Raw genomic sequence first — 58602 nt, 5'->3', positions numbered from 1 at the left:
CATAGTATTAACATCAGATTAGTCATGTTGCATATACACACCCTGTACTGCATATTATGTTGTCTATATCACTACATCTGACATAGGCTGTATAATGCATCACATCCAACATATCCAATTGTATTTGCATTGCATCTGATCTATCATGCTCTATTATGCATCACAACCAGCATATGTTGTATATTGCACACACATCAGGCATATTATGTTGCTAATCGCGCTACCTATAACATCTGATACATCGTTTCGTAAACAGTCCCACATCCGACATACCATGTTGTACTTAGCACCACATCTGACATATCATGTTGTATATAGCACAACCCCCGATATATCATGTAACCTCGCGCAACCAATATTCGCGCACCTAACACGTTCCGGCACGGTATGCGGAATTAACAGATCACATGAAAATCAACAAATATACAAACCCTCATCAATATATAATGTTTATAAAAACGTTTCTGCATTTGACACATCGCTATCGTAGCAGGACGAAGCCATTATCTACACGACAGTAACACGGTCAGTTGCGCGCAACGACATCAGTATTCGTGATAGCTAATATTCGGACAAACATTATGGTGAATAGTTACGCCAACAGCTGATACCGATGGAATATCGAAGTTCATATCTCACAATGCTGATGAGAAGGTTGTCATCAGAATGACGCATTTAAACAAGCAACAGTTCCAGCAGTCTTGAATGAAAATTTAAAAAATGTTCTACATCTCTTTGGAGATTTTTGCTGAATAAACACATGCATATATTCGTAATTCATTTCGTAATTCATTAAATTAAACCATTTGTTGTAAAGGTACAAGGATTGTGCCTGAAATGGGCTTCCACAGTTATTTTTGCCGGACAACACCTCGACTTCTGGGGTCATGCCCTTTTAGCATAACCCTTAACCAACGCAGAAGACCATCAGATCGATGATGTCATGAATGAAAACTATTGTTTTGGGTTCATTTCTGTCTTGATGGTTTTGCATTAGTGCAGAAGAATAAATATATGTTTGCTGGAAAACTTTGGATACAAAACTCAACTTTCAGATTTGTGACTTCTGAATCAGGGCATCAGGAAAACGAAGACTACTTCTTGTTCACAAACACGAAATCTTACGTCACAACTTTATGTGTAGCGACAAGACTTTACAAAAGGAGTTCATGCATACACAGGTCAGGTTTCAATACTGTGTGTACATAAATGATGCCTTTGGCAATGAAGCTTTCAATAGTAACAATATATTTAAAGTCTTTATAAAGATACTACATTTACAGTTTCGTTTCAAAGAAGAGACACAAATATGTCTTTTTTTCCCAAAATGATTATATGACTGAGTATTTTTTGTTCTTAAGGCACCAAAATAACGCCAAATATTTATATTAAATATATTTATGTGTATATATTTAGATTAACTTTTTGTATCAAATAAGTGTTAATCTACATTTGAAGATCATTCTAAAACATTCACTACATTCCCAATGAACATGGCACAAGTTTTCGTCCTCATCGTTACAAAAGTTGCATGAGGCACTTTGAATAAGGTTCATTTTTAAAAGTTCGTGTTTGGTATAGATAATACCATGTAGAAATTTAAATAGGAAATCTAAGAGATTTGCATCATTAATGTCTTATCTGTAAGACATTGGCCAATCAAAACCTCTATCATCAAAATATTCTCCAATTTGCGACACATATGATCGTTGTTATTGTTAAATAACAATATATCATAAAATTATATTGATCCATGTATTGATTTCATAAAATTCTTTTGATGAGAATTTCGATTCATGTCATAAATATGGATATACCTGTGATTTGTTATTCTATTTTTCCGTGCCTCAGATGAAATATTTAGAACAAACCTATAATCTAATTCTGTCCCTTAGATTGAATATTTTACTTTTCAGACATTCAAAAGACATAAAACCTTCTTTATCACACATGCCTTTGATGGTTAATAGTCCTTTATTTGCCCAATGTCTGATGTGATGGTTTTGGTTTTTAAATTTATGATAAAAACATAATGACTGTGCTAAAATTTCATCAAGTTTGCTTTCCTTTATAGTAATGTTTGTACAATACATAGTCCATGCTTTTAAAACATCTTTCCAATATGCATTATGAATATCAGCATTATTACAAAACATGGCAGCACATTTCATGATATCATCTAAAGGAAAACTGCATGGATTACATATAGATGATTTTCTTAAATAGAGTCTCACAGTAAACAGAGTCAAAGCACTGATGAAGGTTTTCATGTCAACCATTCTTAAACCCCCATGCTTATCATCTTTTTTCAAAGTACTGCTCTTGATTTTGTCATTTTTTGTTATTCCAAATGAATTTTAAAATATTTTATCAAGAGTGGTAACAAAATCTTGGGATGGTATTGATATTATGAACTAATTTTGAAACAGCTAGTGTCTTGATAACAGAGATTTTGCCAATAAGAGTTAGATATCTTTTTCTTCACTGCGAATAATCTGTTAATTTCCTACAGTCGTTTTCTTTTTCTTTTTTTTACTCTTTCTCAGTATCATCTGCATATTGTTCGAATTTATCCTAATTTATACACCTTGTCAATTACTGTACCTTTGTTACCTAATGCTATTTTTCATACTTTTAACAGCTAATGTTATTTTTTTTTTCGTGTCAATGTCTTTTTCTAATTTGTTTCTAAGATGGTCACTTAAAGTGGGAGTTACTTACATCTTGTAAGTATCATCCTTATATTTCCCGCCAGAAGAGTAACGCTTTTTGTGAAAAGTTTTTGTTTCATTTAGGGCAGAATGGGTGTCAGTAATTTCATCACTGTTTTTCGTGACAATCTTATTAATTGATTTGCTGACATAATTTCTATTTCCTAGGATGCAAAAATATTCCTTCACACCATTGAATTGTATTTCTGAGCTGTATGCCCCGTATTTCATCTTCTTTAATTTGTTGCAGTTCAAGTTTATGTTTTGCAAGTTCACATAATTAATCTTCATCAATAGTTTGTTCTTCTTGTTTATTCATGGTCTGTGATCTTAGTTTCTAATTCTGAAGTTTTATCAGTGTTTTTTTTTTCTCCATAAAGGTTGAAAATAAAATTGATTCTCCCCTAACTTTATTGAGGAAAGTTTCTAAAAATACACTATCATCAATCTTAAATTTTATATTACGTTCATTAGTATTTTCATCATACACATCAATATCTGAGTATTCTTCAACTATGTCCTTTAATATGGATCTCACAAGTATACTGTATTCACGTTCTAACAAAAAGGAAGTCTTTAATTTCCCATATTCCCGCCCTCTTTCTTGATTAATGGTATTTGACAAAGTGTAGGTAACAACTGAGTGCTCTGTTTTATAGCTGGTAGAATATCGGAATCAAGTCTAAGGTCTAGCAAATCTTGTGAGATTACAAAAAAAATCCAGTCTGGCAACTTGTCTTGGATGTCTTGTATGCAAATTATTTCTTTCTGACAGACGTCCACAGTTAGCTGAGATCACCCTTATCGTTCTGATATTATCCATCTCATTATCTTCATCCAGACAAGGTATTTTAAGTATGAAAATATAATTTAAATCTTCCGAAAAACGCTTGAGTTTTGTAACTAGGTGTATGCTGTATTCCAAAACGTGTTGGATCATCTAATGTAAATGGATGAGGACAGTGTTTGGATTTGTGGATGACTATTAAAACATTTGACATATTCTAAACATACGCACCGAACGCTGTTGAAAAGGGAGAACTGACGAATGCTGTGGTTGATCTATACAAAAGGGGGCCATAGAAGAAACGTTGGGTACAAACATAAAAAAAACCCAAAGAATGAGGCATTTGTGCTGAATCCTCTTCACACGTGAAAATGAATATAGTCCCAACTGCATCGAATGTGCGTGTCAAACACAACATAAACATCATCTTGTCCTTAAAGGTCGAGGTCGGAGTTAACATATCACTCAAATCATTTCGGTTTACTTCAGGTCCACTGGAACTTATGGCATTCCAATTATATATGAATACAACATTTACAATTCCTGTAACAAAGGGTCATCTAATGGTTATTCGTGACATAGACATGTATGAAATGTAAACGGCACACCTTACAATATGAAGAGGAACATGGCTAGCGTGTGAAAACCGTAAACATATCTCAACTCGTTTGTCTTTAACGTCGATAACATTTTTGATGTGGGACTCCCCTCCCAAAATGAAGTTCACAGAATGGAGAACAATGGAACTGAGGAGTTCGGTATCGACTGTGTCCACCTCTAGGGTCTCGTACAGTCACACAACGTCTCCTCATGGATCTTAGATCACTGCCCAAGGAAGACGTCGCCATTGCTCAACAAGGACACGTTGAAGATCTTGCAACGTCTGTGGTGGATTGAACACGTCGAAAGTTTGTGAAGTTATCCTTCCACCAAAAATCTCCCTACTCGTGGAATTTGCAGTGATAAATCTGTGGTGCAGATGACGTAATCGTATTGCTGCATCGTCCAGAAGTGACGTCACGGGCGATCTGCAGCTGTTCCCGTATGATGCATTGTCATCCTGAGATTAATAATTGTTTGTCCTGAACAGTTAAATGCTCTTGCAACACCAGCCTCCGAATAGCACGCTGACATTCTTCATTTGTAAGACGAGCATTTCCAAAAGGTCATGAAAATGAAAAAAAAACCGATTTGTTTTTCCAATTCAGCTTCACTATGCTTGTTCATTTCAGGTAAACATGGACCTTTTGACTTCATGATTTTGTGCTTGCACGTGCATTCATAGTTGATTCACGTGACTTTACAATTTCATGAAATTTAAGGAATCACAATGTTTACTTTTACAGGAGATGCAGTTTGAAATATGCTAATGAACAGTAACAAAATAATTCATCAATTTACTAGTGTCAAGTTTTCATTTTTGCTCAGTATATAAATGACAATCACTGTCCGATATGTATAACAAGTACAGAATCAATTTCCCAAAGTTTATACTTTAAGGGAATCCCTTAGTCGACTTAAACAGCTTGAATATCGGCATGAGGGGCATTCTCCTCTGTAGATGTAAGTACGATCACAGATGAATTAAGATCTTAATTGAATGAAGTCTGTGATGAACTCATACCCAAAATAACTTGTTGTTCCAGTCCTTTATGGATGAACAATGAGCTCCCCTATATGAGATCCTAATGGGTGATGCAAAATGGCAAACGTATTTCTCTCTAAACGTGAATATTCTATTGGTAATACTCATGGTACCAGGACGTTTCTTTCTTAAATCGCGTACTGGATCCTTTTTTTTTTATTCTGGTGACAGAGTCGACATTGAGGAGTTCGCTAACGTGCGTAATAACTTCCTTGTAGGTCAAAGGTCCAGAGGTTCAGATCGTGAATTGAAAGTCATTTCTCTTCTAACTCACTGTTAATGAAAATAGATCTTGACACTCTCCAAGAGATCACACATATTTTATGTCCATTAGCTACTACAGAAACACCAGACCTAGATGGAATAAACAATAAAATTCTGAAATATATAGCAAATGCTGAACACCCTTAATCACAAATTATATGAACTATCTTTGCTCCAAACAGAATTTTTCTCGGCATGGAAGACAGCATCAGTTATACCAATTCTTAAAAAGTTAGTGTAACCGATTGTTCAAATGATCATCCTGTTGCACTTACACCATGTGAATAAACACTATTTGAGAAATGTACGTTTAAATATGTACTTAAATTCCTCAAGGACAAACCTTTATTAACAAACTTAGCCTGGATTTAAGCCAGGAGCATCTACAGCAAACCAGTTGTCGCACCTGTATGGTACAAGTTCTTGACAATGGAAAGGAAATTAGAATAGTCTTGTGTGGTATAAGTAAAGCATTCGATAAGGTCGAAACGTATTTTATTCAAAGTGTGGGGTTCAAATGCATTGACAATGCCTTCAGAAATGGAATACACTGGATCGAAGCACATACTGCAAATCCCCGTGATCCCTGGTATAAAACCTTCAGTTGTTGGCGATCTATAGCCCGTTTTTATATTGTACTCTCATTAATTATAATAGGTAAATATTTTAGATTTAAAAATATTAGAAGTCGTAACTCCATCCACATGATATTTTTTGTAAAGTCGTTCGTATGATCAATGTTTTAGGAGTTCTAAATACTACCTTTCAAGGAAAACTTTGGAAGATATGTCTAAATCTTTCACGTTGTCCCGTTTGCAATTTGCTTGCACGCTTTTGCGATTCCATCCAAGGTTTCCCCAATTACAGCCTAAGAAACACCTCTGATGTATCTATTGTAGGGCTGCTACTTATGCCAAATCCGTCCTACCTGACACAGTACATTTATGGAGTGCTCTATCCAATAATTAGGAAGAGTCGCCTACAAGTTTGGTAATATCTCGTTTGGATCTCGTTTTCGTCAAGTTATGCACTGCAGCCTAAGGTCGGTTGTAGTGACCTTAACGCTGACATTCTCTTCCTTCCATATTATGATATCACACCGCTTCTTCTTCGCGTATGTAAAGTATACACAGATAAGCAGTAGCATGTATTTTTATTGCCATGCCTATATCATGGACCAGTTATGGATCGAAACGGATATTTAATTTCTCCTGAAAAACAAGAAAAATACTGAAACCAATCCACAACTTTACCACAAAATCATTACGTATAGAAAACGTTCAATATCTATGTAACTAGGACAAAGTATCGCCAATCTTCATTCGGATTTCCTTTTTCTCATCAGATTGATATATTGAAATCTCCCAGTCACCATCAGCTGATTCATACTTTTTTTTGGCAACGATTCAAGAATCTGTATCGAAACATCGCATCAACTGAATCACGACGTTGTTCAAGATTAAAGTTTGCACATATCCGACGTTCCAACTTCTAACATTACCACTCAGAGAAAAAAATGTCTGTGTAGGTCAGATGTCAGCAAAGATGTCAGAATATACTTGCAAGGAACAGTGAGGAGAAGAAACATAGATGAATATTTCTGCAAAGAAGATTATTGCTGCCTTAACAACCATGTGCATTACCTGCCAAACATTAAAAGATCAGAGGCCACTTTCATTCAGTATTCTTCTTTGATCCCCACTCAAACACCCGATTCAGTATGCTGACGGGTAGTCTATGCAGAATGACTAATACAGGAATATCACACGTATAGGCCCATAACACTCTAAACACAAACAGGGGGACGACATTACACAGCACTCGGTCATGACACACACAGGTGTTTCTCCCGTCCTCGTTGTACAAATGTATTCTAAATTTGAACTTCAAAGCCAGTGACAGAAGACGCAAATAAGATGCTTGGCGCTATGGCTTTCGAACCAATGGTTATTGCGAATAGTCATTAGAGACAAGAAAACAACATTTTGTATTACATGACATCTTGTGCAATCATCACGACACATCGACTGTAACTTGACTGTTACGTTTATTTTCCATATAACGGGCATTCAAAGCCAACTGTAACACAAAAAAGACCTAAATATTCATACGCAATTCATGGGGCAATCAGGTGTTGCTCCCGATCTCTCGTCACGACGTTCTGTATTCTCACCAGTCGCTGAATACCCAAAGATTGCAGTGAAGCTAACAACAATCCCAACAAAAGAGCTATCTTTAAGCATGAGAGTTTATGTGTGTCAGATCAATGCTATTTTTTCAGCACTGAATCCAGTTCCATATACAAGCGTGAGCTCTTACACATGTGATACTCTGTTTGTACTGCCCCTGTCAATTCAGTGTTTATTCATGCTATTGTTCTGCAGTGAAATATCTGACAAAGAGAGAAGCAAGTAAAATGTAATCCAATGATCCAAACACTGCTGCAACATGGTAAACCTCCAACATAACAACCTGACTACAAAGGGCATGTTTCATACAACCGACATGTAAGGTTTGTGACTTAACATTGCCATGACGTCCCTGTAGTGTGCTGTATAGAATATAGTAATAACATGTCCTCTCTTGTACATGGCCAGTAAATGCAGTAAATTATTATTCATTTCTCATCAGCAATTCTGATGTCCAGAAAGTATGTGCACAGATGAGCTTGCATTAGATATGTATGAGTTTGTATCAGGAGTAAACGTTCTCGAAGTCACATCAAGTACATTTCATGTCTCCACAGCCCCGGGCGTCTAACAGTAAAGGGATTAATAACCATATAAGGATATTCATGCCGAGTTTGACATTCAGCTGCATGATGTCTGCATAACATTGCATTGTTATGACGTCTTTACATTGATTCAGTATATACTTGTGACATCTCTGGGCATCTAACATCATGCCACAGTATGTTCAAGAAATAAATGCATCTCAATGGACGCATTCTGTAAAATTGTGCTTTTGCCCCCGAAGAGCTTAACTAAGAGAAAAGTAGTCCAAATACTTCAGTATCATTTGAATTTCTAAATGAAAGTTTGACATTAATGGGAATGTAAATAGAGAATCTCGCCCAAGTATCTTCTGATATCAATTATATCAACTCGGGTTGATAACGTTTTAACTTTTATCCACGAGTGTTGATATAACTGATATCAAAAGACACGAGGGTGAGACTCTACATAACATCCAAAATCACTCTTCGTTATTTGTAATTGAACCATGTCCATCTCTGAACATTAAACTTGCAGTGCAGCGATGTAATAGCATTGTGACAAGTTCATGACGTCATAGTATTGTCAGGACATTGCACAATATCTGCAGTCAAAACGATGTCTCCAAGGAAAACTCGTTTGACCTCACACAAGCAACACAGTGGAACACAGTTTGGGATGATGAACTTCTTTTCTCTTGTCTAGAGTGTATCCTTATTTCATGGTAACAAAACTGAATACACGTTTATGGAGATGTTGTTACGCTCATCTCCACACCATGAAATACGTATGATTAAAGGAATTAGCTAGGTTAAACATCATCTTATGTTGTTTCTACATCAATGGCATGTGTCGCGAGGGTGTTTGTTTGACTAGGCTGGTACATAAACTTATGGAAATACAAATGTCCATCTTATCAAAGTGTTTCTGATGTTTTCGGTTATCTCATGTGTCACTTTGCAAACAGGACTTTTTATAAGATAATCGGACAGTTAGTTCGATGTCTTAAAGACACGAAACACCCCTTTATCATGGTATATTAAAGTGATCTGTTGCTCAGTGAGTCAAAGTCAGCTTGAACTTCCCAGGCTTTTTAAACGTAGTATTCCTGTTGTTTCAATCTAGGCTAACATTAGGTCACCGTACTGTACGGATGTATAGTACCTGTGCTACCTGCAAGGACCCTAGTTGGATTTACACCATCCTTTCATACGCTAGCAGTTGTTTAGGTGAAATTTTAAAAATCACAAAAACGACAAGGCTTAGAAATATCCTGGTAAGTTTAAATTTACTTGACCGTTTTGGAACTTCAGAACCCTCTCAGGTGGACAGTTATTTTACAGAACTATCTTCCTTTGAGGATACAGTCCTGAACAATAGTACTTGATAATCTAAACTACAAATCAGAAAATCGTTTTCTTATGAGACTGAACTATTCAGTGGTTGAAAATTATCCTTGATGTTGAACCAGATGAAACTAACTATGAGTGAGTGAGTGAATCACCTTAAATACACATTCCAGCTGGGGACATGAGAAATTGGCTGTACACAATTTATCCATGTGAGAAACCGGACCCAGGTTGAAGATCTGTGGCGAGTGGACGCTTTAACGTAGAAAAGATATTGACCAATAGACAATTTGATACACGTCATAATCTGTACATGCAGTAAATAGCATTACTACCATGTGGAATAGAGGACACATTACACTGGAAATTCACATGTGTCGTGTTGAATAATGGACCATCTTGGAAACGTTCATTCAGCCAAAGGTGAACAGCTAAAGAATGACCACAATTCAACGGAACAATATATGTGAAATGTAGGGGCTAGGTTGGTATATACTAGCATAATCTTAACATTGTCGTGCTCTCGGTAGTTCTTAGACAAAAATTAGGTTGTGAACGAAATATATTATACTTTCTGCAACTGATACTGCTTCCACTCAAGCTGATGTATTTGACAATTAAGTTATGGATAGACAATCCATCTGTGCTACATGTAGGGTTTATTGTATGGATGCGGGTATACGTTTGTTTGATGCCTCATTTTTCGGTTTTACACCTGTACTAGGCATTTCCTAACCTGAAAGTAATTTACATTTGTACAATAGTCTCTTCGAGTTAAGTTAACAAAGACCGTTCTCAATGACAAAGATATTACCATGTTTCTACATTCAGTAATTATACTCTTGTGTTCACGAACCAGGATTATTGTTCCAGGTCCATAAATAAATGTTGTGTCACCTCGCAGAGATGTCGACAGTGAGACATGAACAACTGGGTCGTGTTCTGATGGCAAGAACAACTGGGTCGTGTTCTGATGTGTTGATTATTTTCTGTGTTGTATGAATCCAAAGGAAATGCTGTGCCTGCTATAACTGTGACTTGTAAACACCTGATATGATTGTTCAATACGCCTGTATACAATTTAAAGGCTCAGAAACTACACCTGTTACACTCATACATAATGTGCAACAATTGAGCCAAAGCGATCAAAGTACTAAATTGAAGATCCTGATGTTATCTGCGTTCTGTTGCCCTTTGACATAGAGTCGACCAGAATGTCATCATTAAAATCCTATCAATTATGAAAGGGTTTGGTGCGATTAAAATATCATCTTGCAACTTCCCTGTATTTTCCTGCACTGATGTTTGTAAACAGATTAAAGCTCGGTTGTAGTGATCCCTCGCACACTGGGAATGTGGCCATGGTGTGTGGGAAATGTGCAGAGACTTTCAGATATCATACACGGAAATGGGAAATTATTCCTACATATGCACATCAGTCTGTTCATTTCACTTGTGTAGTGACCCGCCCGGGACGAGGTCGAAGTGAAACTAGGCAGAGACATGACTTGTGCCCTTTTATTAAACTGTAAGGAAATATGATTCTCCTTTCACATACCGATCGTTCGCCGGAGAGCAAATGTTAATCTGTTTTTAAGGGAGAAATAAGCAATACATATTTCCAGAATTAGTAAACGGAACAAAAAACCACTATAACTGACTACGGAATGTTATATCCAGATGGTAAAATCTGCTGAGTGATCTACGTTTGTTGAAAGGACAGTTCAAGCAATCCAGCTTGTGAGTGACATCAGATTGTGAGTATAAAACGTCAAAGAGAAAGTGATGGCTAAGGTTTGGCCACAACAGTGTTGCCTGGTTACCAAATGTTGACAATGGAGATTCAAGTCCTTTGCTACTTAAAGTGAGAAAACGTTACAATATAGAGACATTGTCCGAGAATAACAGGTATCCAAATTACATTTCCATTTCTGTTAAGGGAAAATACAGGTTTATATAATATTTAACATACGTTTAACAAAACAGACAGTAAGGTGTCAGCTGATAAAGAGAGAAAGTGCTTAAGAAAAACATCTCTTTAAACATATTATTTTCATAGTTGTTTTCGGGCCCAGTATTTTTTTCGTAGGTGACTCAACATCATTAATGAATGCTACGGAACTGATCCTCATCGTCGGCCCATCAATGCCGACCTTGTTCAACTAATACGAGTAATATCAGTGCTAGGCACCTTTCCTTGTTGTTGCTAACATATATTAGTTATTATTATTTCGAGTGTTAATCTAAAACTTGGCGTTTGAATATCCTAGACCTGTGAAGGTTCGGGGTACAATAGGCCTTCAGCAACCCATGCTTGCCATAAAGGGCGACTCTACTTGTAAGAGACGACCAACGGGATCTGGTGGTCAAGCTCGATGACTTCGTTGACACATGATCGATGCTCATGCTGTTGATCACTGGATTGTTTTGTCCTCTGGATTGTTTGGACTCGATTATTTACAGACCGCTGCCATAGAGCTGGGATATTGCTGACTGTGGCGTAAAACTACACTCACTCACTCATTCTTCTTGAGATATTTCCTTGTTTGAATGTTTATCATCCTCATTAAGAACTTGGCGTTTCAATTCAGGGTCATTCTTGTTGAGATATTTACTTATTTGAACATATATTACTCTCATCAAGATTGAAGAAAACAGAATGTCCATATCAAGTTTGTCCTTCTGACCCTCAGTAATTTTGTAGTTCGGGTTATTCATCATAAACATTATCCGTTTAATTTTGTAGCTATTGACTATACATCTATAATATACTATGGGTAACACACAAAAAAAAACTACTGAAGCATAGGTGTTTACAGCAGGACGTATATGTACCTGAGTGCGTCAAAGATATACATACATACCTTCATTTGCACCAGCAAGCACCCTTTGACAATTGTAAAATATCAAAAACGTGTTTATTCGATCAGCACTCATTTACTCATTACACTTTGTAATCCCTTTTACCATCTTAATGGAAACGAACTGATACGTTTTAATAAACAAATAGAAAAGCCTGTAGCTGTAGCAAAATACGAATACGTTGTGAAAGTCATGAAAGTGTCAAGTATAAGCAAAACTAAAAGCCATTGAACATATACTCGTTAATTGTCTGTTTGTTAAAGGTGCCAATATATGGTCTTCTTTCAGTTTCTATTGGTCGTGTAAAGAGGAATGTGCACAATTTACTTTCATTGCTAACTTTCTGTATCCGTGCAGATCTGAACAGGTGAAATTACTCGTACATATGCTAAACAACATCTCGGGATTTAGTTGTGGGTGGATTTTTATCCCGTTCGGGACTCTAACCTAATACAATTACTAGAATCGGTTCTTTAATAACATTATAATTTTGTTATTATTACATCCTCAATAACGGGACACATCAACACCCAGTGCCGTAGAAGGAATCTGAAACATGGTGATGCTAACCCCAGATGCTGTTTATTCATACATTAATCACTCATGTGTTGATAGGTCGGGTGATGTGATATGAACTTACACTTCAAACAAGTTATGAGTAATACATCAGAGTTGATTGCCCTGTGACCAAAATGTATAAACTCCAAACTGGATAGTTATTTAGAGGTAAATGTGATGAACGGGACAGTTCCAGCAGTAGGGACCCCTATGTTCGATATTACGTTGGGAACCTGTACTAGCTACACGCATATCTCCTCGACTGGAATTGTCCGTATGGTTAAACGTCTGCACGCATGAACACCAATTAAATTCCCCGTCGGGTACTGTTTTACGCCATCCGTCCCACATCACAGTTAAAGAGCATTCCTAAAAAATAATCTTCTTTGTCTCTGTTTTCCCGAATAGTCAAAGGTGGTCCAAAAACAACTTTCATTGATATCATTCCCATGTGCATAGAGTAATTAACCCAACAGACTGGGCATCCCATCCAGCGAGGCGCCTCATGACACCAGCATAGGATCCCCAGATCTCAATTGAATCGTTGACCTAATTCTTGTAATTACCCCGTTCAATATTTGGCGCAGTCATCTCTGGGAACGAACCGTTAACGAATGCACCTACACGTTTTACAGTCATGTTGCGGCAAAAGAAAAATTACATTAATAGTAAATATTTATACTTATATATACCACTATAATATCACAGACAAAAGTTAGTTTGAGTGAGTGAGTGAGTGAGTTAGTATTTAACGTCACATCGGCAATATCTCAGCCATATCGTGACGAGAACGTTTATACTGAAGTGAAATATATGGATACTATAAAAACCTGTCAACGAGGGACAGTAAAGCACCTAGAATATCACAAGTATGATTAAAACTAGTGTGGAAAGTTAAAAATAATATCACTATTCGGACAATACAATATAAAATCAGGCTATAGATTGCCAACAACCGAAGGTAGATCACCATACTAGGGACCATGGGGACTTACAGTACCTTTGCTACCTGCATGGACCCTAGTTGGATTTACATCATCCCCTCAGCTGTTAGCAATTTAGTCACATCTAGCCAAAAATTAAAAATACACATATACTGCGATTAAAAACAGTGGAAGTCTAAACGTACAGGAAATGTTTTGGGACTTATGTACCCTCTCAGGAGGACAATAATTTTACGGTACTTCAACCCCCTTTGAGGGTACAGCCACTAACAATTCAAGTTACTAATCTAAACTACCATGAATTAAAATGCAGCTATCTACAGAACATATTAATCAAAATTCAAAGATGAAATCAATTTCTTTTAAAAATCCAAGAATTAAATGAGAACTTACGGTGTTAAAAAGATCCTTAATTGTTTTTACATTGAAATATTTATCCCTTGTGATGGAGAATTCAACACAGTCAAGCAGGATATGCTTGACCGTGGTTCTCTCATCACAAGGGATGCAAAACGGAGGATCCTCACCTTTCAATAGGTATGAATGAGTATATCTTGTATGACCAATACGACATCGCCGCATGATTACCTCTTCAAATCTGGACTGACAGCCCAAGTGGATATAGCCAATATAAGGTTTTATTTCATGTAATTTATTTATACCTACTTGGGTGTCCCACGTCTTCTGCATCAGATCACGGATGTAAGTTCTAATGGTAGCTTTATAATCAGAGTATGGAATAAGAAGTGGTGTCACAGATTTGTTGAGTGCTGCCTTAGCAGCAAGGTCAGCCAATGTGTTACCAGAGATCCCTACATGGCTGGGTAACCAACAGAAGACGATGTCGTATTGGCCAGTTGCAAGATCATTATATAATTCAATAATTTCTATTAAAAGTGGATGTTTACACGAAATATTTTTGATAGCCTGAAGGCAAGAAAGAGAATCGGAATAGACTATATATTGTTTACGTTTAGGGTGTCTTTGAATATATTTGAGAGCTGTTAATATGGCGTTAGCTTCTGCTGTAAAAATAGAACTATTATCTGGTAATCTAGAAGATATTGTTCTGGATCCAATGACCGTAGCACAAGCAACTGCGCCACCGTCCTTGGATCCATCTGTAAATAAGGGTTTGTAATTGCTATATTTATGTTTTAATTGATGATATTCTTGTTTATATTGTAATGCATTTGTTTCTGATTTTTTAAATAATGTTAATGTTAGGTCAACTTGTGGCCTAACCAATTGCCAAGGAGGAGAAGAAAGAAGACGGGAAGGCGATATACGTTCCAGCTCAATACCGGCAGAAGAAATAAATGGTTTAATTCTGTGCCCAAGAGACGGAACAAGAGAAGACTTTTTGTTATACAAATCCTGATAAAGCGGATTGAACACACAGTTATACGCAGGATTAGATTCATCAGAATATAATTTAGTAATGTATTGTAAAGACAGTTTTATGCGACGTTGTGTAAGAGATGGTTCATCGGCCTCAACGTATAGACTTTCAATGGGTGAAGTTCTGAAAGACCCAAGACAAAGTCTTAAGCCTTGATGGTGGACAGAATCAAGAAGTTTAAGGTTGTTTTTGCAGGCTCCACCATATACGATTGAGCCATAGTCGAGTTTTGAACGGACCGGTGATCGATATAGGTGTAAGAGGGTAGTTTGATCCCCTCCCCACTTGGAGTTGGAAACAACTTTCAACAAATCTAGTGCCTTCAGGCATTTAGCTTTGAGGGATTTAATGTGCGGTAAGAAGGTTAAATGAGAATCGAAAATTAAACCCAAGAACTTGGCCTCCTTGACAACTTTGATGGGAGAGCCATTTAAAGATAATTCAGGGTCCTTATGCGGCTTATATTTTCTACAAAAATGTATACAATTAGTTTTGGATTTAGAAAATTTAAAGCCGTTTTCAAGACACCATTTGTTTATTTTATTTAGACACAACTGTAGTTGGCGTTCAATAGTATGCATACTTTTACCTCGACAAGAAATATTAAAATCATCCACAAAAAGTGATCCATCAATTGAATCGTTTAAAACCTTCGACAAACTGTTGATCTTAATACTAAATAATGTAACAGACAAAATGCTGCCTTGTGGAACACCCTGATCCTGATTATAATGATCAGACAGGGTTGAACCTACTCGTACTTGAAATTGCCTGTCTTTTAAAAACTCTGATATAAAAAGAGGCAGACGGCCTCTCAACCCAAAGTCATGTAAATCCTTCAAAATACCATGCTTCCAGGTCGTATCATAAGCTTTTTCGAGATCAAAGAAAATCGATACTGCATGTTGTTTATTGACCATAGCATTTTTCACGAAGGATTCTAAACGTACCAAATGATCAATGGTACTTCGATTTTTTCTGAAACCACATTGAATATTTGTGATCAGGTTATTGGTTTCAAGATACCAAGTTAGTCTATTATTAACCATACGTTCCATGGTTTTACAGACACAGCTAGTGAGAGATATCGGTCTATAATTTGATGGATCTGTATGATCCCTGCCAGGTTTTGGTATTGGGACTACAATGGCATTACGCCATGAAGGAGGAAATATTCCAGACGTCCATATTTTATCAAATATGTCTAAAAGTGTGACCAGGCATGGCTCAGGTAAGTGTTTCAGTAACTGGTAATGTATATTATCATTACCAGTTGCAGTGTCATGAACTTGCTCAAGAGCAGTATGTAGCTCATGTAATGAAAACACTTCATTATAATCTTCACCGTTATTTGATTCAAAATTAAGTTTTGTCTTTTCCTGTTGTTTCTGATATCTCTGAAACTCAGGAACATAATTTGTTGATGAAGAATTTTTGGCAAGAGTTTCGCCAATTTTATTTGCAATTTTACATTTATCCGTAATTAAATTCTCACCATCTTTAAGATGGTGAACAGCAGATTTTGTGCATTTGCCTTTTATTCTCTGAATCATATTCCATACTTTGGACATAGGCGTTCGTGAATTAATTTTGGAAATATAGTTCCTCCAGGATTGCCGTTTGTTTTGCTTGAAGGTACGACGTGCCTTCGCATTTAGTATTTTAAATTTATTTCAGTTATGGACAGTTGGGTGTTGACGAAAATATTTCTCTGCCTTTTTCCTTGCTTTCCTAGCATTTTTGCAGTCAGCATTAAACCATGGCTTCCGTACATGTGGAGCTGTAGAGGACCTTGGTATACACTCATCAGCAATTTTATTTAAGGCATCAGAAAACACCTGAATAGGATCAACAATATCCAAGAAACATTCGGGTCTTAGTCTAGATGTGCATAAGGTTTGAAATAAGGACCAATCTGCTTTGGAAAAATTCCATCGTGTGTAAGATGCAGAATCAGTTGGAGAAGTTCCTGATAGTATCGTAGGAAAGTGATCACTTCCACAAAGGTCATTGTGGACTGACCATTCAAATCCATTAAGTACAGTAGAGTCTGCAAGAGACAAATCCAGAGATGAGTAGGTGCCGGTTGCAGGATGCAGGTAAGTACTCGAACCATCGTTGTATATACACAAATCGTTATTGGAGATAAAATCTTCCAGTGTTTTACCTTTAGTGTTGGTATTTGTACCACCCCAGAGTGGATTATGGCCATTAAGATCACCCATTATAATGCAGGGTTTCGGAAGTTGATCATAAAGAGCTTGAAGATCAGACAAATGAAGTGTGGAAGAAGGCGGAATATACAGTGAGCATATTGTAAAAGCAATATGAAGAGTTAGTCTCACTGCAACGGCTTGAAGGTTAGTTTGTAGTGTTACTGGGCTGTGAATAACATTCTGCTTAACAAGGATAGATGATCCACCGGTGGCTCGATCACCCGGAGGTGAGAAAGAATGATATGCATCAAACTGACGTAAAGTAAAAGTATCTGTCTGTTTGAGGTGCGTCTCCTGTAGACAGACAGCTGATGGTGCAAAGTCTTGGACTAATAGCTGTAATTCATTAAAATTAGTCCTTATGATTTTAATATTTCTTGTCGTGGTAAAAATATGAATACCATAGAGCGGCAGTTGCAGTTGTGCTTAAACAAAGTGGATAAATGGTGTCTTGAAAACGGCTTTAAATTTTCTAAATCCAAAACTAATTGCATACATTTTTGTCGTAAATATAAACCTCATAAAGACCCTGAACTATCTCTAGATGGCACTCCCATTAAAGTTGTCAAGGAGGCCAAGTTCTTGGGATTAATTTTTGACTCACACCTAACGTTTCTGCCTCATATTAAATCTCTGAAAACTAAATGCCTGAAAGCACTTGATTTGTTGAAAGTGGTATCAAATTCTAAATGGGGAGGTGATCAAGCTACCCTCCTCCATCTATATCGATCACTTGTCCGTTCTAAACTTGATTATGGCTCCATCGTATATGGTGGAGCCTGCAACAGCAACTTAAAATTATTAGATTCTGTTCATCATCAAGGTATAAGACTTTGTCTTGGTTCCTTTAGAACCTCTCCTGTTGACAGTCTGTATGTTGAAGCCAATGAACCATCTCTTACACAACGCCGTATAAAATTATCTTTACAATATATAACAAAGCTATACTCTAACGAATCTAACCCTGCATACAACTGTGTTTTCATTCCTCTCTACGAGGACTTGTACAACAAAAAGTCTTCTCTTGTTCCACCTCTCGGGCACAGAATTAAACCCTTTCTTTCTTCGGCTGGCATTGAGCTGGAAAACATAACTACTTCCCGTCTTCTTTCTTCTCTTCCTTGGCAGATGGTTTGGCCACAAGTCGACCTAACATTAACTACATTTAAAAAATCAGAAACTAATGAATTACAATACAAACAAGAATATCATCAATTGAAACATAAATATAGCAATTATAAATCCTTATTTACAGATGGGTCCAAGGACGGTGGCGCAGTGGCTTGTGCCACTGTCATTGGATCCAGAACAATATCTTCCAGATTACCAGATAATAGTTCTATTTTTACAGCAGAAGCTAACGCCATATTAACAGCTCTTAAATATATTCAAAGACACCCTAAACATAAACAGTACATAATCTATTCCGACTCTCTTTCTTGCCTTCAGGCTATTAAACACCTAGCATGTAAACATCCACTTTTAATAGAAATTATTGAACTTTATAACTATCTTGCTGCTGGCCAGTGCGACATCGTCCTTTGTTGGTTACCTAGTCACGTTGGCATTTCTGGTAACACAATGGCCGATCTGGCTGCCAAGGCAGCACTCAACAAATCTGTGACACCACTTCATATTCCCTATACTGATTATAAAGCTACAATAAGATCTTATATCCGTCATCTGATGCAGAAGATTTTATCGGTTGTAAGAGGGCGTACGACTCTTGATGCTTAAATTATGATTTTGCAACTGCATTTATCGTTAAACTGGCACCCGTGGCGAGCCACCTCCTCGTGGTGGGTGCTGGGTAATGCTAAGAGCTCGCCGACACCCCCGTAGTGGACCCGGGGGGATATTTGGTCCACCAACCCGTTTGCCGTGGGTTGCGTCCCTGTGTCGGCGGAGGAGGGGATCCTGGTGGTTGAGGGCAATAGGGACCTGTAACCGTGTTCCTGTTGCTCAATACACCACTTTGGCCCTGACTTCGCCTAGACGGGTGGTCGAATGGGCCCGGTTCGACCAATCGGCTGGTCATGCCAAGCCCTGTGCATGAAGTACTTTTTATATTTATCAATGCACACATGTCATTTGGAATTGTTGTAACTTTGGACTTGGTTTTTTTATCTAGAACATTTTTGATTTTGAAATATGTTGTTCTGTAATTTGCCTAGAGTCCTATGCCAGAAGGCGGTGGCTCATGGGCCAATCTGGTGGATTTATTAATCTTTTAATTCTTCTGCTGGAGTATATCATCCGGGTATCCTTGGTGCTGCAAGCTGGAGGCCCGCTTGTTTTTAGCATTGTCCTTGTGATACTCCGTGGTGGGTGGGGAGCTCGGATGATGAACCAAAATAAACTAACCATGGCTTATGAAAATCCAACAAAAAAACAAAACGTCCACTTGATATTGACCCTGTTGATAGTGACCATAGACCGTCTGCATCGATTGAGTATTGGCCGCGTTTCATCGTGATTGAGACTCCAGACAAGACACCGTTGAAGTTGAACCCCTTTGCTGTATCCAAGGGTATTCAGGGTATTGCAGGGGACGTGAAGAACATAAGACGCTTACGTTCAGGTGGCCTACTAGTAGAGTGCGGGAAAAAGCAACAAGCAACTAATTTGCTTAACATCAAATCATTCGTGGGCATTCCGGTCACGGTCTCTGCACACAAAACCTTGAACTCCAGCAAAGGTATCGTTAGAGATCGCGACCGATTGTTTGATGATATGTCGGAACTTGATATAGGATCGGAAATGAAGGCTCAAGGTGTACTCTACGTCAAGCGCTTTTCAACTCGCAGAAACAACGAAACCATCAAAACGAACACCTATCTGTTTACCTTTTCATGTCCTAATGCTCCCAAATCAGTGAAGGCAGGCTACTGTAATATTCCAGTTGATACCTACATCCCCAACCCGTTAAGATGTTTTAAATGTCAGAAATATGGACACGGTGTGAATACTTGCACATTGTCTGTTGTGTGTGCTCACTGTGGTGAGAAGACACACACAACAGAAGATTGTGACAGTGATTATAAAAAAATGCACCAATTGCTCAGGCGACCATTCTTCATTTTCTAAACAGTGTCCAATTTGGAAAGAACAAATGGAGATCAATAAAATAAAATTCACACACAATATCTCTTTTTCTGAGGCCAAAAAACTGGTAAAGAGATCTGATCTTCCAGAAAGTTATGCTACAATAGCAAAAACATCATCGGGTTCTAGCTCTAAAACAACATCAACCACAGGCTGCCAAACTACCTTGACTTGGGTAAACTGTGATTCTCCACAGCCTTTGTACCCTGCTATATCATCACAGACTGAGGAATCACTTCCTAGTACCTCAAAGTCGTCTTCTGATCACAAATCATCATCATCTCAGTCACATTCAAAGTCTCAATCAACAGCTGATACTCAACAAACGGTGAAAAGTAAACCGAAGCCAAAGCCTGATGCTTCAAAACAACAAAGTGGCAGACCTCCTAAAGGGTCACAAAATAAAGTTCAATTGTTTAATAAGTATGGGTCTCTTGAAGACATGGACGTTTCTGAAAACGTCCATTCTAGGGCACATAGCTTGTCGCCCTCCAAAAGAGTGCGGGGTAGATCCCCAATAAATCCCCCCAAAAGATAGTTTATTCCAATAATATTGTACAGTGGAACTGCAGAGGATTAAGGACTAATGTACATGAATTACAGCTATTAGTCCAAGATTTCACACCTTCAGCGATATGTCTCCAAGAGACATATTTAAAACAAACAGATATATTTGACCTTCGTCATTTTAATGCATATCATTCTTTTTCACCTCCAGGTGATAGGGCCACTGGCGGATCATCCATTCTAGTCAGACAAAACGGTATTCAAAGCCCTGTTCCACTTAATACTAATATGCAGGCTGTTGCTGTGAGAATTACTTTACATGTAGCGTTTACACTATGCTCTCTCTATATTTCACCGTCTTCGGTGTTTACCAAAACTGATCTTCAAGCTCTATATGACCAATTTCCGAAGCCTTGCATTATAATGGGAGATTTAAATGGACACAACCCACTTTGGGGTAGTGTAACTACAAACACTAAAGGTAAATTGTTGGAGCACTTTTGTTCTGACAATGATTTACGTATTTATAATGATGGTTCCAACACATATTTACACCCTGGGACAGGGACCTATTCTGCTCTTGACTTGTCATTGACAAATTCAGAACTACTAAATGAATTTGAATGGTCAGTCCACGATGACCTCTGTGGAAGTGACCATTTTCCTACTCTATTAAAAACCGTAGCTCCATCCGATGTTCCTCCATCATCACGACGAAATTTTAAAAAGGCTAACTGGGCTTTGTATGAAACACTGTGTGCTGAAAAACTTAAACCTGAACGTTTTATTGACGTTCCTGATGCTATTAAATGCTTTTCTGATGAACTGAATTCCATAGCTGATGAGTGTATACCAAACTCCTCTGTAGTTCCACACATAAGAAAACCATGGTTCAACGTTGACTGCAAACAAGCTAGGAAGGCAAGGAAAAAAGCAGAACATTATTTCCGTCGCCATCCTATGGTGCATAATTTCAATAAATTTAAGATTTTAAATGCTAAAGCGCGGCGTACTTTTAAACAGAACAAACGCCAATCTTGGCAACATTATGTATCCAAAATAAATTCTCGGACACCCATGTCCAAGGTGTGGAACATGGTCCAGAAAATAAAAGGTAAAGGTACTAAATCTACTGTCCATCATCTTAAACATGGAGATCAATTACTTACTGATAAATCAGATATTGCGAATAAACTGGGCGAAACTCTTGCTAAACATTCTTCCTCTTCTAATTATATACCTAAATTTCAGCAATATCAAAAACAACAAGAAAAGAAAACTATTAATTTCTATTCTGATAATGGGGAAGATTATAATGAAACATTTTCTATTCATGAACTCCATACTGCTCTTGATCAAGCTCATGATACTGCTACTGGAGCTGATAACATACATTATCAACTCCTGAAGCACTTACCAGAATCCTGTTTAGAGACGCTCTTATCAATATTTGATGATATTTGGACATCCGGGAAATTTCCTTCTTCATGGCGTGATGCCATAGTAGTACCAATACCTAAACCTGGACGTGATCATACTGATCCATCCAATTATCGTCCGATTTCATTAACTAGCTGTGTTTGCAAGACCATGGAACGCATGATAAATAATCGACTTGTTTGGTACTTGGAAACTAATAATCTTATCACAGATATACAATGTGGTTTCCGGAAAAACAGAAGTACTGTCGATCACTTAGTGCGTTTAGAATCATTTGTGAAAAACGCACTGATTAATAAACAACATGCTGTGTCTATCTTTTTTGATCTTGAGAAGGCATATGACACAACCTGGAAATATGGCATACTGAGAGATTTACATGATTTCGGTTTGCGAGGTCGTTTGCCTGAATTCATTGCTAAATTTTTAAATAACAGGCAATTTCAAGTCCGTGTGGGTTCTACCCTGTCTGATCATTATAATCAGGATCAGGGTGTTCCACAAGGCAGTATTTTGTCTGTCACTCTTTTTAGCGTCAAGATCAACAGTTTATCTAAAGTTTTAAGCGATTTAATAGATGGATATTTATTTGTGGATGATTTTAATATTTCTTGCCGCGGTAAGAACATGTATACTATTGAACGGCAACTGCAGCTGTGTTTAAACAAAATTGATAAATGGTGTCTTGAAAACGGCTTTAAATTTTCTAAATCAAAAACTAATTGTATACACTTCTGTCGTAAATACAAACCCCATAAAGAACCAGAACTATTTCTCAGTGGTACCCCAATCAAAGTCGTCAAGGAGGCCAAGTTCTTGGGACTTATTTTCGACTCACATTTGACCTTTTTGCCGCATATTAAATCCCTTAAAGCCAAATGCCTGAAGGCACTCGATTTATTAAAGGTAGTTTCAAATTCAAAATGGGGAGGGGATCAATCTACCCTTCTCCACTTATATAGATCACTGATCCGATCTAAACTTGATTACGGCTCCATCGTCTATGGTGGCGCTTGTCAAAGCAACCTAAAACTACTTGATCCTGTGCACCACCAAGGCCTAAGACTTTGTCTTGGTTCTTTTAGAACCTCTCCTATCGACAGTATATATGTCGAAGCTGATGAGCCTTCTCTCAACTTACGTCGTATCAAACTATCTTTACAATACATTACAAAATTAGCTTCTAATGAGTCTAACCCCGCATTTAATTGTGTTTTTAATCCTCCCTATGAAGATTTGTATAACAAAAAGTCTTCCCTTCTTCCGCCTCTTGGGGTCAGAATTAAGCCATTTCTTGCTGCTTCTAGCATTGAGCTGGACCATATAGCTCCTTCCCGTCTTCTTTCTTCTCCTCCTTGGCAGTTGGTTAGGCCACAAGTTGACCTAACATTAACATCACTTAAAAAATCAGAAACGAATGAATTACAGTATAAACAAGAATATAATCAACTGAAACATAAATATAGCAATTATAAATCGTTATTTACAGATGGGTCCAAGGACGGTGGCGCTGTGGCTTGTGCCACTGTCATTGGATCCAGAACAATATCTTCTCGATTACCAGATAACAGTTCTATTTTTACAGCAGAAGCTAACGCCATACTAACAGCTCTTAAATATATTCAAAGACACCCTAAACGTAAACAATATATAATCTATTCAGACTCTCTTTCTTGCCTTCAGGCTATTAAAATATATCTTGTAAACATCCACTTTTAATTGAAATTATTGAATTGTATAATACTCTTGCCACTGGCCAATACGACATCGTCTTTTGTTGGTTACCCAGCCACGTAGGTATTTCCGGTAACGCAATGGCCGATCTTGCTGCCAAGGCAGCACTCAACAAATCTGTGACACCACTTCTTATTCCATACTCTGATTATAAAGCTAGCATTAGAACTTACATCCGTGATCTGATGCAGAAGAAGTGGGACACCCAAGTAGGTATCAATAAATTACATGAAATAAAACCGTATATTGGTTACACTTACTTGGGTTGTCAGTCCAGATTTGAAGAAGTTATTTTAAGACGATGTCGTATTGGCCATACTAGATATACTCATGTGCACCTTTTAAAAGGTGAGGATCCTCCGTTTTGTATCCCTTGTGATGAGAGAACCACGGTGAAGCATATCCTGCTTGACTGTGTTGAATTCTCCATCACAAGGGATAAGTATTTTACAGTTAAAACAATGAAGGATCTTTTTACTAGCGTTAATTCATATTTAATTATTGGTTTTTTAAAAGAGATTGATTTTTTGGTGGAATTTTGAATGTTATGTTGTGTAAATAGATGTATTTTAATTATTGGAAGTTTGGATTAGTAACTTGAATTGTTGGTGGCTGTACCCTCGAAGGGGGTTGAAGTATTGTAAAATTATTGTCCTCCTGAGAGGGTACGTAAGTCCAAAAGCATTTATAGTAAATTTAAACTTTCCACTGTTCTTAATCGTAGTATATGTGTATTTTTAATTTTTGGCTAGATGTGACTAAATTGCTGACAGCTGAAGGGATGTTGTAAATCCAACTAGGGTCCATGCAGGCAGCAAAGGTACCGTAAGTCCCCATGGCCCCTAGTATGGTGATCTACCTTCAGTTGTTGGCAATCTGTAGCCTGATTTTATGTTGTATTGTCCGAATAGTGATATTAGTTTAAACATTCCACACTAGTTTTAATCCCAGTTGTGATATTCTAGTTGTTTTACTGTCCGTCGTTGACAGGTTTTTATAGTATCCATATATTTCATTTCAGTATTTAACGTTCTCGTCACGATATGGCTGAGATATTGCCGATGTGACGTTAAATATTAACTCACTCACTCACTCACTTATCGTTAAACTAGACATAATGAGTAGACAACGATCAGTTTTAACCGTTGTGGAATCTATCCAACCAGATAATTAAGTCATAAAGTACAACATATAACCTATTTTTTTCCCCATGTGATTCGGGGGGAAATGGCCATAGTATATTGAAGGCCAGCGGCGCCTTTGAACTCGCTGCGTGTTTATATCACCAGCATCGTTCAAATCATGAAATTTATGTTGACTGTTGTAAATCGGGCAGATTTCCCCCCACCACTGCGTGACACAGGGAGGCGTGGCTGGATGGGGAAGGGCCGAGGGTGGCTGTGTCTTATCATAGCAGGTTACATGGTTGCCCATACAAATACCACATGCAGTCGAGCGCCAAACTCGGTGCTGCTCCTCACATGACACGTCACAATGACGTCATAACGCGCACCTTAACTCTACCAGTGTCGCTAGTCAGGGCATTTCCAGGCTGGCGGTGAGATGTGTCTGTTGTGTGAGGACGGAAGCGGGGTAAGTTTGTTTATCGCTGTATTTTCAACCATTAGTTAAACAGATACGGTTATAAACAGAGCTGGGTGGACAATACACTACAGGATACAGGCAACAGGTACTTGCATGTTAAAATGTGGCTAGACACCATGGTTAAGGTAATAAATTAACAAAACAAGTAGAATCTACTGCATGAACTTTTGACACGTATGAAGGGATAAGTGTTTGGGGGCAGGGGAGGAAGGCGAATAGTTGAAACCTGTACTTATCTGGAAATGGTCAGTGTTAAGTCAGATAACTTTGGTCTGCCCTGGCTGTGGGAACCCTGGATTGAGTGTTCGTGTGCATGGTAGCTTCATGAGTAGAAAATGCTGTGAAACGTGTGGGGTCGTGGAGAAACTCCTGACACCATGAAACAGCCGCCACCATTAGCTTTCTCTAGTTTGCTCTGTTCGTAAACATTTAAAAAAATAATAAATCAACTTGATAGGCTGTTGATAGACTTTAGAAATGAAATATGTTTAGAAGGGTGCATTTAGGTTGACTAAACACGGTAAAATATAATTTAATTCAAAATTTTTTGTGCATGTTTTACACTGAATGGCAACTGTAACATCGTTACTTTGTAGAACGTACTAGCTAGCGACCAATTATCGCCAACACCTGTTTTTTTTCCACCTGTAAAGAAAGTTTGACCTCGTGGACAGTTCTGATTAAGATGGCAGTGACACTAAACGAATCAATAGTGACCCACGGAAGTCTGGGACCCCCTCAAGACCTGATACACGAGGTGGGTGGAGACAATGTCACATGTGTTGTAGTGGGGAGACAACTCTCCACATACTCACACGACTGTGCTAGAGCTGTCAGTTAACATTCTGATGATGTAAGTATCTAACGTGTTAAAGTATGAACTAGTTCTTGTCATTCCCTGACAGTATGTCGTCAGCCATGATACATGTATAGATGATGTATCAAGAGTTTTGTATCATCAGTGTAAGATGTGAACAATGTAGCTGTAAGATAAAGATGTCCGACCTGTGTACAGAGTTTACTTTGTGTTACAGCGCCACCGACTCCCTCACGCAGAGACGCCCGGGCAGACGCCGACCTCCATGCCCCGTGCAGTGAGGGGAACCTGGTGGAGGTGAAGCGGATCCTGGACACAGGTCGGGCTGACGTCAACAGTAGAGATGGGGTCGGGATGACGCCGATGATGTGGGCAGCATACAAGCGACACAGGGATGTGGTGAAGCTGCTTGTGAGTCGAGGTGCTGATGTGTCACTGGTGACTGATGGCGGTGACAACATCCTTCACTGGGCCTGTAGGGGAGGAGACAGGAAGACGGTGGAGTTTGTCCTGTCTCTGGACGGGGTGGACGTCAACGCCAAGAACAACTCCGGGCTGACAGCCGTCGACGTGGAGAGACTCTGGGAACATCATGAACTGTCGGAGTTCCTGGTGTCACCTGGTACACAGTGTTGTGTTATTTAGTGTTGATGTAGACAATGATGGAGGACATGTCGTTACTGACGCTGTCGTGGTTTGTGCCGTTCACGTCGTCGCGTTGTTTATAATTCTTTATCAAGGTGAGAATATTTGTTGTGTTTGAGGAGAAATAAAATTTGTTGAGAAAATTTTCAGACATTTTGTTGTTTATGGAACTTTACAGAATCAGGTAAGTACATTGTTGACTGTAAATGTTGGTGATATGTCGTTGGCATATGAACCCTGCACCCTGTAACGTAGTTCCGTTTTAATTATGTGTCATAATTTACTCATTAATCGTGAAACACACAACAACAAAAGGTTTGCTTACATCTCGCTGTGCTCTTTGACCTCTGAGACTGAGCAGAGGTTCGCCTGCTGGCGCGGCGCCAAATGTACAGTGATCCTGCAGATGACGTCACGATGTTGTGGTCAAGGCACCGAAGTGGCCAGCTGTTGTCTGTGCCTTGTGTTTAACTGCTCCACATTGCTGGTTTGGTGTCAAGGTTACTGTAGCGCCTGTACAGCGCAACACAGTCATCCGCAGTTCATTGTTCTATGGTCACGGGGGCGGTATGGTATCCTTGTGGTTCAAACAGATAACAACAAAATGTTTGTTTACATTTCTTACATAATCAACGTGGATCATGTGGATTTAGACAATAGCGGCTAACGAGTGACGAGGTGCGCAACCCTACAATCCAAACTCCTTGTTCCTGGGCCCACTTGCACAAAACGATCTTAACGCTACGACTATCTTAAGCCTATATAAGAGAATGGGAGTTACAATAATTGTAGCGCTAAGATCGGTTTGTGCAAGTGGGCCCTGAAATGTTTAAATGACCACTGAAACTGGAGTGACAATAAAGTGTGCACCTACGCCCATTCCAACTCCAGCTCCCTTCTCAAAAAGCTGTATTCGACCTTGGGAATGGCAGATTATCTTTCCCGAGTTACATTACAATTAAATATTAAAATCCTTTAGCGACGTGGAATGACAGATTATCGCCAAGTCTCGAAATTACGTAATTAACATAACGAGGGAAAAACAATCTGTGATTCCTCGTCATGTGTTGGGGATACCCATAAAACGATAAAATGGAAACAGCAGGTTCTCTCAGGAAACCCGCTCTGAGGAAACCCGCCATATCTACGCGCATTATGCGGCTTCACTTCCAAGAATTTTATCGCATTACCGTTAATAATCTGCCATACGGGTACTTTATCACGAGACACTAAATAAGGTGCTTTCCTCAACTAACTTAACTCTTCTTTAAATAGTACACATGTACTTTCTGTACTGTACTTCTTATTAATAACCGCAAACAAAAAAGACGTATTTTATCAAGTATTTGTGTTAGCAATTGATTTGGAGGCGAGACGTGACACATGTGACAGTCATAGCAGGGATGCGAAACCTTAGAACTTGCACCTCATCTTTTTCAGTCCTCACAACAAATACACTGAACAATATCTACAAGTCCTCCCAATATCAGCCTTCGGTGTCTGCTGCATACCTGAGAGCGTGGACTTAAATATCGAAATCTGGAAACAGATGAACAACAATGAAAAGAAAGGATTTATGATTTTGTAACATTCAGAAATCTAACATTAACCCCCTGGATGCCGAGTTTTGTTTGAGGCGCACATTTTCGTATAAGGTTTGAAAAGTGAACGTTGTGCGAGAATAGTGCTCGCGTGGTCCTGGATCTGCGCGCGACTATAAAATTACACAGAAATGTAGAATGTTTAATTTTCTATCCGTTTATACAAATACAAATGCGACTACAAATTTACAAATGTAAATTTCTCAGTTTTTTATCGTGCACCAATAAAAGCACTCTACTACGATTTTTTAAACTTGTCATTTTTACGGATAGTGTGAGCAAAGAAATCAGCTTGATATCTGCTTGATATCTGAACGACATAAGTGGATATGAAATGGATTTATGTGCTAATGCATAAGATCATACCCACAAAATAAAAAATGACCCGCAAAAAATGTCAAAAATCGATTTTCTTCTATGACGTTAAACGTCGACAGAGAGATCATGCACGTATATAAAAATAAGGGGCCATAAGTCCGCTACGCTTTACATTAGGTCAATGTAACTCAGATCACATGGAAAGAATTTGCTGTGGATACGGACAGTATATTTTAAAACATGCCGTGACGTCAACTAAAATGCAGCATTACTTTTAGTTATTTCATTACATTTGGAGATGTGTCTGTTACTCCGTTAATAATGATGCAAAAAGTAATGAAAATACGTCTACACAAACAAGAGAATATGGGAATATAAGAACTAAATTATGTATCGGATAGAGCCATCCAAATCGCTACTACCTGCTTTCTGATGCAGTACATTGGCATCTTCTTTTACAAATTGTGAAACTACCAAAAGGTATCCTCTCACTTTGGGGAAATTTGTATTGGAATAGTTTGGTTCACTGTGAACAAAACATAGCGAAAATAAACTGTCAGTATCCACAGCAAATTCTCTCCACGTGATTTACATTGACCTAACCTAAAGCGTTGCTCAGTTGTCATCTGACGTGGCTCTATGGTAGTGTTACTGACAAGAATATAAAACTGATTTCATGATCTGAGAAGCCAGTGTACAGCCGCCACCATTAAGAGGTGAGAGGAAGACGACAGCTCGTAAAGAAAAGCTGGTTCGAGTGTTAAAAAAACATGTACGTCGAGTTTTCCTTTGGGGAGCGTTTGGGGTGGCCCTGAAAAGGGCCGTTGGTATTGTTTTGGGTTGGTTTATGACTGAGGTCCACTGCTGCTGTTGCTGGAGACATCATCGTCATGGGTTCAACAAACTCCAAGATGCGTTGCATGAGAGTGTACATGGTGTCCATGCGTTCTTGTACGAGGATGATCTTGTCATGGAGACGAGTCAGTAGGCGATTGTCTTCCTGTTGACTCACTTTCTTCGGCGGTTCACTCGACTGGTTGGTGGGAGCCGAACGTTTCGAGGTCTTGTTAGGGCAGTTCATGCTCTTGTCCTCTTCATGGCCACAGTGACGGCAGGGATGAGGACAGTCGTAACTGCGATGACCTTCGTTTTTACCACAGTTGTAACACGTGTCGTTATCGTGCTTGTTGGTACGGCCGTTGTTGGTCTTCTTTGGGCATATGTAATGGCGATGCCCTTGAACACCACACTCGGTACAGGTCACCTTGGGGCAGTGCAGATAACTGTGGTCATCTGTTTCGCACAGGCAGCAACGAAAGGACAAGGAGGAGCCGGTGGCGTCGACGGCGGGAGACGTCTGCATGCTTCAAGCTTCTGTCAGCAACTAATCAGGAAAGCTGGAAAACCTCGAGTTTATATAGAGTCGATGACGTCACGCTGGTGCGAACCGCCAATCGGCGTCACTGGCCTCGTGTGACGCGACGTCATAGGGATGTGTGACGTCATGGGTCTGCCCCTCGGAAACAAAATCACTCCACAAACTCCTGGGGCGGTATTCTAAAAAAGTCTAAGATTTCTCTTAAGTTTTGTCTTAAGTTTTCAAAAATTGACTTAGCTAAGTCAGAAACTTAAGTTCGTATTCATAAAGTGACTTAGTCAAAAACTTAGCTGAGTCGGAGGTTAAGTCGATCATAAACTTAAGTTCTTGGCCGCGGTGCGTGCGCATCGTTGCTAGTGGGAAAATACCAGCAACGGAAAACTTCCGGTGGAACTCTTTAATGCAAGAAAATAAAAAGTGACGTCAAGCGGGGATTCCCTTCTGTCATCGGAACGCAGACGACAAGAAATCATGGCCGAGACCGATGCTAGCAAGAAAAGAAAACCCAACTGGCATAAAGAAGAATGTCTGCTGTTAGCAGAATTAGTGAAGGAGAGGAAGACTGTAACAGAGGGGAGATTCGGACCGGGTGTGACTTCGGCAAACCGACATGAGGCGTGGCAGGTGAGTGCATTCAACACGTTAAAGAACGTCTTATCAGGATAAATTTGATAACACGTAATTATGTATAATTACCTCATGAATTGATGGTACATTGTACAATAGGAAATATATACGAACCTTCAACATCATCAATTAGTATAAAAATTTACGAGCACCATTTAATGTATTTTATCAATTTTTGTGTAAACTGATTTTTAAAAAAAATGGTTGATTTGCACCAATTCCCTCCTTGTAATATAAAGTATTATGCTGTCAGTAATGATTGTTTATTTACAGAAATATTCCGTACATTCTTTTCTACAGACCAAAAGTCGTTTGGTTCAACTTATAATGTCCCTGAGTAATGGTACACAAATACTAAATCAGAGAAATCATTAATCATAATGAAAAATTACTTTTACATTAATTTGAAAATTGTCATGTTCTCTCCTGAAACAGAAGAATGCCAAAACCAAATTTGTTATTTTCAAACCAAGGATCCAGGTAATATTAATCCAAATGTGAACCAATTTTTGTCTTAGAAAATCACAGACACCCTCAATGCAAATGGTCACCAACAAAGAAGCAAAGAGGAGGTCATTAAGAAATGGAAGAATCTGAAGAGTGCCGGAAAAAGTGCTTACAGCACATTCAAGAATTCAACAACTGCAACCGGTAATTTTTAGATTTTATTTCCTACAAAGAGTAATATATCTGGGATAAGGCCTAAAAAAATTCTTGGGGTTCCCATGTCTCTACTGACCCAAAATTTTCCCACTGACCATAACAATTTTACTCACCATAATAAATCCGACTTTCTTTCAGTTATGTAAGTATTTTAAAAGCACAGGAGAAAACCTAAAGTAGTATCATATCACACCATTGTTTATGAATTATAAATTCACAAAAACACCAACTTTTAGTTTTGTGTGAGGTAAATCTGTTCATTGCCATGAATAAAATTGATCATCTATATTTCATATGAGCAGGTGACTATGGGTTGATTGTGTAATATTTTTAATCTCACCAATGTGGTATGTTATAGTAGTATAATTAATTCAAAGTAAGTCTGACTATATTTTCAGGCGGTGGACCACCCCCAACACCTATAAGCCCTGTCACAGAGGCGGTGGTGGACTGTATTGGCAGGGATAACACTGTCCTAACCGGGATTGGGCCAATGTCAATGGATTCAAGCTTCATACAGCTCCTACAGCTAGACCAATCCTTCGAAAAGTAGGTAATAAGTTATTGATAGTATTATATGAGTTCCCAAGGCTACATGCATGACTGACTGTGTGAAGTCATAATTTAAAATTAGAAATTAGTTAAACCTTCTTTTAAGATATAAAATAAGAACAGAAAACAGGAATTGAAAAGCATATGTATTAAAATGAATACAAGATTGATGATATACGTTTATGTTTCAGAGAGTTAGAGCCATCATTGGCATCACCATCAACATCAGCATCAGCCTGCACATCAGTCTCCACATCAGCTACTTCCTCAGCAGTTTTGGAAAAAGAGAAGTTGTTACTGGAAATTGAGGTTCTGAAATTACAGAAAATTTATCTTCAGTCAAAAATCAGGAAATTGGAAGAATAGCTTTTCACATGTATTTTACTAGTTCCAAATATACAGAACAATCTTTAACAAGCACAAGTATTGCTGTTATGAAATTGTTGTTGCGTGTGACTTATCCCTAAAATACAAAATTGTGTATGTTATCATTGTTATGTCAAAGGTAGACATCTCTTGTGTAATTTTAAGAGCTAATGACAACCGATGAATACAAACTTAATGAACAGTCAGAATATTGGAAAACAACACCTTGGATTTTCTTTCACTTGAATTGTTGGTACAAGACATTATCTTACTCTGAAATTATGGCATATTTCTTGACTTGCATCTGACATTTTCGCATATTTGGAGGCTTTACTTTTAATGTTATCCAATATTGCTACGACTGATATGACCAAATGTTATCTGTACACTTGAAAGATGATGCCCACTGATAATCTACTTCAGTTTTGGAATAAATTGCATCTTATTTCCGGTACATGATTTTCAGGGCCAGGGGGAATTGTGATCTTCGTAAGACTGGTGTTGATGTTTAAGATGATATACATGTATGTGGTTAAATTAACCATGGGATGAGGTTGAGCCCCTTTTTTTATATCAAACGTTTCAAATTTTTATAGTTTTATGGCTTGTTATGATGCTGCTATTTAAAGAATGTACATATGGAATATGTTTGAAATCGAATAACTTGAGGCTTAAACATGGGTAATATTAGCATAATTCTAAAGTGCTAGAACTCAGTCTGATCCACTTTACACTTGATGCCATTTTGCACAGAAAAATGAAAACAAGTCAACCTTGACTGTTAACATAGGAAATTTTGCTTTTACCTACATGAATCATCTGGATGAATCGTAGAATGTATTGCAATGCAAACAATTATATTGAGTTTTTCAATGGATGATATTTATTAACCCTTTGAATGAATTCTTCTTATGATGCCATAATCGTAATCTGTTAAACTATTTCACATCAAAGGAATTATTTATTAATTGTAATGTAATTGCATGATCTTATGACAGACTTTAATAGTCTGATGTTTAGGGTGTAAATTATACCCGCTCTACAGAGTAAGGGGGGTATATAGAGTTCACTCTGTCCGTCCATCCTTCCATCCCAAAATTTGGACCTGAGCATATCTCTGAAAGTTTACATGTTAAGTTCACCAAACTTCACATACATGTCAATCATTACCAATAGATGTGCCTTTTGCTATTTGGAAGTTGGGTTTTTTTTTCAAAATTTGGGGTATTTTTTACTGTTTCCATGGAAACATGACTATTTACTGGCAAAGTGTGTGCAACATGAGACAGTCTATTTCAATTTTATGTCAGGTTTCCACAGGAAAAATAATGTTTCCATAAATTGTTAGTCTAATTAGTACATGGGAAGTAGGGGTATGTAAGCTTTGTTCAATTCTACACTTGTTTCAGTTATACTTATGATTACATAGCTCTGTCAATAAGCATTGATTTATACACTTTACTGTAGTGTGTGAACAGTGCTCATTGTTCTCATGTTACCATGTTGGTTATTTATAAACTGCTATATGTAATATAACTCAACACTGCAATTAGTATATTGATAGAATATACCGGGATGCATCATGTGTTCTGTTCTTATTGATACTGTATTGTAGAAAATTGGGTTGGTTTCAGAAACTAATCCTTTCTACCAGTCCTAATAAATGTTGGAAATAATTTTGATAGTTGCTTCAGTCAATCAGTAATGTATGTCATCAGACTTACATGGAAAGTGAGTCCTTGCAAACTGCTCCCTGTACCGAACTCCCATCAAACCTTGTGGAGGCAGGACTGCTGGTGCTGCGGCTGCATTGCGCTGTTGTTGCTGTGGTATACCATCAGCTGGTGAAATTGGAATATTACGTTCCTTGCAAATATTATGCAAAACAGCGCCGGCCATAATGATCTGAAACACATGAAATGACACAATGACAAAATCTCCAATGAACATGGCACATCTTATTACAGCCACTTACAAGATATTACTAAATTGAGTGATTTCTCAATGACATATTTGTATCCCTTCATTTAGCTTCTCATTTTTACCTTGCAAGTTCTCTCTGGGGATTGTCTGATTTCACCATGAAGGACTCCAAATCTGCGCTTCAGTTGGCCAATTCCACGCTCAACACAACTCCTTGTGATCTTGTGTGCTCTGAAAATAATTGTCTTAATATCAAAATATATCAAAATAACTTTGGTTCACACCAGTTTAAAAAAAACAAAAAACAAAAAAAAACATGAATGGGGTTAATAATGATATTATTGTATTTATTTAGTGCCTAATATGCTCCATAGATATGCTCAGTGGCACTGTAGCAACATTGGGAAAGGAAATAGTTCACACAGCTTTACAGAAGAGAAGCATGAATTGATAGGTGTTAAGTAGATATTTAAGAGTTTGGGTTCCTTAATCTTCTTATGTTATTTGAATTCAATTTTACTGAAAAAAATTCAGGTATATTATTGTTAGAATGTGCATTATCATAAAAAAACTAAAAAAAACTAGAAAAAGTTGAAGATAGATACAAATTACTTTGATGTGATCTGATCAGTGTTTTGTGTCAGTGCCAAATTAATGTTCTTACATTGAAACACATTATTATCAAATCATTGAATTTATATTATTATTATTATTATTCAAATGATTATGATAATAAATATGATCATCTGTTGGATATATACTTGCATGTAACGCAAGGTTTAATTTGGTTATTTTTTTCCGTATTATGTGTATCCAATTATGATCGCAAGTTTTTACAAACTAGCAAGGGAGGTTACTCCAACATTTTGTGGATAGTTCTTACCGGTTGTAGCGTGCCTGACTGCCGGGTTCTGGGCGAAGGAATGGAGTAAGCAGCCAACGTTTAGACGGATAACCACTATCACCGATAAGGTGACACCCAGCTGGCAAGTTGTTGCTCTCCATTAAACGGAAGAGGCCACTCTGAGAGAGGATTCTTGAGTCGTGTGTGGACCCAGGCCAGCGTGCCACGATGTCAATGATACTGTCGAAGGGATCGAACACTACCTGACAAATACAAATCCACAGCAACAAGTTTACAAATTTCTTACAACCAATCGACGATTCAAAATTTTGTGAGATTATCTGGAAATAAGCTTTGAGAACACAAATATATGAATCTGTGAAGAAAGTACCTGTGTGTTTATGCTGTGGTAGTGATGTCGATTGACGTAAACATCCTCATTTACAGTTGGTGCCTGTATTTGTATATGCGTGCCGTCAATGACGCCGATCACCCCTGGGAAGTTCGCCGTCCGGTGAAACTCCACCTTGTTGCGTTGACACTCTGCGGGACTGGGAAAATGTATAAACCGTGCCACCATGGCAGGGGCGGACAAGGCTTCAACAGTCGTGTATATCGCACGTGAAACGCTCGGTTGACTCAACCCGTGATCATCCCCATTACACAATTGAAACTTGCCTGTTGCCAGAAACCTCAAAGTTACTAAGAGCTTTGTTGTTGCATCAATAGCATGATTCCGTCCAGTCAGTGGCTGTATTTGTGCTCCAATAAGTTGCAATAAAAACCTAATACCTTGTTGATTCAGTCTGTATCTTCTAAGTAGTTCGTCGTCATTCATATCATTGAATCTGTTGGATCTTGGTAAATATACACGCTGTGCGGCTGCCATTTTGGTTAGACTTAAGTTGAAATCCTATATTTAAGCCTACATGGGTGCAGGCTTAAGAACTAAGTCAAAAAACAACAAGACTTAAGTCTAAAACTTTTATTGAATATGACTAAGAATAAAGAAGTGATTTAAGACAAAACTTAAGTTTTTTTAAAAAAAACTTAAGTCATTTTTATAGACTTAAGTTTTTTTTAGGACTTAAGACTTTTTTAGAATACCGCCCCTGGTGCACTCCACGAACTCATGGATGACTGACACTGGCCGGCAAAGGCCAACACTGCCAACACTGGCTCACACTGCTCAGCCTACGGTGACGTCATAGAATGACGTCATAAACTGTCTATATAAAGCCTGCTTCGCGTGAGTCTTGTCAGTTCTCATCATGCCGTCAACGACCATGAACAGCGATGAACTTGAAGCAGAAGAACAGGAAGAGGAGCCCATGCCCTACCAATTGGAGTCAAGAATGCTCAAGAAGTTCCGGATAGCCACCCATCGGTTCAAGCTCCAGTTCAACGCAGCTTGGCTTTAGCGTCTCCAAGATTTACCCGTCGTTCTCCGAGAACAGTTCGACGCCGTTTTGTTAGAGCTGAGAGACCGCGTGAACGGCCATGATGGTGATCGGGTCGGGTTGAGTTTAGAACACCCCGCCCTGGATTCCGACATCCGAATCCCGTTACGTCGCATGGACGAGCTCCAGGGAGAGGACATTTTGGCTCAAGTAGAAAACGTTCAACAAAGCAACCGTGAGTTGAACATCGATGACAGCATGGACATTTTCTTGCTCCACGTTGACGATCCTGAACGCATGGGCGAGGGATACGGGCGACCCTGACACATTGTTGGCTTAAACACTTTCCTAGAAAAGAAACAATGCATCGTTCAAATCAAGAATGAAAACGATCCACTCTGTTTTGCTCGTGCCCTCGTGGTGGCCAGCCACCATGTCCCCCAACCGGATCCCGTGACGAAGGAATGGACCAAGGAATGGAAGTACCTATGCGACCATCGTAGACCCGCTCAACTGAAAACAGCCAAGGGCTTATTTCGACAACTGAAGATCCCCGAAGGACCGTGTACAGGGCATGCCACGCAGTGTCTTCGTTCCCGTATGAATATTGACGTAAAACATGAACTGTGAGATAATTATTGACGTTTTTTCAAGAAATACTGAAATGAATCTACAACTAAAATATTTAGTAAACAGTGCAATAATATTTTTCGGTGCAATGAATCTAAATTATTCGTGCTATTTTCATAAAATTTAATTCTGTAAAATTCAGAAATAATCATGCACCGTAAACAATTTGCATACAGACGAATGAAATTGTTAGTCTCGTATCTACTTGTATAGAGAAAGAAGCGGTTGTATTTTCATTCAAGACCATTACTAAGAATAGAAATGGAAATGTCACAACAATTAGAAAAATAACTAAAGCATAAATCCTTAGAGAGAGCTAGATCTATTGTGATGGCAACAGTTTTGCATATTTGAAAATGTCGCCGGCAATGTTCAGCGGTGTGTCTGTTTTCGGATTTACTTTATTTTGTCCTGCAGTTTACAGTTCTGTTCGACAGCAACTGAGAAGGTAAGTGCCAGAACCATATGTCGTAATCGTTGGATAAACGTGAATGATTTGGCTTGGTAATGCATGGAATCTGCCATACCGCCGTATTTTATACATGATAAACGCAGTGACCTCAACGTGCTGGACGTTATATGCTTAGGGGAAGTTAGGCGATGTTTCCAGAATTCAAAATTCAATTCGGTTGCTGTCATGCGGTACGTAAGGCATACATGGCAATGTCAGTGTATTACCTGGTATGTGTGCAGTAAATTCGATTTCGTGGTGATTTTTTATTTCGTGAATGTTGGAAATTTGTCCTGAGTCTGAACCTTCTGAAACTTTTCGTCGATGTTCAGTCCAATGCATGGCCATGACATGTGTATATCCATATTACACTGAATTGACATGGTAACATAGTTTGAGCGGAAAATGTTAATTGTAAAATTATTGTTTTACCATGCAAATGTTTTAATGTTAGAAGATTTAGATTGAAATCACAGGAGATTTTAAGAAAACAGGCGTGAAAGTAGTTCGCCGCGAATATTAGATGTCTTCTCTGAAGACCGCGCCTGCTCGTGACATTTACCGCATAAAGTGATTTTGGCTACTAATACGTTATTGCAACTTCACACGTTATTGCAACTTCAAAAGTGAACTTTATCGAGAACGTTATTGTGACGCTAAAGAAAACCAATATTTTTTACGAACATTTTTCTTCACTATGAATAATGATTTACTGAGAACCACACCTTTAATAATCCTTCCAGCAATATGTATTACTATATACGTATTATGGAAATAGTTATAAAGCAACAATAACTTATTTCATAGTCCTCACAAAAAAATTGGTTAGAATATATTGCTATATTGGTTAGAATAATATTCTCATGCTTGCCAAATGTTACAAATGCTCATATCTTAGACAATCTCAGAAATAAGACTATCATTCAGTTAATACTCAGTAAGCTTGTTACTATTTATTGTATATTCAATAAACACTATCTCCTTCCGAGCATTTAGTAAATATTTCAACCACATTACTCCAAAATAATTCATTTTGTTGTTTTCTTTTTAAGATTATGTGTGGCCACCCAAAATATATATTCTTACAATTCCGGTAAGTAAACTATATTACAGTCTTGTCCACACTGGTACAATATGGCAGACGAGTGATATGATAATTTGAAACATACTGATATCGTTGACCTGTTGTGCTTTATGAATGACATGTAATTAGAGTTGTTGTTTGTTAAATTAGATATTCACAACATTTCATTACTGACCATGGCTGTATCATATGAAGTAAACAACCATGTAATTAGTAAAAGAGTGCTTCACATTCCTCTTTTTCTAGTAACATATTTGAAATATTTTGCTTAAGGTTGTTATCCAGATGTAAGGAGTACTTTTTTTGTGTGTAAGGTAACATGTGTAGGTATATTTTCAAAGTATATCTTCATAAAAAGTAAGTTACATGAAATGTCACAAAGTCTCTGTTACAACACTTTGTTTTCTAAAGATGAATAGCTGTAATAATATGTCTAGTAACAGTTAATATCGGCAAGTCTTTTCTAGTTCATTCAAAATGAAAGTTCTGGCAACTTTTAACTTTAGTTCTAAACTTTTAACTTTAGTTCTATATATATAAGACAATGAAAAGAAATCTATCATTATATACATATTTATTTTAATATTACATGAAAGGCATATGGTATAATTAAATAATTCACCGTGATTTTGCTTAAATATTGCAAATACGGCGTACATATTAATCGCACCATTAAATAATTTGAAGGATATTTACATTCAGTGAATTTATATAATATATGTCACCGTGATTTTGCTCCAATATTGTGAATTCGGTAAAACGGTGAATACGGGCACAGAGGCCAACAGAACAGTCAGGACCCCAAGTCCTGATCTTTCCTGCAGAACCATCTGATTCCTCTTCCTTCCAGTCTGAGCTTCAATGAAGTGGCGTCAGTCGTCGGGAAGGAGGCTGGGTCCTTGGTCTGCCAGCCCCCCTAGTCACACGAGTGTTCCCGACGAGTGAGTGGAGAAGGGACATGTGGAAGTCCAGACATGGGGGGAAGGGGCGTTCTACCATGAGTGTTCAAGAACGTCTGATAGGCATTAACTAAAAGTGAAGAGAAGAAACATTGACTACCAGTAATTATATCAAATAATCACAAGAAAATCTCATTCTTGAAGAATCACTATAATTTATAGTAATTAATGTTCAATTACTCCATATTTCAGGAAGTCAGGCATCAGGAAGTACACTTTGATAGCAATATTGATGTTAAATGATCAATAACTATACCTAATTGATGAGTCGATGAGTCGTTATTATGACTTCCAATGGAAAACATGATCTCTTACCTGATGCTGTGAGAAGAAAATTGATTAAAATTTTCTTCCACAACTTCAAGGAGCGGAGTTGGGGATCATACAGTGCAATGAGTTGATCCCCAAGGTCCACTCCCCCCACCAAGGTGTTGTACAGTCGAACGACTGATGGGAGAGTGACAGACCGGCCCCGTGAGTTAAGCTCATCTTCCATTCTGTAAAGGGAATAGTAGATGTTGAGCATTCAATGATCATGTTATTAAATTCTACACATCTTCAAAATTAAATTAACATATTTCACTTTCATAAATCTGTATTGTGATATTATGTGTTTGCCACATGTAAAATAAATCATAATGACTAATCTGCCAATAAGGACTCACAAAAATTTAAAATACTATATACCTTGGACTACTCATGGTAGATAAAATGGGGAAGACCCTCCTGTCTGAAAAGAACACTGCCAGCAGTGGACCCTGTCTTCTCACAGTTGTCGTGCCCCTTGGTGGTCTTTTCCCAACAAAAGAGATCGGCATTCCCTTCCTCCGGACGGCGACAACTCCCGTACAGAATGTCTTCCTGCCAAATAGAGCATGGCAGAGAGACGGACTGCTGAAGAAGTTGTCAGAGATGACGTGGTGGTCATCCAACGTTCCTACCTTTGTAGATCCGACCTTGATGGGTGTATCCAGTACCCGCCTCGGCAAGGATCCACAGCTTCACTGGTTCGCAATTTCTAGTTTTTGTGATCGTTAGAATTCTTTTGATTATTCACTAAGATCGGATTAAATGATTCACTGATTACATCTAGAAAACATTTCATGGAATTCATCCTAAAAATGTGTGTGTTTATCCAGGCTAATTTCCAATAGCTAACCTGTGAGTGTTTGCGAAGGATCCATTCACAAAGACCGGCCTGATCTTGTGGAGGGGGTCATGATCCGGCTGCCCTCGTGGCACTGCAGTAGAGTTATCGCTGCAGAGGAGGAACCGCATGATGATTTGGAAGCGGTTCCTCGGCATGGTATCCCCGAAGGATGGTGTTGCTGTTAGCCTGTTCTTGCACCCCTCACTCCAGTAGGATGCGATGTTTGGCTTCCTGACGACACCCATGGCCAACACGAGTCCAAGAAATGCCCATGATCGAGCCCTGCTCTGTGGTGATAAGGTGCGGCCCTGCAGGTACTGCTCCGCATACCTGTTTGTCTCCCTGACCAGACAAATTAACACCTCCATGCCCTCCTCCAAGTTGTTGGTCAAAATATTCGATTGGAAGGGCATCATCACGTGAAAAGTAACTTCATATTTCTATCTATGCATGTATTATTATTGCAAATCAACACTGATCATATCTTCACATTTCGCCTACAAGCAAAATCAATTCATACAGACCAATATCTTTGATAGATACAGGCATTAAATCAAAAGTATTCAACAGATATACATGAATAAGTGCAGTTTTTGCCACATACAAAACATACAACAATTACTTTATTTGTTGTGAATTGTAATGCCTATCTTCCTTATTGAATTCATTAAATTTATTATGAATTTATATATTTCATTTATTGTTCACATTGATTACCTGGAGGGTTGACAGGGCCACAGACCTCGGCAAAATTAATGCTATTCATTATAACTCCAGAAGAAAGATTTATTATCATTTACTGTGGTTTGTTTGAAGTACGACAGGCAAATAAATGAATGGGCATATATGTAGCATTCAACAGTTTATCAATAGTCAAAAATAAATAGATATATGGACAAAAATTTAGGAACGGATTGAAGGTTACATTAAAATTTAAATTCATTTAACTGAAGAATATATATTCTTTTGATGTAAAGGAAAACATTTATTTCTCTTAGGGTAGTGATGTTAAAAATCGAATATAATCTATTGCAAGTGTCTTCAATATTGGGAGTAATAAGAGTCTCTGCCGAAATCAAGGTTTGAAATAATTGACATTGCCAACATCATAAATGGTCCTTGCATTGTACAAACAACACCTGAATACAAAGTTTTAGATGTTTATGTAATGACTCACTTTTATAAACCTAATTTTCATACCTAACAATACTGTGAAATTAATGACTGGGTCAGACAGAATGGAGTAAATAATCCTGCTAATCATATTTCATGTGTTTAAGTTTTTAGTAACTCAAACAATTTCATTACAGTCAACACTGTAAACATAGATTTTGGAATATTGAAATATCGGTCAGTCTTCTCTTTAATAGTATTTACCTAACTCTATTCCATACTTATAAAAGCAAGTATTTATCCAAATTCAAAAACTGCTCCTATGACTTAAGGATACAAACTGGCGCATGCCAAAATATTAACATTGATAATAGAGGGGTTTAATGTGTAATGATGACATTGTATTATATAATATTTGTTCCATCACATGAAGTATAAAAAATGTAAAGAGTATCATAGAATATTGTATATTATTATCATCAAACTTTATTACTATAATGATCCTACAATAATCAAACTTCTAACTAAATCCCAAAACTACCTTTGTACAGATGTGAAACTGGTGTATTCAGTATCTACTTAATTAGTATGCAGTATTTGTATGTTCTCCGTTAGTAGCCCATTGTCACCATCTCTTTAGAAACAACCTTGGTTGAATTCACATAATATATATGCTATTTTCATGTTAGGCTGGTGGTTGTTTTCAATGTATATTACTTAACAATATTACTGGTGAAAGTAATGTTTCTTACTTTTGTGTATTTCATGTATCTGCATCCTGAAACTGTACACTGTTATGTTGTTTACATTCATTATTTATATTGAAAAATATTTCAGACACAATCTCATTGTGTTCATGGAGCTACACTATATGTAACAAGTAAGTGTTGACCATCTGTGTACTTCTTGAAATTTTCAGTATGCATATACTGTTATCATTTTCCCTTCAGTTCAGGTTTTAAATATATCAACTAAAACATAAATAACGAATGTACTGTGTCTGCATCACCAGTATTTTTATGGTACCAATATAATACGATTAAAAAGTCCAACCTGCAAATCAGTCGTAATATTGATTCTACTTCGCCGCTTCATTTGTTACTGCTTGACAGAAGTAATAATTTCAGTCTAGTCTACCGAACTTGAACAATAAACATACATTTTACTCACCTCTCCTTTCCTCGATATCTTCCATATTGGAGTCAGACTCTGAGTCGGAATCGAGCGAATCGACAGATATATCCGACTCAAAGTTCAAATCACTGTCAGTGTCAACTCCAACTACAGACATGATTACGAATGATTTGTTGCGTCTGTCACAAGGGGCTATTTATATATTCATTAATATTCATACTCTTGGCGGGAAGCAAATTTTTATGTATTTCCTTAAATATTCCTTGCGTTGATTGCTTACTCAAAATAAGCATTTACTATTCTGACTTCAGTCGTGTCTTTATTTAAATTTCTTTTGTCCACATTTCAACGAAATCAATTGAAATCTAGGACTTTATTGTTTTGACTCGGCCTCTGGTAACCTTTGTGACGTGGCAAGTCATAGGTCGCCTGTCACGGTATTTTGTTCCAGACGAACCATCGCAAATGAACCGTTCCCGTCCTCTCGCCTATATGGGAGTGGTGCGCGGTGGAAACTACAGAGTCAATAGAAACACGTACACATAATTCTTAAAAACAAAAAAAATATGTCCTTCAGTAACACCTGATTTATGAGCAAATGCTTACAGACACCTTAGAAGTGTAAAGTTTCAGCATTGAAACAAAAAAAAAACCCATTAATATCTTAGTTTGCAGTAGTCCGTGACTTAGCAACTCTGTGAAAGACTACGATGCATGCATCATCATGAAACAAATATATGCAATCCGTCGCAGTTCAGATTTCCTCAAGCAAATCAGGGGCATGAAGCTGGAGATGAAATGATAAATAAGCTATGACATAATCATAACCATTAAGTTATTTGTATTTATTGCGATTAGTTTACAATATTCTTACCAGTGTCTACTTTTGAACGTCTTTTCAGAAAATTATACATATCAACAACACAGAAATTTTACTAACACACGCTCGTTCAGAAGACATAAAATATACAGTCCTCGTTAGAGGTTGTCACAGGCAATCTTTCCTGCATTTCCGTGGTCGACTAAGGACCATTGGTGCGGCTTTATCTTCTCGCGGAAAGTAGTGTTAGCGACCTTCAACTTCGATCGCCATTTTGTGTAAGCTTCCCGGCGAAAGAGCTTCGGTACCTTTTCTGTATTTTCAAAAAATATGAACATTTACAGAACACTATGGAATATCTGAGTATGGACAACATTATGAAAAGTGACAGCGATCAACAAAGAATGTTTTTAACATATGTCAATGGGCATGTACTACTGTATGAATGCTTTTAAATATACGTTAAGTAGCGAAGTGGAAAACGATGCGATACGGCGATATGCAGTTTATATGTGCGTTAGAGCTATAACAATTATGCATACGTGTTGGATAATGACTTTACTTTTAAATGTGACATTTTTTGGATTAGGGATTGTATATTTTTCGAATATTTTCATTTCCCTTCCCACCTTGTTACAAAAGGACATATATGTCCCTCTGGCACATCAACTGCGTTTTGGGCACCCGTGGCGAGCCACCTCCTCGTGGTGGGTGCTGGGTAACGCCAAGAGCTCGCCAACACCCCCGTTGTGGACCAGGGGGCATATTTGGTCCACCAACCCGTTTGCCGTGGGTTGCGGCCCTGTGTCGGTGGAGGACGGGAGTCTGGGGGTTGAGGGCGCTGGTGGCCTGTAATCGTGCTCCCTTTGCCCAACACACCCCTTTGACCCTTACTTCACCTAGACGGGTGGTTGAATGGGCCCGATTCTACCAATCGGCTGGTCATGCCGAGCCCTGAGCACTATATTTCGTTGCTCATTAACTATTTGGCTTGGACACAATGTTGACATAATTGGTTTTAAGTATATATTGTATGATATATGAATTTTCAAATTTGATAAAATTTGCCTAGATGCTGGTGCCAGAAAGCGATGGCTCATGGGCCAATCTGGTACACTGATTACTTGTTTAATCCTTCTGCTGGAGTATATCATCCCAGTATCCTTGGTGCTGCAGGTCGGAGATCCACTTGTAGATAGCATTGTCTTTATGATACTCGGTGGTGGGTGGGGAGCTGGGATGATGAATCTTATATACATTAACATGGAACCTGAAACCCCCCTGAGAAAAAAACGTCAGCTTGATAATGACCAAAGCACAAATGACAGTTATCGACAATTGAAACAGGTAGACTATTGGCCGAGATTTCTAGTGATAGAGTCTGTGGATAAAAAACCAATTAAACTCAATCCGTTTGCTGTTTCCAAAGCAGTGTATGGTATTGCAGAAGACGTGAAAAATATCAGGAGACAGAGATCTGGGTCGCTACTCTTAGAATGTAGTAAACGACAACAAGCAACCAACTTGCTGTCAGTTGATACGTTGGCAGGATGCCCTGTTTTAGTGTCAACCCATCGTACACTGAATTCAAGTAAAGGCATTGTCAGGGATCGAGATCATCCTTTAGAGGATATGATGGAGCTTGACATCATGGTTGAACTGAAAGATCAAGGTGTCACGCACGTGAAACGGTTTACGAGGCGTCACAATTCTGAAGTAGTTCTCACAAACAGATATTTATTGTCATTTGTCTCTCCAACGGCACCAAAGTCAATCAAAGCTGGGTATTGCAATCTTCCAGTTGAAGTGTATATACCAAGTCCACTGAGGTGCTTTAAATGCCAGAAATTTGGTCATGGGATAAATTATTGCTCCAACCGTATTACTTGTGCTCATTGTGGGGAGCAATCTCATGTTACAGAAGACTGTACAAATAACTTTAAAAAATGTGTCAACTGTTCAGGAAAGCATTCCTCCTCATCAAAAGATTGTCCGATATGGAAGAGGGAAATGGAAGTCAATAAAATAAAACATTCTCAAAATATCAGCTATGCTGAAGCTAAGAAGCTTGTTCCCTCTGTTTATCCAAATGACTCTTACGCTTCTGTTAGTAAAAGACCATCCACGACCACACTCTCAGTTGAATGTCAGACAGAGGTGACATGGATAAAATCTACTTCTCCTGAACCCATCACAAATCAAGAATTATTACCACTAGGAGACTCTGCTGCTCAGACTGTAGCCATGACGCCATCTCAGCCTCAGCCTATGCCTTTGTCACAGGACTCCGCAAGTCCAAAGACTCAGCTAGATACTAGAAAGTCCTCTGGTCGAAATGTTAATTCCAAATCCAAATTAAATTCGTGTCAGTCAAAAGCTGTACCTGGACATCAGGTCGCACAAACTGTGAAAGGAAACCAAAAACTTACTAGAATCAACCAAAGCGATAGAGTCGCTCAGGGTTCAAAAGATGAGATTCAGCTTTTTAATAAGTTTGGGTCCCTCGAAGATATGGATACGTCTGAACTTATCTATCACTGGACAGGGAGTTTATCGCCTTTTAGGCGTGGTAGATCACCAATAAATGCACCAAAGTGATGAATCATTAATATAATATAGTGCAGTGGAATTGTAGAGGGGTAAGGACCAATTTTAATGAATTGCAGCTATTGGTCCAAGATTTTGCACCACGAGCAATATGTCTGCAGGAAACGCATCTGAAACAAACAGATCTTTTTAAGTTACGTCAATGTGATGCGTATCATTATTTTTCACCTCCGGGTGACTGAGCCACTGGGGGATCGTCAATACTTGTCAAACAAGACGTTATTCATAGCCCTGTAACTCTTACAACTAATCTCCGTTGTACAACTAATCAGTCGTTGCAGTGCGACTTACTCTTCACGTTGCACTTACATTATGCTCTTTGTATATTCCGCCTTCTTCAGCACTCCAACTATCTGATCTACAATCTCTCTATGATCAACTTCCGAAACCGTGCCTTATAATGGGTGATTTGAATGGCCACAACCCACTCTGGGGTGGTACAAATACAAACAGTAAAGGTAAAATACTGGACGAATTTTATATCCAATAATGAACTCTGTATATACAATGATGACTCAAATACATATCTGCATCCTGCAACCGGCACCTACTCTTCTCCAGATTTGTCTCTTGCAGACTCTAATCTACTTCATGAATTTGATTGGACAGTCCACAATGACCTCTGTCGAAGTGACCACTTTCCAACTATTTTATCAGAAATTTCCCCATCTGAAGCTCCATCTTACACAAGATGGACTTTTTCTAAGGCAGATTGGTCCTTATTTAAAACATTGTGCTCATCTAAACTCCAACCTTCATGTTTCAGTCAAATACGTGATAAAATTCAGCGTTTTTCTGACGTTTTAAATGAGATAGCTGCAGTATGTATACCACAATCCTCTACAAATCCACATGTACGGAAGCCGTGGTTTAATACAGACTGTAAACAGGCTAGAAAAGCGAGGAAAAGAGCAGAGAATTATTTTCGAAATCATCCAACTGTCCATAATTTAAATAAGTTTAAAGTACTAAATGCGAAGGCACGTCGTACGTTCAAACAAAACAAACGGCAGTCCTGGAAGAACTATGTCTCCAGGATTAATTCACGCACACCAGTGTCCAAGGTATGGAACATGGTTCAGAGAATAAAAGGCAAAGGTTCGAAATCTGCTGTTCACCATCTTAAAGATGGTGATAGTTTGATTACTGACACATCTCAAATTGCCAATAAACTTGGCGAAACGCTTGCCAAAAATTCTTCATCAGAAAATTATGTTCCTGAATTTCAGAGATACCAGAAGTTACAGGAAAAGAAAAACCTTAATTTTGAATCAAATAATGGTGAAGATTACAATGAAGTGTTTTCCTTACATGAGCTACATACAGCTCTTGAGCAAGCTCATGACACAGCAGGGGGTGATGATAATATCCATTACCAGCTACTGAAACACCTACCTGAACCATGCCTATTGACACTTTTAGATATATTTGACAAAATATGGACGTCTGGAGAATTTCCTCCTTCATGGCGTAATGCTATTGTAGTTCCAATACCAAAACCTGGTAAGGATTATACATATCCACCAAATTACAGGCCGATATCGCTTACTAGCTGTGTCTGCAAAACCATGGAGCGTATGGTGAATAACAGATTGGTTTGGTATCTTGAAACCAATAACCTAATAACAAATATGCATTGATCATTTGGTCCGTTTGGAATCCTTCATTAAAAATGCTATAGTCAATAAACAACATGCTGTATCAATTTTCTTTGATCTTGAGAAAGCTTATGATACAACCTGGAAGCATGGCATTATGAAAGATTTACATGAGTTTGGTTTGAGAGGCCGTTTGCCTCTTTTTATATCAGAGTTTTTAAAAGACTGGCAATTTCAAGTCCGAGTGGGTTCTACTCTGTCTGATCATTACAATCAGGATCAGGGTGTCCCGCAAGGCAGTATTTTGTCCGTCACTTTATTTAGTATTAAAATCAACAGTTTATCCAAGGTTTTAAATGATTCGATTGATGGATCACTTTTTGTGGATGATTTTAATATTTCCTGTCGTGGTAAAATTATGCATACTATTGAACGACAACTGCAGTTATGTTTAAATAAAATAAATAAATGGTGTCTTGAGAATGGTTTTAAATTCTCAAAGTCGAAAACTAATTGTGTACACTTTTGTAGGAAACATAAACCGCATAAGGACCCTGAACTATATTTAAATGGCACTCCTATCAAAGTCGTAAAGGAGGCAAAATTCCTGGGTCTAATATTTGATTCTCACTTAACCTTCTTGCCTCATATTAAATCTCTTAAAGCTAAATGCCTGAAACCACTGGATTTGTTAAAGGTTGTTTCAAACTCAAAGTGGGGAGGGGATCAGACTACCCTCCTTCACTTATATAGATCACTGATACGGTCTAAACTTGATTATGGCTCCATCGTTTATGGCGGAGCCTGCAAAAGCAACCTAAAACTTTTAGATTCTGTCCACCACCAAGGTCTACGACTTTGTCTTGGATCTTTCAGAACTTCACCTGTTGACAGCCTTTATGTCGAGGCTGATGAGCCATCTCTTGAGCAGCGACGTATCAAATTAGCTTTACAGTATATCACAAAACCATGTTCCCATGAGTCAAACCCTGCATATGACTGTGTCTTCAATCCTCTCTATGAGGATTTATACAATCAGAAATCTTCCCTTGTTCCGCCTCTTGGTTTAAGAATAAAACCACTTATTTCTGCTGCCGGCATTAAGCTGGATCATATAGCTCCCTCCCGTCTTCTTTCTTCTCCTCCATGGCAATTGGTTAGGCCACAGGTCGACCGGACATTAATTACATTTAAAAAACCAGAAACAAATGAATTACAATATAAACAAGAATTTAATGAATTGAAACATAGATATAGCAATTATAAATCCTTATTTACAGATGGGTCCAAGGATGGTGGCGCAGTGGCTTGTGCCACTGTCATTGGATCCAGAACAATATCTTCTAGATTACCTGATAATAGTTCTATTTTTACAGCAGAAGCTAACGCCATATTGACAGCTCTTAAATATATTCAAAGACACCCTAAACATAAACAGTATATAATATATTCCGACTCTCTTTCTTGCCTTCAGGCTATTAAAAATATTTCTTGCAAACATCCACTTTTAATTGATATTATTGAATTGTATAATAATCTTGCTACTGGCCAATACGACATCGTTTTTTGTTGGTTACCCAGCCACGTTGGCATTTCCGGTAACACAATGGCAGACCTTGCTGCTAAAGCAGCACTCAACAAATCTGTGACGCCACTTCTTATTCCATACACTGACTATAAAGCAATCATTAGGTCTTACATCCGTTATCTGATGCAGAAGAGGTGGGACACTAAAGTAGGTATCAACAAATTACATGAAATATAACCCTACATTGGTTACACCTACTTGAGTTGTCAGTCCAGATTTGAAGAGGTCATCATGCGACGATGTCGTATTGGTCACACACGATATACACATGAATATTTGCTTAAAGGTGAAGATCCTCCGTTTTGTATCCCTTGTGTTGAAAGAATCACAGTCAAGCATGTCTTGCTTGACTGTGTTGAATATTCCATCACAAGGGATAACTTTTGTAAATCAAGAACTATGAAGGATCTTTTTAGTAATGTTAGTTATCATTTAATCATTGCGTTTTTAAAGGAATTAGACCTGTTACATGACTTGTAAATATAGAAATATTTTATGATTGGAAGTTGAATTAGCAACTAAGATTGTTAGTGGCTGTATCCTCAAAGGGGCTTGAAGTACCGTAAAATTATTGTCCTCCTGAGAGGGTACGTAAGTCCCAAACAGTTAAAGTCAGATTTAATCTTTCACTGTTTTTAGTTGTAGAATATGTGTAATTTTAAATTCTGGCTAATCTTGCATACAGTCGCCAGCAGCTGAGGGGATGGTGTAAATCCAACTAGGAACCATGCAGGTAGCTGAGGTACTGTAAGTCCCCATGGTCCCTAGTATGGTGATCTACCTTCGGTTGTTGGCGATCTATGGCCTGTTTTTATATTGAACTGTCCAAATAGTGATAATATTAGCTTTTAAGTTTTTACGCTAGTTTTAAATACTAACTGTGATAGTCTAGTGGTTTTATTGTCCTTCGTCGACAGGTTCTTCATAATATGCCTATATATTCCTTTTTATGTCACGTATGTTCTCGTCACAATATGGCTGCAATATTGCCGACGTGACGTTAAATGATAACTCACTCACTCACTCACTCACTCAACTGCGTTTTGTGTAGGGACATATATGTCACTGTGGCATCCCGGGGGATTAATGGAACTTTACAGAATCAGGTAAGGATATTGTTGACTGTAAATGTTGATGATATGTCGTTGGTATATGAGCCCTGCATCTCGTAATGTAGTTCTGTTTTAATTATGTGTCATAATTTCCTCATTAATCGTGAAACAGACAATAACAAAATGTTTGTTTAGATCTCGATGCACCCTGTGACCTCAGACTGAGCCGAGGTTCGCCAGCTGGCGCGGCGCCAAATGTACAGTGACGTCACACTGCTGATGACGTCAAGACACCGAAGTGGCCAGCTGCTGTCTGTGCCTAGTGTTTCAGTGCTGCACACGGTAGGCTTGATGTCAGGGTTACGGTAGCACCTGTACAGACCAACACCTGGATCATGTGGATTTAGACAATAGCGACTAACGAGCAACCACACAATGACCCCTCATTGTTCCGGCAACTGAAACTTGGGTGACAATGAAATGTGAAGCCACACCCACACCCGCACCCGCACCCGCACCCGCACCCGCACCCGCACCCGCACCCTAACCAACACCCACACCCTAACCAACACCCTAACCAACACCCACACCCATTCCAACCCCAAACTCCTTCTCAAAAAGCTGTATCCGACCCTGGGAATGGCAGATTAGCTTTCCCGAGTTACATTACAATGAAATATTAACATTCTTTCGCGACGTGGAATGGTAGATTATCGCCAAGTCTTGAAATTATGTAATTAATATAACGAGGGAAAGAAATCCGTCATTCCTCGTCATGGGTTGGGTATTGTTTTATTGCCCACATCAGATTTCGATCTGAAAAAACGATAAAATGGAAACAGCAGTTTCTCTGAGGAAACCCGCTATCTGGAATATATATATATATCTATGCGCGTGATGCAGCTTCATTTCCAAGAATTTCATCGCATTACCGTTATATTATACAGGTACTTCATCACGTGACACTAAATAAGGTGTTTTTTTGCAACTAACTTAACTGTCCGTTAAATAGTAGACGTGTAGTTTCTTTGCGGTACATTTCTGTATTTCTTAGTTATAACTGCAAAAAGACATATTGTATCAAATATTTGTGTGAATAATTGATTTAGAGGAGCGACGTGACACATGTGACAGTCACAGTCACAGCAGGGATGGGAAGCCTAAGAACTTGTATCTCATCTTGTTCAGTCCTCACAACAAATACACTGAACAATATCTACAACTTCTCCCAATATGCTGCCCTCAGTCTTCAATGTCAGTCACGTTTATCGCAGGTAGGGATTACGCCATGTTTCGGCATCTTCGACAACACAACTGTAGACGTATTGTATCAAATCTTGCAACATCATATCCATTTCTTTCTCTGCAACTTTTATTTCCCGATGTTTAAATGGAATAATGATGTATTTATCATTCTGCATCGTCTGTGACGTCATTTGTATATACGTCCGATAAGCACAGGCGCAGCTGCATACCTGAGAGCGTGGACATCGACCAAGTCAGTGAGCCTAGGGCCTAGCCTCATTTTGGAAACGTACGTATCCCTAAGAATTCTTAACTTTAATCGTAGTCCATGTGTTAAGAATGGGCTTAAGAAATTCGTAGGGTTACGAACGTTTCGAGAATAGCTAGCCTGGCCGCCCGATCCCTTTTAGTCGCCTTTTACGGCAAGCATAGTGGCCTGTCATGGCAAGCATGGGTTGCTGAAGGCCTGTTGTAAGCCGGATCTTCACGGGTTTTGCAAATGCGCTATATTAGTGTCCTTGAAAATTTACGAAAGTCCTGAAATCTGTGTTTTGACATCTGATAAAAAGGGTCATATTTCTCATGCCTGTATCGATGATTCTATTGTATTTGGAGAAAATGATGATTGAGAGGAAAGTGTAAACAAACGGTTGCCACGACGGATAGTTTTGGTGTTCAACAACACAAGTCTCTTTTTAAACCTAAACACAGGAAATTGTTTTCTTGGGTTTGCTTCTCAATTCAGTTCACCTGACTGTGAGACTTGCACCTCAAAAGCCAACAATTTTAAACTTCCGTTCAGGAACTCAGAGTTACCTCCCTTCAAGCATGCCTGTTGCAAAAGTGATTTCTCACTTTGTAGCCCGTGTCCCAGGTGTTATTACAGACAGGAACTGGAAATGCTGAGGCACTTCGCAGAGTTAGTTGGAATTTTGGAAAGACGATATTTTGTCAGAAGTTGTTAAACAAGATTTGTTGGTGTTCAAAACGTCGAAGCGGACTTTGAATCAGCATGGACTCTGAATCATGGAATATTCCACAGAATGTGTGAAAGACTGGACCAGTCCTAGAGTTGGCTCACTTGCCTTAAGGTTAAACTATCAAGTGAAACCACATATATCACAAGGGATGTTAACCGTTCCACTATTTCATAAAAAGAATATATCTTCTATGCTCTAACCGCTGTAAGCATAATATCCCTGGTTTTGCAGAAGATAGAAAGGTAGGGGTCGATGGATCATTCATAGTCCCTTACTGGACAACACAGACCTGGCCCGTTCCACCAAACGATCGTAGAGCTGAGATGATCGTAAGTCCCGTAGGCCGCATTAAAAATTAAATGTTTCTCGGGCACATTTTTTTCAAAAGTGACGAGGGCGGTAGGGTCTTTTTTATTTTTGATAGAAAAAAGTATTTCTCTCAGAAATAAAGCTTGTGCAGGTTAGCCCATGTTAATGAGTTGTAGATCTTCCCACTGTGCAGGCACCTTTTGTTTGTAATTACTGAAGCAGTCAGGCTTGTTAAACAAGTAAACAATGGGATTAGTGGGGGGTCGTATAAGTATATCTCTGTGGCAGAAATGATACAGACAACAGACAACACTATTCTTTGCATGCTGTTTATAAACATTTATAACATTCTTCATGACAACCGTGACAATCCAATAAAATAGTCAAATATAATATTTGATGTCATGTAACCAGCAATACAAAATTAAAGTATTACAGACATACAAGATAATTAATATAATATTGATATACCTTTACATAGCAAATATTACAGACTTACAAGATAATTAATATAATATTAATATAACTTTACATAGCATGGTATGAACTTAATGTCAGCATAGTTAAAGTCCAACCAAATGTGGCATGCAGTCAGCAAACTCCATTAGAGTTTTTGTACCATTTTCAAGTAGAGCCTTCTGACGTTGGATTTCATCGTTACCACCATATGTGCACGCACCATCTGAAGTATGGTGGCGACTTGTTAAACAATATATGAAAACAACCAATTCTTCCTACACTTTCCCACCAATTATGTCTCAGGATGTAATGTATAAAAACCGTAATGACATCGCAAATGTACTAAATAATTATTTTGTGGATCAATCAAGAATTGCAAATGCAAATCTGCAGCTACCAACAATGAGCTCCGAATATAGCTTACACTCTTTGTCAAATATTGATTTCAGCCCAGAAGAGGTAAAAGACATTATTCTATCTGTTGATATAACAAAAGCTACTGGTCCAGATGGAATAGGCAACAGACAACTTAAACTCGTAGGCGCTAAGATATCTCCATTATTGTCACAACTATTTAACTTGTCTCTTCAAACTTTCAGGTATAATTCACTCTGGAAAGAAGATCTAGTCACACCTCTTCATAAAAAAGGAAGTAAAAACGACTACCGTCCTATTGCTTTAACAAGTTGTTTAGCCACAATTTTCGAAAAATGTGTTTTTAAACATGTATTTAATTACTTAAGAGATAATGGAATATTATCTATTCTTCAATCTGGCTTCATGCCAGGCGACTCAATTGCTAATCAGTTAACTTACTTATATGATTTTATTGCCAAAGGACTTGATCAAGGAAAAGAAATCCGAGCAGTATTCTGCGACATTAGCAAAGCGTTTGACAAGGTTTGGCATGAAGGTATCATTTTTAAGCTGAACAAATACGGTATTAATGGTTCCCTCTTAAGATGGTTTGAACGTTATCTAGAAAATCGAACGCAAAAAGTTGTTATAAACGGATATAAATCCGATAGCAAACCCGTTTCAGCTGGCGTACCTCAAGGATCTGTTCTTGGACCTTTACGTTTTATAATTTATATAAATGATATTGTTGAAGGAATTGATTGTAATGTACGCCTATTCGCGGACGACAGGTCAATTTACGTAATAGTCGATGACCACACGATAGCCGCGGACAATCTAAATAGTGATCTTAACATAATATCTAACTGGGCCAATACATGGCAAGTAAATTTTAATCCAAATAAAACGGAAACCGTACTCTTCACTCGTAAACTTAATACTAGTCCCAAGCCTACCCTATACGTGAATGACACGCCAGTTCAAGAAGTGAAAAATCATAAGCATCTCGGACTAACATTTCAGGACGATTGCTCGTGGAGTATTTATATTAATGAAATTGTTAAGAAAGTAAGTCCGATGATAAATTGCCTGAGAAGCTTCAAATATCGTTTAAATAGGAAAACTTTAGAGCTGATGTACAAATATTTCATTTTACCTAATTTCGAATATTGTAGTCATATCTGGGATAACTGCACTCTAGAAGAGTCACTTTGTCTCGAAAATCTCCACCATGACGCTCTGCGCACAATATGTGGCGCAGTCCGAGGAACGAGCCACCAAAAATTATACAATGAAACTAATATAAAGTCACTTAAAGAAGAAGAAAGAACGCTAAATTGGTACTATTCTACAAAATGTATAACAACATGGTTCCTGACTACTTAAGTAACCTTATCCCGCCCGCTGTCTCAGAAAATAACAATTACAACCTTAGAAATGGTAAGCGATTAAATATTTAATGTGCAGGACGCAACTGTATTCGCGCTCCTTTCTCCCAGATACAGTTAGTGTTTGGAACACCCTGAGCGTAAAACTTGCAAACTCTCCTTCGCTGGGAGAGTTCAAAATCTCCAGCACACATCTATGATGTATACTACGGAAATCGATTCTGTCAAATAATACATTGTCGCCTCAAGCTCGGGATCAGTGACCTAAACGCAGATAGAGTAAATATACATATATCTGATAACGCCCAATGCAGTTGCGGCTACCATAACGAAGATGTCCTTCATTACTTATTTTGCTGTAAAAAATACGAATTAATCAGACGTCAAATGTATTTCTATAACAACGGTTTTTCCCTACACGCAGTTTTGAATGGAAGCCAATCAGAAAGTGGTCACACAAATCAGAAAATTCTAGAATCATTACATAACTTTATTACTCTGAGTAAAAGATTTGATAAATTTGAATAAGGCATCGTAAATTGAAATCTAAGTTAAAACGAAGCTTAACTGCTGTCAGTCATTATGGTCATTATGGTGTTTATTATTACAGTTGCATGCAATTCAGCACTGTTCCTGCTGTATATATAACTGTTATAATGTATTGGAGCGGTATTTAAATAAGCTGTTACTTGTTTACCAATCCAAATTCAGTTTTCTGAATAAAAATATGTTTAAACCATCTGATGTATTGTCGTCTCTCTGCTCTTTTCGGATGATGTCAATGAACCGATAGATGTTGGGATGTTTCTGGCAAAGTTTGCTAAGTATTGCATGTCAACCATCAACATGATTTCTGGTCCTGGAACCAACAGTATGGAAGTGATTCCACATCTGTCTCAGGACCTGTACAGGCTGGTGTGGGTGCTGTAGAATGTCCGAGCAACAGCAACAACTTCAGAAGTACGACCTAAGACGCAAATGATTATTGTCAATTTCATTGGTATGATAATGATGCATTATATCATATTTCGGTTACATGCTTGTCTTAAAATTTCACTTTTACATTTTGAAGAATTTACATATTCATGCAATATGAACTTGTCTTAAAATCTCATTTGTATTAACAATTTACATATCCATGCGAAGATACAAAAATAATGGTAAAATGTAAAACTGACGTTGAAGACCTTCTTGGTAGAGAGTTGCCTTGCAACATCTCCAATGTACACTGTATATATATATATATATATATATATATGTGTGTGTGTGTGTATGTATGTATGTATATATGTATGTATGTATGTATGTATGTATGTAGCTGTTAACAGGTTGAATTTATAATAGCTCAATTAATGTCATAATATATATTTTTGGCTGTTAACAAGTTGATTTCTTTTCAGTGACATCTATTGAACACGTTTGACTGGTGAGTTGATATCAGGGGGCCTGTCTGGTAATCTGTCCCTGGGCCGTGAGTTAAGTTCAGTCATAGTCATGAGACAACCCCTTTCCGTAAAACAACATCACTAATCCTAATCCCCTTCAGTCTGTCTGCACAGTGGGAATAAACCGATTCAGTGTCATTCGTTCTTGTAGTGGACAAAAGGATGATCGGGACGCTGTCAAGTCAAAATTATCCTTTCAGTCAAAAAGTCTACAGTCGTAGAGCTTCGATCCCTTCTTGGGTAGCTTGCTTTGTTAATATCACGGGTTCAGATCTTGAGATTTCCCAAAGACAAATGTTGACAACGACGCTTAGTATTTAACCAGGTTATTGCCTGTGAGATACGATCCTAACATTAGAAAATGTTGCACTTCCGTCAGGGTCGGATGGTGACATGAAAGAGTCGCAAGTCACGGGGATGGAACGCACGTGATTTGGTGGGTAGCCAAATGCGAGTGGCAGGTCCAACTCTCTACATATCGACACTGGAGCTTCTGCCTTCTTGTGACATGAAAAGGAAATAGAAGGCTGTCAGCGACATTAAAATATGAATAGATGCTATGGTAATTCAATCTTTCTTCATGGTAGGTTCATGTGTAGAAAATAGTATCACGGGTTTGTAGGAGATGACTTCATGGCAAATGTATGTCGGCCCCATGTTTGTATGTACACCGTGTATATGATTTGGTACATCGTTGAATGCCTGGGTGAAGGATAACGACAGCCTCTATATGTACTCCCATACCCACGTTCCCCGTACCGAGTGAGTGAGTGAGTGAGTTAATATTTTATATATAAACATCGGCAATATTGCAGCCATATCGTGACGAAAAGATTCTTGGAAGAAGGAATTTATGTATATGGTAAAACCTTGTCAACGAAGGACAGTAAAACAACTAGAATATCACAATAAGAATTAAAACTAGCGTCAAATATTAAAGCCAATATCATTATTCAGACAATACGATATAAAAACAGGCCATAGATTGCCAACAGCTGAAGGTAGAGCACCATACTAGGGGCCATGGGGACTTACAGTACTTCTGCTACCTGCGTGGTCCCGAGCTGGATTTACACCATCCCCTCAGCTGCTGGCGATTGTACGCAAGATTAGCCACAAATTAAAATCACAGATATACTACGGCTAAAAGGAAATGGAAGACTAAATTTGACTTCAAATGTTTTTGGACTTACGTACCCTCTCAGGAGGACAATAATTTTACGGTACTTCAACCCCCCTCGAGGATACAGCCACTA

At 38.2% G+C, this 58602-nt stretch overlaps 3 protein-coding genes and 1 pseudogene across 3 annotated transcripts; 2 read left to right on the top strand and 2 right to left on the bottom strand.

The window, feature by feature from the left end:
• Positions 1–26528: 26528 nt before the first annotated feature.
• Positions 26529–27305, top strand: LOC137282212 (integrin-linked protein kinase-like). Its single transcript, XM_067813944.1, has 2 exons — positions 26529–26679; positions 26878–27305. The coding sequence occupies exons 1-2, from the start codon at positions 26529–26531 to the stop codon at positions 27303–27305; spliced, it is 579 nt and encodes a 192-aa protein (XP_067670045.1).
• A 3607-nt stretch (positions 27306–30912) lies between these two features.
• LOC137282079 (nuclear apoptosis-inducing factor 1-like) lies at positions 30913–33595 on the top strand. Its single transcript, XM_067813820.1, has 4 exons — positions 30913–31226; positions 31748–31880; positions 32291–32441; positions 32636–33595. Exons 1-4 carry the CDS (start codon positions 31074–31076, stop codon positions 32808–32810), a joined length of 612 nt encoding a protein of 203 aa, XP_067669921.1. The 5' UTR covers positions 30913–31073; the 3' UTR covers positions 32811–33595.
• Positions 33596–34643: 1048 nt separating this feature from the next.
• Positions 34644–36466, bottom strand: LOC137282210 (putative nuclease HARBI1; the record flags this gene model as incomplete). The annotated part of the gene is made up of 4 exons (XM_067813943.1): positions 35969–36466; positions 35617–35840; positions 34856–34964; positions 34644–34715 (listed from the first exon to the last, which is right to left on the bottom strand). Coding segments are annotated over exons 1-4 (903 nt in total), but the record flags the coding sequence as incomplete, so codon positions are not given.
• A 3592-nt stretch (positions 36467–40058) lies between these two features.
• LOC137282209 (uncharacterized) lies at positions 40059–43655 on the bottom strand (annotated as a pseudogene).
• Between the last annotated feature and the right edge of the window lie 14947 nt (positions 43656–58602).

This window comes from Haliotis asinina, chromosome 4 (assembly GCF_037392515.1).
Source record: "Haliotis asinina isolate JCU_RB_2024 chromosome 4, JCU_Hal_asi_v2, whole genome shotgun sequence".
Lineage (NCBI taxonomy): Eukaryota > Metazoa > Mollusca > Gastropoda > Lepetellida > Haliotidae > Haliotis > Haliotis asinina.
This window is presented reverse-complemented; position numbering and strand designations above follow the sequence as displayed.

What these genes read in the sequence shown, in the direction of transcription:
- LOC137282212 (XM_067813944.1), top strand. Translation starts at nt 26,529, where the DNA reads ATGGCAGTGACACTAAACGAATCAATAGTGACCCACGGAAGTCTGGGA. An exon ending in CGACTGTGCTAGAGCTGTCA is followed by an intron (nt 26,680 to 26,877) that starts GTTAACATTCTG and finishes TTTGTGTTACAG; the next exon opens with CGCCACCGACTCCCTCACGC.
- LOC137282079 (XM_067813820.1), top strand. Translation starts at nt 31,074, where the DNA reads ATGGCCGAGACCGATGCTAGCAAGAAAAGAAAACCCAACTGGCATAAA. An exon ending in GAATTCAACAACTGCAACCG is followed by an intron (nt 31,881 to 32,290) that starts GTAATTTTTAGA and finishes CTATATTTTCAG; the next exon opens with GCGGTGGACCACCCCCAACA. An exon ending in CTAGACCAATCCTTCGAAAA is followed by an intron (nt 32,442 to 32,635) that starts GTAGGTAATAAG and finishes TTTATGTTTCAG; the next exon opens with AGAGTTAGAGCCATCATTGG.